Source organism: Sminthopsis crassicaudata, chromosome 6 (assembly GCF_048593235.1).
Source record: "Sminthopsis crassicaudata isolate SCR6 chromosome 6, ASM4859323v1, whole genome shotgun sequence".
Classification (NCBI taxonomy): Eukaryota; Metazoa; Chordata; class Mammalia; order Dasyuromorphia; family Dasyuridae; genus Sminthopsis; species Sminthopsis crassicaudata.
The window spans coordinates 68,311,221-68,372,168 of NC_133622.1; the positions used below are offsets into that span (position 1 = coordinate 68,311,221).

Here is a 60,948-nt window from a genome sequence, read left to right on the forward strand (position 1 = left end):
GAACATACATAAATGCTTATTAATTGATTGATCATTTTATTTCAAAAGTGGATTGAAATCATCCACTTAATGTAATCACATCAATTTCCTTTTAAATATAGCTTGACAAAACGGGTCTGATATTAAACTGGGCCGATAATTGTGCTGCTAATTCAAAATTAGCCAAGCCAAGGTTGATCTCTATCCCAAAAACCTCCAAAGCAGTTTTCAAAAATGAACGGACCCTATTCTATCTTCTTACTGCTGTCTCTTGGACCTCCAGATACTGTCCAGATGATGTTCTCCCCACCTGTGTGAGTCTCCCGGTGTTTCATTCAAGCCCGCAGTGAGCCAAGCTATATATAATCTGGGGGGCCAAGCAGAGGATGACCTCATTCAGTCATCTCCTGAGGATCTGAGGACCTGACTGTGCTCCAATCCCCAGCTCGCCCTCCCCCAGAGAATTCTCCCACGATGTCACCGTTCCGAATCCGCAAGGCTCAGGATTGCTTCCTAGAGACTAAGTGACTTCCATCCCTAGAAGCACGCCCCCCTGCCCCCTCCCACAGACGCACGCAGTTCATGCGTCATCTTCCTATATTTATCCCAATGCTGCTTCTGCAGCTTGATGGAGACGTGTTTGCTGAAAACCTCAGGCTGTTCTCTTATTTGGCTGTGCAGACTGTCTGATCTGCAGAGGAGGGCTCCACAGCGGGACTGCCTCAGTGAGTGTCTGGGCTCCAGCTCCCAGGGAAATATGCCTGGGTCCCTGGAGTGGCCAGGTATCCCTGGGTCATCAAATTTTAGAGCTGGAAGGGGTTTCCACTGCTTTGGTTTTGGGATCAGAAAATTGTGGCCCAAAGAAATTGTCTCTTGTTCAAGGTCACTCCGGTAGTAAGCAGAAAAGCCAGGATTTGAAAGGAGTGAACTGATTACAAATCCTGGGGCATCATACATATACCTATATCCTATATACTTATATAATCCTTTATATATGTCCTATATGCATATATATCTATATACTTATATACAAAAGATAAAAAACATCAAATTATATGTGTATATGTAACATGTATGTAATAAAAATTTATACATAGAGAGTAAAACAAACAAGTAAAAAGAAGGAATTAGAAAGAAATTTAGAAAGTGACTCAATTAGGACAATTTTGTTAATACTATAATAATTCTATATATACCTTTAAAAAAACTTATATAAATTTACAGTTTCAAATATAATTCTCCTTTCTTTTTTATTGAATAATCATCTTTATTGATGTTTAGTAAATTTATAATTAAAAAACAATATATAGTTAGGTATAGTCAGTAGACTTCAGTGCAGAACTATTACTAAGTTTAGGTTTTGGGGGTTTTGTCCCCAGAATATTGAACTTTAGAGGGAATTGATAGCAGCCTCACAGGACCCTCCACTCCGCTCTCCACCCCACCCTTCTCTTCATTGTTCTGCTTGTGAAGATATCCCAAGGTTTCCATACCCTTTGGAGCCGCCATCTTGGTATCTCCATCTTCCTCCTACCTATCCCTATCCCAAGATCTCTCTCCACTCTAATTGAATTTATCTTTTAAAATTTGATTTAAGAGCACATTTCATGCTGCCTGCCCCAAGTATACTTTGAGAAGCCTGATCCAGGATAACAATTACTAGTCATGTCTCTGTTTCAGCACTCTGTCAAAACCTTTTTCTCCTACAATCTTATTTGTCCTTGCTCTCTGCTCCCTTCTTCCTTGGACTAAGCATTTCTGACTTCCCATTTGCTCGGATATGTCTCTCATTAACAATGAAGCTTCCTTAGCAAAGATCTGACCTGGCCTGGATCAAACTTAAATAATCGATTCCTGGAGAGTGGATAGGTTGACTGGCCTCCGTATAAGTGAAGCCCCTAGTCTGGAGACTTAGTGTTTCTGGCTATCTCCCTAGATTTTTCCCAGGAGAGCTTCCAGGGCCAAATGCTCCAACTTAGTGTCAGCTATTGACTTCTATTTTCTCTCCCACTACAGCCTAAATCTGACTCTTAAAGACACTTCCTGGCTTTCTGGGCAAAACTCCTTCCTTTAATTCAACTGAGACAACAAGGTCAGGGTTAAAAACCTTTACTACAGGAAGAAACCAATTCGATTAAAACAAGATTCTTTTGAATTACAACAGGATAGTGTTGAGCTCAGATTTTAAAATGAAATGTCCAAAAAAGATCGAAGAAGGGGCATGTACCCAACTAAAAAAGCAAAAAAAGAAGTAGTGACCAATGACAACAGAGCCAGAAAGACTAAAACCTAGAATAAACTGAGGTTTTGGAAAGAGTCGGTGATTTTGCTGGGTGTTAGAACTCTTTCTACCGGGCAAATAACAACCATCTCTGACTTGGTTGTTAAGTGCTAGATAACTGTCAAAGACTCTGAGGAGTTAAGTCACTTGGCCATAATCATGAAACTATTATCGGCAGAATTTGAACCCTCCTGAATCTAGGTCTCGCACTTTATTAACTACATCATTCTGCCTCTCTTAAAAATTCTAAGGACAGTTTAAAAATATGTATATTTTTAAAGCCCTCCTTGGGAATACCAATACATATTGCTTGGTTCACCTTCAGTCTTGAATGAACTTCGTTTAGAATAGTGGTGACAAACAATAGAAAGTCCAGAGTGTTTAGAACATTGAAGAGAATTTGCTCTATAAAGTTGAAGAAATAAGGAATATTACACTGTGGATGACTTATAGAGGATACCAGGTGTCCCAAAAGTCTTAATGCCATGATTGCTCTTAATAAAATTGTCATCCAAGTATACATATATTGTATTTAATTTATACTCTAACATATTTAACATGTATTGGTCAACCTGCCATCTGGGGGAAGGGGGGAAGGAAGAGAAAAATTAGAACAAAAGGTTTGGCAATTGTCAATATTGTAAAATTACCCATGCATATATCTGGTAAATAAAAACTATTAAAATATTTTTAAAAATAAAATAAAATAAAATTGTCATCACTAAAATATCCCATTGTAATGTTCTCTTCTCTAAATTGTAATCATTCTCTGTGAGTATATTTCTTGGGGAGCTTCTGGGAGCAGCCTTCGTTTCAGTTCAGTTCAATAATCCCAAATGCAGCCAGGAGTTAAAGTCCAAATCTTATCTCCTTCACTTGGGGCTCGGCTAGTTTTCTGGAGGCCTTCCGGATCTTGGTTTCAGTGTTCTCTCTGGACAGCCTGCCACTACTTCTCTCTCTTCCTTCGTTCTTCCTGACTTGGGAATCTCCTTGACTGAATCCTGACTCTGAATCTCCCAAAGTCTTCTTTGGCCCTGAGAGCTTCTTGCTTATATGCCCCACACTGAGCACACACCAATCATTACATCACTAGGAAACCATTATTTGTTGTAGGATTAAATCAATGCTAAACTAAATTTAACCATTATCTCCTCAATTCCACTCAGTACCTTGTTTCAAGTTCTGGCCCATAACATCTCCTAGTAGGGTCAGATCAATCATACTGATCCATGCTAAATTAGTTGTCTCTATGCATTCCAGTGACTTAGCACCTTGTAAGAATCCTAACATCCCATGAAGCTCCAGAAAGTAGAACTGGGGGAACCTATATGGAGATGTTACATAGAGACAGAAGCTGGCTCAATATAAGGGAAAAGGATAGTCATTGGACCTATGATTAAACTGCCATAAACTGCATGGGGAAATCCCTGCTCCCATTGGAAGCTAGTGCCTACCTTTCCTGCGATTGCTAGTCTTAGAGAATTAAGGGCCAAAGCTCCAAGAATTTGAGTGTCTGCTCCTATGAAACCCAACCCATGTTATGTCAGAGACAGGATCCAAACCCACATTTTTCTCTTTCTAAGGCTGACTCTCTTCTCATGAACCCCTCTGTTTCTGAAGAGCAAGAAATAAAAAACTTTTTAAAATGTTTGTTTTGGACACTTCTAAAAAATTGACACTTAATGATTGCATTTTATTTTTATATCATTTTTGTTTCCAGATAAACCAATCCCTCAACCCTCTGTCCCATCCATCCAAATAGCCTTTCCTTTTAAGAAAGAAAAAAAAAAAAAAACAACATTGAAACAAGACAAGCTAGCTACCACAGATGACAGCTTATGCAATATTCTGGACCAACTTCTTTCTTTAAATGAAATACAGTTACATATAAATTTGCCTTTTTTTTTTTTTGCTCCTACCTGTGAATTCATCCTTTCTAGTTAAAGAATAGAGATTTAATAGTCAAAAATTCCAAAGTATTATAAATATAGGTACTATGCTAAGTATTCTGTATATTTGTGTATATATGTGTGAGTGGATATATATGTATGTATATATGTATATATACATATATATATATATGCAGATATACAAATTCATATCTATATCTATTCCTCCCTCCGTCCCATCCAAATATAAGGAATCTTTCTCAGGAATTTTGCACCATCCAAGACACACATCATACTTGATAGTCTCTTGAAGAGACCAAATAGACTTAACTACACTCAGAGTTGTCATGAGGAAACGACTTATGTGGCTCAAATACTAGATAACTGATCAGACTTCCTTGCTCAATGATCTAGCTTTGTAAAAAGAGAAAACAGAAATTAACAACTCTTTAAGTCTGACCTAAGAGGGCTGAAAAGAAATGCTCAAATTTTGCAAATCTGATGACAGAATTATTTGGTCAATAAAACAAAACTATAATCATAAATAAGGATCTTTTTTTTTGTCTGGCTCATCCATGGCAAAGAGACTTGGAATTATGATTCCTACACAGAAATAGGTTCATTTAGTATGATTTCTACATTAGTATGATTCTAATGAATCTTGATCCTTCTGCCAACAGAGATTTCTTCAATTTGCACTGACAAGGATAAGAAATGGGTTTGAAGGTCATGTTTCCCCATGCATTTCCTATAAAATAAATGATACCAATATTAAGTAAAGACAGCTTAAGACAGTTACAATCTCACTGTCCTAAAGGGTTTCAGCTTGAGTACCTGGACACCAGGCTCCTTGTGCTGACTCTCACTGAGTTAATTCTTTTCATGTGAACAGAGACCATCATCCTTTGATTTATTTTTCATCTATTGTTGTATTTCTATGGATGGATGAGTAAAGTGAAGCTAGTACACCTGGAGATTCCTCTGCAGGCAATGTTATTAGTCTAGGGATGAGCTTAAAAATTAGTTTGGGAGTTAATATGCAGTGTCATCATAGACGAGACCCTCTCCCTTCCCTCCCTTCTATTTAAAATCTTCTAAACGGAGTACCTGGGGATAGGCTCAGATGTTGTTGGGTTTGATTTTTTCGGAACTATATCTCCCACAATTCTTTGGAGCTCAAAGATTTGGCCAAAGGTCTTGAATGGGTCTTGAATGTATTTGAGAACGTGGAACATGTAGTATGTCATCTCTTTTGGCATGAGAGTTGGTTGTGGTTGTGGTTTTTTTTGTTAAATTAATTTTTTTTTCAATTAGCAAGCATTTATTTTTTCTCTTCCCAATTTTCACACACACATACATATATGTACAGACTTTCAAATATATATATATATATATGTATATATATATATATATAATCCTCATTAGATTGTGAGCAGGGATTATCTTTTCCCTCTTTATATTCCCAGTGCCTGGTATATAATAGGCACCCAATAAATGTTTATTGACTATTGACTAAAACTCATAGCAAATAGGCAGAATCATACAAAATAAATTCTCCCATTAGTTATGTCCAAAAATGTGTCCCCTTCTGTATATTTGGTACATTTCTTCTTTGTCAAGAGAGGGGTAATATTCCTTGTCATTATTCCTCAGAAGATGGTAATATTTTTCATCATTGATCCTTTGGAATCATAGTTGACTATTGCATTGATCAAAATTCTTAAGTGATTAAATCTGAAATATCATTATTATACACATTGTTCTCCTACTTCTGTTTATTTCATTTTGCCTTGATTTATGCATCTTCATAGAGTTCTACAAATCATCCCCAACAACATTTCTGACATATTCCATTATATTCATATAATCATAATTTATTCAACCATTCCCTCAATTAATGGGCTTTGGGTTGTTTTTTTTTTGGGGGGGTTGCCATTAAAAAGAGGAACTATAACTATTTTTGTATGTATCGGACTTTCCTTGATCTCTTTGATGTATAGGTCTAGTAGTGATTTCTTCAATCTAAAGGTATGCATAAGGGCAACGAGGTGGCGCAGTGGATAGAGCACCAGCCCTGAAGTCAGGAGGACCCGAGTTCAAATCTGTCTCAGACGCTTTACACTTCCTAGCTGTGTGACCCTGGACAAGTCACTTAACCCCAAATGCCTCAGCAATTGGCAGTTCTCAAGCAACAGCAGAGAGAGCAACAGACCTTTTTGGAAAGCTTTACCTTGTTTTTTTTCAACTCTTCTCTTATATAGGAAATGTATAATCCTTCCCTGCTCCTGTTGGGCCCTTTTGTACTCCTCTCAGTGGATTAAATGAGAGCCTCCTGATTTTCAGTGACTCATTTTTTATTTAAAGAGTCACAACTCCACAAATTTCTCCTATCATGTCATCAGTCCTTTTAAAACCATATCTCAGGCTCCCACGGTTTATAGGATTTCTCATCTCTTGAGTCATACTGTTTAATCATAAACACAAATATCCAAATTAGGAGAGGTATTCATCCTGCCTCAGTTCTGAAGTCTCCAACAAGCATCTCCACCTCTCTGATGTTCTTGAAATTGTGTTTTTTGCACTCGGATTTCTCTGTTCTATAGTAAGGAGGAGCTTTCCGTCTGCCTCCTTAGAACATTAATTGTTCCCACACAAATGAGGCATCACGACACATTACGGCAACAATTTCCAAACCCTCACATCTATTCTACGGATCATTTTCTCTCCAAAACTATCCAAATTCCCACGGAAAGCTCTGCTTTTTTCATTTACATATTTTAGCAGTTTAGATTAAAAACAAAGTCCTTTCCCTACGTGTTTTAGGCATCAAAATCTTCATCCATAAAAGTGTCAATATCTTACATCCTTTGACAATAAATATAAATCTCTTCTTCCACTCAAACACTTTCCTGCCACTTTCATCATTAACTGCTCCATATAAAAAAGGGATTTTAAAGAGTCAGCATACTTTATACAAACTTGCCAGTTTTTATCCAGGTATGACTGTCCTTCCAGTCGCCTAATTTCACAATCTCAGTGATATCCTGATCTCCTTTCATAGAATCCCAATCAATCGTCAAATCTTATTTTTCTACGCCAATAATAGGTACCACTTCTGTTCCCTCCCCTGTCCTGCTCTCCATTCACATGACTCAGGCCCTTTTTACCTTGATTATTGCAAGAGCCTTCTTTTTGGCTTCCCTGAATCCAATGTGGTTTCCATACAGCCATCAAGGTGATCTTCTTTCAGCACAAGTCTGACTTCCTGTTCAATAAACTCTAGCAGTTGGTTCTTTGCTACCTCTAGGATAAAACATTGGGCTTTCAGACCCCTTCACAAACTGACTCTGATCTACCTTCCCAGCCTCATTTTTTATTAACCCCATTCCACACTATAGGATCTATTCAAACTGGCCACTTAGCTTTCCTTCACCCATGACACTTTTATCTCCCACCTTGCCCTGACACTGGCTTTCTCCTAAAATAGATTCCCATTTCCCGTCTGCCATGTATGTGCATCCACATACACATGCATGGATGCATTACATATATACATTTTAAAATAAGTGGAGGGCAGTTTTAGGAGGGAAAGAACTAGCAACTGGGCAGGAAAAAAAGGGATTAAGTAGAATTTGAGCTCAGTCTTGAAGGATGCATATGCATATATATATATTTTTATATATATATATATATATACAGCTATAGACACACAGTATACATAATATGTACACATGTGATACATGCATGTAAGCATATAGAAACATATATGCATGTGTAGCATTGCGCACAAAATATATAACATATGATACATATATGCATGTGTGTACACATAAACCAGTATAGTATGTACATACACATAAATATAGTATTTATACATGTATAAACATATAGGTTTTATATGTGTGTTTGTGTGTATATGTATGTACATATATACACAGACACACATATATACTATATACATATATGTAAGTGTGTGTATATATATACACACAGATGCACACATATACTATATACTTCCATGACTGCTCAAGGTCTACCTTCACTTTGAAGCTTTTCCTAATCCCATTTTCTGTCCAGTTGATAGTTTTTTCTCTGCCCAAATTACTGCTTTTTTATTTGTTTCTTTTTTTGCTAAGGCAATTGGGGTTAAGTGACTCGCCCAGGGTCACACAGCTAAGAAATATTACCATGTATTTTTTTAAAATGTATTCTGTGTATACACATATTGAAACCAGGGGGTTCTACTCTATCCCTTCACATGTTTGTACCCCAGCATCTAACACATTCATTCATTTATGTCTGAAGCCTCTGTGTCTGGCACATAGTAGACATTTGCATGATTATTGATTAATCATAGAAGCAGCCTTTGAAACCCAGACCTTCTGCCGCACACGTGCCCCTGCTCGGCACCTGTCTGGTCTGTGCCTGTGACTCTTTAACTCTGTCTCTCGACAGTTTTCATGAGACTCAGTGCTAAGGCCAGGGGCAGTTACTGGGAGGATCAGGTAGCACCAGGTTGCTAGTTCCACTCCCTCATTAATGATTTAACAAGTAGTGTCACATGGACGCTGAGTACGGGGAGATGGGGGGGACAACTATCTCCCTTTCTGCCATTTTCTCCCTCCACTGGCTTGCACACTGAAGCAAGATGGACAGTTCTTGCAAAGTGGAGGAGGATAGCACCTTCACCAACATTTCCCTGACAGATGATACAGGTAGGGAATACATGATGGGGTGGGGGTGGGACTAAAACCCAAGTAAATTCCAAAGATTACACCGTCCGAAGAGTCCCAAGGTGATCTCTCTCTCTTGCCTGCAGAGTGATTTTGAAAGCACTTGTCAAGCCTTCTCATGTTATGTGTGCGGATCAGGGTTTGACTCTTGTGAGGGGGTGGTGGGAGTACATGAATTCTGGGGGGAGAACAGTGAGGGATATTATGAATGTCAAGTGGCAGCACCATGTACCGGAAAACCCTAATACCCCTTCTGATTTATTGAGAAAGTGAAAGAACAATATATATCATGTTGGGTGACCTTGCTTTTATTTTACTTTTTTTTGCTTAGAGAAATAGATTAGACTGCAGGGCTTCTTAAACTTTTTCTACTTCACAACCCCCTTTTCACCTGATAAATTTTTACACAACCCTGGGTCTATAGATATAGAAATCAAATAGATATAGATATAGATAATAAATCATAATTTTTACCTAGGATATACTATACTATAAGATATTTAATATGTATGGGAATGCCTGCCATCTAGAGGAGGGGGCGGAGGGAAGGAGGGGAAAAACTTGGAACAGAAGGGAGCACAAGGGATAATATTGTAAAAAAAAAAAATTACCTATGCATATGTACTGTCAAAGAAAATATTATAATTATAAAAATTAATAAAAATAAAATAAAATCAATCAATCATAATTTTGCAAGCCCCACATTCAGTTACAAGATCCCGTATAGAGACACGATCCACAGTTTAAAAAGTTGGGAACTAAAGTAAGAAATTGCTATTTCCATTTACACAAAGACAAAAGTCCATCTAGGATCATAGATTTAAAACTAAAAGGAAACCTAAAGGCTTTCCAATGCAGCCTGCAAATTTTACAAGTTAGGAAACTGAGGCCCAGAAAATTTGAGTGACTAGATCAGAATCATAAGTCATAGCAGCAGAAGGAATTAATGGTAAAATTTGAGTCCAGGCTCTTTAATTCTAGAGTGAGTGTTCTTTCCATGGTACCATGGTACCATACTGCATCTCAATAAAACAGGGAGAGGAACAGACAGAGCAATTCATTTCTTAACCATTTCTAAGAGAAGATACTAGAGGGAAAAAAGGGTTTTAGACCTCTAACTTTATAAAATAAACAATAACATGAAAAAAGGGAACATGTTCATTGTTGTATATAAATCATGAACTGGGAAACAAGATGGCAAAGTAGAGAGTTCAAATCCTATGGTTGCCTTTGATGAAGGATCATAAATAATTTTGAGCCTCCGTTACTTTCTATACTAAAATAATAGATCAGTGTGGTATGGTAGATAGAATTCTGGGCTTGGAGTCAGGAAGATCAGGATTCCAGGGGCTGCTTCTGACATATGACCCTTGCAGATCATCAACCTGTCTTAAAATCCTTATCTGTGGGATCGGAAGAATAATTGCACCTTTCTGCCAGTAAGATAAGAGAGATTTGTAAAGTGCTTTAACTAAAATCCCATCTTCCACTAGAAGCTTTCTGCAACCTTCCCCCCTTCATTCCAGAGCCTTCCTTCTGTTAATTATTTCCTATTTATCCTGTATATAGCTTACTTTGTATGTATCTGTTTACGTTGTCTCTCCTATTAGAAGGGATTTTCCTTTGACTCTTGTGTCTCCAGCCCTTAGTACAATAGCCCATAGAAGATGTTCAGTAAATGTTTATTGATTAAGTGATCATAAGCCTTAAATCATTGCTAGTTATGATAGTTAAGTCTCATAGCTTGCATCTGTATTAGTGAATGGAGTTCCCACACTGGGGAGTTTCTAAAGCTAACAAAACCTCAGAGCCTTCAGATATTTAAGTAAAATGAACATAATAATACCTGGAGCACCTGCCTCATTGGGCTGCTGGAAAGACCAAATGACAAACTTGAAAAATTTAAAATATGCTCAAGTAAATGCATGTTAAGGATGCTTCCAGTTAGTTTTGGAACTCATTGAGTTGTCTGGGGAGCAAAGCTTTGCTAAATTGAATGAAGGGAAAGGGGAAAATGTGGAAATGGTTCTTAAAAAGCATATCTAGAGGGAATATGAATAAAAATAGCTAGCACTAATATAGAGATTTAATGTTTTCAAAGTATTTTATGTTGGTAAAGCATATATACATTTTTCCTTTTACAACAATAGAATAGGAATTCTATCATTATATGCTATTATATGCTGTATATATGTTATATGTTATGATATATGATTATCCCCATTTCACAAATGAGGAAACTGAGGAACAGAAAAGTTAAATGATTTGTGTGTGAGGCAAAATCTGAACTCAGAGCTTCCTAAATCCAAGTCCCATACTCTATGCTCCTTACCACCTGGCTACCTCTTTGTTGTTATTCAACATAAATAAAAATAAAACGCACTGTGTAAGTGAAGATTATCAACTCGGAATGCCCGGAACTAGTTAAATGGACAGGTCCAGGGAATAGTTAATAATGTTTAGATGCTCATTTAGGAGAAGATCTCCAAGCAGAATCCTCCAGGGCTCTGTCCTGCACCTTCTACTATTAAATTTAATTACCAAGGACTAAATAAAGACAAATGAGCTTACTTCTCATATTTGCAAATAACACAAAAATGGGTGGGATAGCTAATAAATGAGGTAGTTGGAATTTTTAAAAAAATAGAGTATTGGGCTAAGTCAACAAAGAAAAAATCTAAACTTTTACACCATGGCTAATATGTATGAAAAAGCATAACTCCACCATAGTGAACAATATCTGGGGATTTTTAGTTCAATGTGAATCAACAGTATGAGATGGCAGACCAACAAGCTAATTTAGCCTCCAGTTGCATGGAGAGAACTTCCAGGAACGAGGAGGTGAGAATTCTGTCTCCTCTGCTCTGGTCAGAGTACAGCTGGGATATCAGATTCAGTTCTGGCCACTACACGATAGGAAGGACATTGATAACTTGAGGTCATCCAGAGAGAGACAACTGGGATTCTGACGGGCTTCACCATGGTGCCTCCTGAGATTCAGGGAAGGAAGTGAGCCCGTTCAGCTGGGGAATTGAAGCTTGGCGGATGAGGGAAGATGTGACAGCTGTCTTCCCAGGAACAGCTGTCATATGAGAGAGGGTTTCAACTTGTTCTACTTGGCTTCCAAGGGCAGAACAGGGAGCCACGGGTAGAAGTTGGAGAGGGGCAGATTTGGGTTTGATGTCAGGAAAAACTTCACGCCAATGAGAGCTCTCCACAAGTGGAATGGGTTGCTTGGGAAATTTGGGGCTCTCCCTCTCTCCTTGGTGACCATCTGATCAAGACTGGATGTCCAGAAAATGCCATTCTACACAGGGAGAGAACTCTGGCCACAAATAGTACCATAATTTTGCTATTGTTTTCTGCAACATGGCTAAAATGGAAATATATTTTGCATGATTTCACATGTATAATTGATACTATATTGTTTGTCTTCTCAAGATATGGGAGAAAGACTTGAAGGAGGGAGAAAATTTGGAACCCCACAAAAAAATTTTAATGTTAAAAAAAAATCAGATGGCCACCAGTAGAGGGATTCTCTCCAGGAAACTCTTTTTAAGGATGGCCATTGACAAAATGGCCATGGAGTTCGTCTCCTTTTTCATCATTTTGGCTACAATCATTCATAGTTCAGCAAAACAAATTCCGACATTGACCATATCTGAAAATACATTTCTCTTTTTCTGCTTTTTAGGTTCACAGCAGCTTTGTTAATAGGGGGACTGCATGTATCACCTTTTGTCTTTTGAGTGTGAGGTTTATCATAGCATTGACCAGGGTTCTGAAGTCCTGAAAGTCGTTTTTCTCACCTAATGCTATCATTGTATAAATTGTTCCCTTGGTTCTGTTTGGCCTTAGCTCATGGAGATGTCGTTCCCAGTCTATGCTGAAGTCCTTCTGGCACTGATGTTCTTAGATTTGTTGATCTTGAGACCGTGCGCTGGAGCGAACTATAACATTTCCAGTAGAAGCATTTACACTTCAGAGATCATCAAATGCTACAAATTAGAACTTTATTTATTATTTTTTGCAACATGGCTAAAATGGAAATATATTTTGAAAGTGTTGGAGAAAATATTAGGCAGATTAAATAAGTGCATGTCCTGCCCCCCCTTTTTTTCTTCAGATCCAAGTTGTTAAACATTTATCAGCACAGTCTATATACACTCCAACTTAGTTGGACAGAGGGATGGTTTTATGTGGATGTATGTATATAGTTGGGGGAGAGGGGGAGAGCATGTTGTATCAAAATTTCATAGAGTCTTCTTCCCAAGCAAAGAGGGTACTGATTTCAATTAACAGAGAAAAAAGCCATGAATATTTTACATCGATTGCTCTTTCCTAATGTGGACATTTCTCCACTTTCTCTCTAAATGCTCAGATTCAAATGGGCTTTTTCTAAAGTGCACCAGACAATTAGCACCAATGACCTAGGGATGAGGATCCCTACAAACATGATGGGGGAGGGAAAAGGAGTCAAAGGGAGCCATTTTCAGCCTTTATGAGGGAGAAAAAAAATAAATGCAGACTAATGGGGCTACAGAAGCAGTGGGATACTCCTGACCTTAACAGGCTCCCACCAGGATGGGCTCCGCCACAGAAGAGGCAAAGGCCAAAGGGAGATCTACACTTAGGAGCAATGGAAGGTAATTTGGAGACTGGGAGGATAGTCGATGAGGGTGCAATTAAATCCAAGCTTCCTACTCCATCTCAGAAAAGGCCGTTCCTAAATGCCATAAAAGGCCGTTTTGGCTGGTAAATTAGTCATTCCAGACCTAACATCCTTCTTGCTTTCCACTAGGATTTCTCCTTTCCTCTTATTTTGCTTCATCCCTCCTCATCACCCATCATCCTCAGACCTCTTTTGTTTTCTGTTCAGTACTTATAACATTGGAATTTCAAAATCTGGTCTAATTCCTTCACTTTGTAGAAAAAGGAACTGAGACCCATAAAGTTCAAGTAACTTGCTCCGATAATAACTGACAGAATCAAGATTCAGGCCCAATTTTTCTAACTCTAAACCCAGTGATCTTTCCTCACAAGAGTTTCTACTTATAAAAAAAAAATCAGAATAGTAATTATAATTGACATTTACATATCACTTTGAGGTTTGTAAAGTGCTTTTACACACATTATCTCATTTAGTTTAGTGACACCTTTGGTAGGTAATTGTTATAGATGCTTTTTTCTCTGTAGGCACAAGGATGGCTATCTTTGGGTGGTCTCTAAGAGGAAACTGAGTGTTTATAAGATATATAATGTCATATTATGACTTGCTTAGTTGAGACTTGCCTGGGATCAATGAGGCAGGATTCAGATACGGCCTCCCCACTCTGATTCTAGTCCTTTATATTTAGAAGCTTTTTTCTGTGCTGCCTCATCCTTTCCCCCTGAAAAATATTCCTTTTATTTTATTCACTTGTTTGTTTAGACCATGGAGACTAACATGGGGAGTCTCAAAATTAAACATCTTCAGAAAGGATAAGAAGCAGTATTGCCTTGGATTTATGAGTGGTGGTATAGACAATGAGGTGAAATGCCCAAAGACACAGGGGAACAGACTCCATAGGAAAATCGTGTGAGAGGTATAAGGGATCCCAAAGGACATCTACTTCATCCCAGAAATTATAGATGAAAAAAATAAGGTTCAAAGTCTGTCATCAACAAGCATTTATTAAGGGTCTACTACATGTAAAGCACTGTGCTACGTTCTGGAGACACACAAAAGATGGTCCTTGAGTTCAAGGAGTTCACAGTCTAATGGAAGACGTAATATGAAAATAACCAAGTACAAATAAGATACATATAGGACAAATTGGAGATAAGATCAAAGATTTTTCTTGATTTGCTTAATACCATATCTAGTTAGTGGCAAAGCTAGATCACCTTCCAGAACTGCCAGATATTGGAATTCCCTCAGCCAATGCAAGTCAGCACCAGTTCTGCAACTTGTAATCTTCGAGAGTTGCCCATAAGTCAGTGACTTTTCCTGTGACACATAAGATTTAACCAAAATCTTCCTGATGTGGGGGCTAGCTCTCTGTCAATTATACCATGCAATTTCTCATTTCAGTCAGGTCTGACTCTTCATGTCCCCATTTGGAGTGTTTTTAGCCAAGATACTGGAGGGGTTTCCCATTCCTTTTCCAGCTCGTTTTACAGATGAGGAAACTGAGGCAAATAGCGATATCTGATTTGCTTAGTGTCACACAGCTAGTAAGTACCTGAGGCTGGTTTTAAATTCAGATCTTCCTGACTCCAGGACTGGTGCTCTATCCACTGTGCCACCTAGCGGCCCTTCATTAGGAAATCTGATATTTTAAAATAGATAGGTGTCAAGTTATGGCCAAAAAGGAAGTTTTTCTAGTAGGGCTTGAACTCAGGGTAGCTGTTTGTTAGAACAAAAAAAAAAAAAAAAAAAAACCTTAAGTAATAAAGACCTGATTTTTTTTATTCCTAGTAGTTCACTGGAGCTGAATATAAGAAAAGCCTAAAATTAATTAGCTTTGCCCTCTTGCTTACCTATCAGGAACTAACAGAATGTAAGCTTCTTGAGGGTAGGGGATTATTTATAACACCAGCATTTAGTGTGTGCTTGGCACATAGTAGGGCCTAATAAATGCTTGTAGATTGATTGATCCCAGTTTTAGAACTACAAGCTGGGATTTGAACCCAAAGTTCCAGATCTTATAATTAGTCAATCACTTGCACAGGTACATGTAGACAATAGTGTCTCTATACTTTTCCTGTTCAATTCTTTCCCATATCATAAGTTTATAGAATAAGAGCTGAAAGGGACCTTAGAGGTCATTTAGTTCAATATTATCATCTTATAAAGGAGAAAAAATGAATTCTGAAGAAGGAAAATTACTTGCTCAGGACCACAGAGATGTTAAGAGGTAGAGCCACCATCAGGGAAGCTTTCATAATTGATCCACTCAGTACCCAGGAAACCTTACTCTGATTCTTAAAGGACCCATTTTTGTCCCTTATTCCCCCTACACTTTTTTCCAATCATATATACCCTTGACACTGACTTATAGACCACGATTTTCCATCCCTCCCCTCTATTAGAGCTTAAGAAATAGAGTTCTAATACAATGTAGGAGCCATAGTTCCCAATCTTTTGAAATGATTTATAGTGACTAGACCTGAAGTTATATTATTGAATGTCTTCTAAAACTCTTCCCTACATCACTTTCTCTTCCCTGTAAGTTCTCATCTATATATCAGTCATATATATATATATATGTATATATATATATATATATATATATATATTAGTTATCATCTCTATAGATGACTCCCAATTTTCTATGATTTCTAGTCCTATATCCCCAATCAATCAGTTATTAAGCATCACTATGAGGGAGATAGTTACAAAAAAATGATGTCAAATATACTCACAGCAGTTTATATTCAAATAGGGAGACAATTATATATAAAAATATAAAAAGTTAACAAACTCATATAAAAAGTACTTAAATACAAGGCATTTTGAGAAAGGAGAGGCCTCAGAATTTGGAGGAATCAAGAAAGGCTCCATGAAAGAATATGGCACCTAAGAAACATCTTAAAGGAAGAGGAGAGCTCTGTCAGGTAGAGGGAAGGTGAGGGTGCATCCCAGACAAAGGGGATGCACAGTGCAAAGGCTTGATTACAGAAGATGGAGTGTTGTGTGTAGGGAACCAAGAAAAGACTGGAGTGGCTGGATCAGAGAGTGGAGGAGACAGAGAAATATCCAGAAAGATAGATTGTGGCCAATCAATACAGGGCTTAAAAACTAAATAGACGGGTTTATATTTTATCCTAAATGCAACAGGAAACTATCTAGAGTTAGATATATAGGGGAGTCCCGTGGTAAGATCTGTGTTTAAAAAATCACTTTGATAGCAGTGTGTAGGATGAATTGTAATGGGCAAATATTTGAGATAGGGATGCTAATTGGAAGCACATTGCAATAATCTAGGAAAGATACAATGAGGGTTTAAATCAAGATACTTTCCATGTGAGCAGAGAGAAAGGGTTAGATGTAAGAGATGTTGTAAAGTTCAAAATGAATATTTGGCAATTGCCTGGACACATCAGGTCAGAGTCAGATAATATTGAGGTTATGAACCTTGGGATTTGGAAGGATGGTGGTGCCTTAAATCAAGGTAGGGAAATTTGGAAGAGAGGAGGGTTGAAGGGAAATATAATGAGTTATTTTGGACTTAGGGTTACTGTACCATAATTTGTTACATGTATTCCTCTGTGAATCATATGTGTAGAGATGAGAATTAAACCCATGGAAGTTGATGAGGTTACCAATGCAAGATGGAAGAAGAAGTGAAAGGTCCATGAGGGACCTTGGGGAACAGCTATAGATCATCCAGTGTGACCTGAATCTACTATCCCTTTATCTCTGCATCATCCACCTGCTGTAACTTTCCATGTGGATGTTCTATTAGCATGTCAAACTCAACTAATACTATATATATCCCCAATATTCAGGCTCACAGTCTGGAAACCTCTGTTTCTTCCTTCTCCATCACTCCCTTAATTCAACCAATTACCAATTCCTATCAATTCTAACTTCAAAATACCTCATCATCCATCTCCTCCTCTTTACTTACGCTGCCCCGACTCTAGTTTAGGCCCTTGAGACTATGGCTTGAGAGTCCAAAAAAGGACTAATCTATCCTTTACACAGCTGCCAACATAATCTTCCTACGTTTTCAGAGGAAGAAACTCATGCAAACTCAACAGCTGGAAGGACCCTTAAAAATCATCTTATCCAATTTTCTCACTTTACAGGTGAGGAACTATTTGTGGATGTGTTATACCTGCCTCCATTAGATAGTAGATTCCTTGAGAGCAGGTACTGTGCCATTTTCCATCTTCATAACCTTAGCAGCTAAATATGGTGCCTTTTACATAGCAGGTGCTTAATTAATGTTTGTTCAGTTGAATTAAGAATTGTTAATCCCAGCTTCTTAAACCTTACATGGGTCTCATAACTGAATGTGGGGATTGCAAAATTTTGATTTGTTATCAGTAAATGTTTGATTTGTATACCTCTTTTATATACCCATGTCACACAGAAAATTTCTCAGGAGGAAAGAGGTCATGAGGGGAAAAAGTTTTAGAAGCTTTGATGTAAGCATCCTGTGGCCTGTGCTAAACATTGCCAGAAGATGGAAGATCCTCCTATTCCAGCTTGGTCCTTTGCACTTTTAAAGACACAATTAATTCTCAGCTACTCAGATACCAATTATTCTTGTCCATAGATTTCCCTGGCCCATTCCCTATCTCTTTTCTTCTTTATCTAGAGTTAGTGGGCAAAAACGGAGAGGAGGGCTCTTATTAGTTCTGGGGAAAGTTTTGTTTGATGAGGATTGAAGGCATTAGCTAAAATGAAGCTTTGGGATTATCAGCGGATTTCATTTATCCAAGCACTCCTTTCCAGCTTGCATAGAGGAGTTAATAACTCCTTTATCTAATAACTCCCAGTTTTACAACACTCTGTATTCTAAGGCAGGCTGGTGTAATATGTAGACAGAAGGTTTTGGAAAGAATAGTCCTGGATTCAAGGCCTGCCCCTGACACATATCTGTTTTGTCTTCCTAGATAAATTGCATAACATCTCCATGTTCTAGATTCTAAGACTCCATGTTCTAGGACTCTAAGTTATAGGATGTTGACCTGAATTAGTAGAAGAAATTTCTTCCCCTTATACTAATGCAATCACCAGTTCAGTCCCTTATCCTTATGATCAAATAGATTATTTTGTAAAAATGGCATTTTGGAGCTCAAAACATGTTCCTATAAAAACAATGTTATAATTAATGCTTGGGTTCCCCACTTAGTACACCAAAGTTAGTTGAATAAGCACCCACTTCCTACAGGAAACCTTCCTCACCCAATGTCTCTTAATTCCAGTGCCTTCTCTCTATTTATCATTTCCTAGCTATCCTGTATATAGTTTGCTTTATACATGTTCTTTTGCATGTTGTCTCCCCTATTCGGTTTTAAGCTCCTTGAAGGCAAAGGCTGTTTTTGTCTCTTTGTGTATTCCCAGTATTTAGCACAATGTACCCAGTATACAGTAGACATTTAATAGATGTTAATTGATTGATTGATTGAGAACACAGTGAAAATTCCCTACCCCACTCCCAATAAGGACATCTGTAACCCCCTTTGAAAAGCTCTGAGAAGAACCATCTGCCATCTTTCAAACAAACAAAAGATTGAACAACAGTACCTGAATTTGTTGTCTCTAAAAGGAAAACAATTTTTAAAAGGAAGTATTAAGATGCTGTGTCCCTTTTCTTCTGTCAATTATATTTTATCTATCATTATCTATCATAACATGGGCTAAGGATGGAAATGGACTTGCAGCTTCTGAGCAGTCAGTGCCCTATAATTATTGGTGAAGAGGAAGAGACTTTTCTTTGCTGATGGTGAATAAAACCAAGGTATGTCAGCCAGAGCAGGATCCTCTGGGTCTGCCCTACTGCATGGCCACAGGGGAGATCTGGGCACATCTCTGGACTTCTCTGAGACTCAGTTTTTTCCTCTGTAAAATGGGGATGGTAATAATAATACCTACCTCACAAAGTTGTTGTGAGACTCAAATGAGATGATGTAGGTAAAGTGCTTTATGAATCTTAATTTTCCACATAAATATGAGACATTTCCAAGCAGAAAATAATAAAAAATTATTTTCATAGCTCCTTAAGATTTGCAAAAAAGTTTGCCTACATTATCACATGAGCCTTATAAGAGTCCTGTGAAGGGGTCACTATAATTCCTCCCATTTTACAGATGGAAGAAACTTAATTACAGAGAGGTAAGTTGAATTGTTCAGTATCACACAACCAATAGGTAAAGGAGATGCTCTTATCATCCCCATTTTGCAGATGCAGAAACCAAGGCACAGAAAAGTTCATTTAACTGCCCACTGGAGAAAGGATTTGAAGCTAACTCTCCCAATTTATCCGTTCCAGTACCCTGAAGTTCTTAACCCAGGGAGGGCAAAAGTCTGTGAACTTGTTATTGTTATTTTTAATATCTTAATATTTCAATATGATTTTTTTATTTTTAAATGTCATTCTGAGAAGAGATCCATAGGCCTTCCAAACTGCTAAAGGGACCTATGATGAACCAAAAAGATTTAGAATCCCTGTTTTAGTATCTTTCTAGCAAGGACCAAAGAAGGTGGTAGATATTTTCTTGGAACAGACCAAGGAGGGAAAAAAATCCTGGCCTGTGTTGTATATATTCACACTTACTAAAATGGACATGACCATGATTATTACTTCAAAAGTCTATTCTGCCGTCCTTGAAGATGTTTAGAAAGATCAGCATTGGTACATTGGAAATGTTATTTTTAGCAAAGTTGAATAAATGTATTCATTTTGCTAGCAATGATAGGAAGTTTCAGGAAATCTTAATTGTCATTTGGGGATCCATAGACACAGTTAATGACTTGAGTAAAGTAAAACTGAGTGTTCCTGTAAGCTGACCACACTATGGGCAGAATGGCATTGGGGAGCCATCTCTGGCCTGGCAACATGCCTTCGAGACTTAACATAAAGAGACCAGATAAGAACAATTCAGAATTATTTAGGAGAAGAGTTGTGGTGTTGTCCCTCTCAAAATTATAAGCATTCTTTGTTGGATAAATCTCCAATCAGAAGAAATCCACTTAACTATAAAATAATATAATAATATATTATATATATAATGCACATAATACATAATAAATTATATCTAATAATATAATATAAATTTATGTTATATATTACTTAATTATAATATAACATAATAAGAGTTTTAATAAACCAAGAAGTTGAATAGTAAGGTCATACATAAGGCATTGCTTAAATATTTCTGATAATATAAAACGCTTTTTAATTTTCCCATCAAGAAATGATGAGATTTCAAACAATAATAATAGTTAGCATTTATGTAGTTCCTAAAGATTTGCCGAGTGCTTTATATTTGTTATCTTTTTTGAGCCTGATAACCACCCTGTGAGGTAAGTATTCTTATTATCTCCATTTTTGATGAGGAAGCAGAGACTGAGAGAAATGAAATGATTTGCTCTGGTTTTCACAGCTAGTAAGTAAATGCCAGAGGCAGGGTTCGAGTCTGGAAATCCTTACTCAAAGTACTGAAAGTAATTTAATCTTGGTTTTTGTTTGCTTTCTGAAACAAAGCCATTCAGGGAGGGAAGAGGAAGTAATAGAGAAATTTTATCAATAATTTTCCCATTCTTTATTAGATTAAATAAAAATAAGTGGAGACAAATAGATGGCACAGTGAATAGAGCACCAGCTCGGAAGTCAAGAGGACCTGAGTTCAAATCTTAATATTTTCTAGCTGTGTGACCCTGGGCAAGTCACTTAACCCCAATTGCCTAGCATAAAAACAAAAACAACAATACTTGCTCTCTATACCTGACAGAGTTGTTCTGAGGTACATACCTAGAAAGCAAGATGATAGAATCATTTTCAAGGTCATCTAGGTCAACCATCTTCTTTTTACAGCTGAGGAAACTGAGCCCCAGCAAGCTTAGGTAGCCTGCTTGTGGTCTAGTTCATAGCAGAATTCAAGTCCAGATCTTATGATTCCAAACCCAATGTTTTTTCACTATACCACGCTGTCCCTTCAAGGGCAGCTAAGTGATTCAGTGGATTCAGTGCTGGGTCTGGAGTTAGGAAGACAACTTCCAGAGCCTGAGTTTAGATCTAGCTTCAGATACTAACCTTACCCCTATTTGCCTCAGTTTCCTTATCTGTCAAATTAGCTGGGGAAGGAAATGGCAAATCACTCCAGTATCTTTGGCAAGAAAATCCCAAATGGGGACATGAAGAGTCAGACATGACTAAAGTACAAACTTAAAAGTATTTTGGGAGTGTAAACCACTGAGCTATGAATAAGCACATAGGTGAGGTCAACAGGCAGTTTATAATCAAACTGGCCATGAAAAGCCGCTAAGAGCTAACAGCGAGGATGATGGGAAACTCAGGATTTGCCTTCAGCAAGGATGGAAGGCAGAGGCAATCTTGCAGTGATCTGCACAGAATACATAAAATCTGCCTTTCTTTTATGAATAAGTGCACACTGTGGGCAAATTACGAGCTGATTTCTCTTCTAAAAGGGAAAGTTAGGAGATAAAAAGCCACCTTCCCACTCTCTGGATAATTAGGGAAAGAAAGAATTGTGCCTTGAAAAAATGAGTCAAGGTGTGAATGTAAAAACAAGTCAGTTAGGTAGCATTTAGTAAGCACCTAACTACTTGCCAGAAACTGGATTATCACTAGAGATATAAAGGAAGGCAAAAGATAAGTCCTACTCTTAAAGAGCTCCCAGTCTAATGGACAAGGCACTATGCAAACTGCTGTGTACAAAGGAGTTAGCCACAGGATAAATCAGGGGTGATTCCTGAGGGAAAGAATCAAGGAGGACTGAGAGGATGTCTTTCCAAGGAAGAAAAAAATCACTTCTGAGAGAAAAGAGAAAGGAAGACCAGAGAGCAGACAGAAAGGAAGAAAGAAAGAAAAGATAGTCGAAATTTAAAACTAACACATGAGACTTAACAAGATTCCTTGTAAGAGGTAATAAGGGTGATAATATGGCTCAATGACCCGCTAATTAGTCTTACCAACTGAAGCATAAAATGAGCCTATGTATGCAGCCTGAGCTTCCTATGTATCATCAGTCTATGCAATTATCCCTTTTCTCCTCATCAGACAGAATTCGTTTTCTTTGTGTCTTCACAATTTCCTCCTGGAGAACTTTGCATTCCTCCCAGGCTGCCTTCCCCAGGGAACATGTATTCAGAGGGAAGAGCATCAAGGTTGGAGTGCGGCTGTCATTCTGTGATAGGAAATTAGAACATGTTTTCATGTAGGAACAATGCTGCTTCTGAAGTTGCTCTAATATAGACAATCCTCCTCTTTTACTACTGAATTCAATACCTTGGTAGTCCAGCTGTCACTTATAAAACTATTTTTAGGAGAAACAGCTGAGTTCCCAACAACTGTCCCTCACACAAATTCTTGAATTACAACATTTTCCCTAATTGAGGACTACAGATGAAGCAAAAGTCCCTTTCACCTTTCACCTGTGATCCTAATAAAAGCATCCTCTGCAAAATGAGCCCCCAAAAGGGTTGAGTTTGCTGAGGTTTGGGGCTTTTGATAGAACAAATTTCATTACAGGCTCTGATTTAAGACTCATTATGTCCATGATAGGTCATTGATCACTAATATAGGGCAAGAAGGAGCTTTGAAAAGTTCAATCCCCAAATTTTAAATTTGAGGAAACTGAGACCCACCCACTCCTGCCAGGGCCCCACTTAGAAACAAAGGGGAGGAGAGAGAGAAAAACGAATGACCAAACACTAAGATCCTGAATGTGAAGGTCCCACAGATAGTAAGGGACAGAGCCAAATTCTTTAATTCCAAAACTGAAGTCCTCTGACTCTAAATTCAGCATTCTTCCATTGACATCATATGCATTCTGTACAGGGTGTCCCAAATGTCTTAGTACCATTTTAAGCCATTAAAAGCTTAATAAAAAGCTTCAAGGCCTTAAAGCTGAATAAAAACTTTGGTTTTTAAAATTTTGATTAAATTTATTTATTAGTTTGGGGCATTTACTTTGGTAAAAATTTGATTTCCAATTTTTCTCCCTCTTTCCTTTTCCCTCCCCAAGGAGTTACGCATGTACTGTCTTATTTAAAATATTTCCACATTAGTCATGTTGTGAAAGAAGAAACAGAACAAAAAGAAAAAACCACAAGAAAGAAAAAACAATAGTGAAAATATTATGTTTTGGTCTGCATTCAGACTCCATAGTTCTCTCTCTGGATGGAGACTTCATTTTCCATCATGAGTCTCTTACAATGGTCTTAAATCATTGGACACCTAAGATGAGCAAATTCTATCATACCTGATTATCCACAAAATGTTTGCTGTTACTGTGTACAAGATTCTCTTGGTTCTGCTCACTTCACTCAGGATCAGTTCATGTAAGTCTTTCCATATTTTTCCAAAATCTACCTGCTCATCATTTCTTATAAAACAGTAATTGAATAAAAATTTTAATAGCTAAAAAATGGCATTAAGACTTTTGGTACCCCATATTTCAAAAGTGTTTTTTATTGTTGTAGCAATGTTCACCTGCAAAGAAGTAGTCCAGCTCAATGGATAAAATACTAAGCTTAGTATTAAAAACTAAGCTTAGTAGTAGATTTCATAACCTATAGTGCTTACTGTACCTTCTCAGAATTATGTTTTTAAATGCAGAAAGTTTTATATCAGGTATCAAATTTCAAAAAGAAAGTTCCTGGATTCCAACTGAAGTACTTTGAAAGAGAAAAGAATAATGAAAACACAGCCTTTTAAAACCACATTTATTCTCTTGCTATTGTCTTCTTTCTCCTTAGTTTTAATCCACCATATCTTGTAGTTATTTTAAGGAAAACTTTAGTTTTTAAAGTTTTCTTAAATATGATCTTATTTTCAATATTTTGATTTGATGAATAGAGTTATAGAGTTACACCCACATCCAGAGCAAGAACTATGGAGACTAAATGCAGATTGAAGCATACTGCTTTTGCTTTTTAAAAAAATTGTTTTTTTTTCTTTCTTGTAGTTTTCCCCCCCTTGCTCAGATTCTTATTTCATAACATGACTAAGTATGGAAATATGTTCAACATGATTGTACATTCATAGACTATTTTAGATTGCTTGCTGTCTAAGGGAGGGAAGAAAAAAAGAGGGAGGGAAAAAATTTTGGAATTCAAAATTTTCCAAAAATAAATGTTGAAAATTATCTTTATTATCTATTATTTTAAAATTATCTTTAATGTAACTGGGAAAAAATACTATTAAGTGAGGGAAAAAAGAGTTGTAAGAGACATACAGGATGGAATATTGACTTGGAAACAAGAAAACCTGCATTCAAATCCTAATTCAAACACTCACCAGATATGTGGTTGACCTTTATAACTGCCATTAGGTTCAGTTTCCTCATCTGTAAAATGGATGTAATAACAGCAGCTACCTCACACTGTTATTGTTAAGATCATATGAGATAACATATGCAAAGTGCTTTGAAAATCTCAAAGCACCATAAAAATGCTAGCTAATATCATTGCCATCATCCTTTAAAGTCACCTTCTCTACCTCTACCTTTTTCTCCTGAATCTCTCAATTTCCTATGCCTTTGTTCAAATTGTTGTCTGTGCTTGGAATCACTTTTTTCATCCTCCTCAGCCTACTGAAATCTGATTCATTATTTAAGGCCCAGCTTTTTTTTTATTATATTAAATAGTATTTTATTTTTCCCCAGTTACATATCAAGAACAATTTAACATTCATTTTTATAAGATTTTGAGTTCCAGGTTTTTCTCTCTTTATCTGAAGATGGTAGAGTTTGATAGAGTTTATATGTGTGCTGTTATGTCATACATATTTCCATGTTGTGAAAGAAGAATCAGATCAAAAGAGTAAAAACAAAACAAACAAACAAAAAAAAAACACAAGAAAGAACGCAAGGTAATGGGCTGTTGCCTCAATTTCCAATTCTTGTTAAGGCCCAGTTTAAAAAGTCTTTCATCCCTATATTGACCCCGCCACATACACACCTTGATTTCTCCCATATAACTTGAGGCAGAAGTGAGCTGAGACTAGACAAGTCTAGCTCTCAATAGGATATTTATAATCCTATTATAACTGAGATGATGAATACCATTTATAAGTTTAGCCCTCCATGGTTTGCTATACACAATCATGTTATTGGTGTGAGGCAGGGGGATGGTGGCAGTGGTAGTGGAAACCTACCACTTTAGTCATTAAAAAATTAAAAATAAAATATGAAAATATAAATGAATGTGTCTTCTAAGATATTTGTAATGATTACTGCCTTTAAAGTGATGATGGTGCAATCAGTTAATTAAATCTACCTATATACAAATCTTTATATTACTTTATATCTGAATCTTCTCTTCCTAGCACAATATATTGCACATAACAAGTATTTGATAAAGACTTGTTCAATTGAATCTGGTTCATCCAAGTCATTTGTTCTTCCATTAATTCCACACTTTTCGCTCTCTTCTATGTTTACTCTTAATTTCTACATCCTCTTCTTCATATATCTGTTTCCCTTGCCTTTTTTCTACTCTTCTTCCTTTTCAATCATTTCTTTCTTCTCCCCTCCCATTTCTTTTCTCTTTCATTCATTAAGTACTTTTCATTCAAGTACAACATTTGCCAATTGAAAGGAACTCAGAGATTGTCTAGTCTAGTGGCAGAGAAGTGATGCCTTCAAGATCTCCCAGATAATAGATGGAAGGGGCGGGATGAAGTGCCCATTCCTCTCCTTTACTGTATCTTCCTGTCCCCTCTACTCTGACTTTTCCATTTTTCCCTTCACTTCTCCTTGCTAATCAAATTGGGTTTCTTGTTTCAGACTTTAAAGTTTTTACATACAAAAGAACCTCTTTTTTTTTTTAACCAATATTGCTAAGGAGTTCCCCTTTATTCCCTCAAAACCATCTCAGGAACAGAGATCTTCCTATTCAAGTCCCACTCTCAGGGGGATTCCCTTCAGTTGGAGAAGAGAGGAATAGGGGTGAAAGATACAGGCAGACCTGATGTTTTATTGTTATTAATTACTTGTGAACCCTAAAACGCCATCCCATGCCAGGAAATGATTCCTTCTCAGAGGGGCCAATAATACTGATAACAATAAGGATGAGGATGACAGCTACCATTTACACAGTGGGATCATGGTTGAGACTACACTTCCCCCTTCCTTCCCCACCTACTGTCAACTAGCTTCAACAGTCAGTGTTCCTGCTGAGGTCCATATTTTTCTCCCTCCATCCTTGTGGATCATGAGCAGTCATACTTCCTCTCATGTGCAAGTCTTCCCCTGAAGAACCCTGATATGCTGTCCTAAAGCCTCTCCAAGGGACGGCCAATCTGTGGAAGCCTTCCTCCGAGCTTCTGTACATCTCAGAAGTCCCAATAAAACAGCCAAGCCATTCATCTGTGGCCGCTTCCTCTTAGTCACTGAAGCTGAGCTTTCAGAATTCAGTTGTGGCTGTTAAAACCACATGTTCTATGGCTCTCATTGAAGAGACGTCTCAGGAAAGGGGGGAAAAGCTTAATCCTCGATCTAGTCAATCAGGAAAATTAGCATGCTGGATAGAACAGGGAATTAGAAGCTAGATGGGCTGAAGGCATAATCCCAGTTTAGTCACTGAGTGATTCCCCAATCCTGGCTGTGGTTGCATGACCCCGGGCCAGCCCTGTAACCAGAGTGTGTCTAATGTCAAGATAATCCTGCTTGACAGTGTTGGCGGGAGGACTGCTCAGAGCACCAGGCGTCTTGTCCAAAGGGGACACGAAAAAGGGTGGACGAGAGTGAAACAGTGACCAGAGTGCGCAGAAAGCCAGAGAATCAAGGTGCTGTGTCAGACTGAGCACTTGACAGGAGAGCTTGGGGCCACATATGCAAAAGGGTTTGGGCAGCCCTTGTTGTAGGGGCAAAGAACTGGAAACTGAGTGGATGCCCATCAATTGGAGAATGGCTGAATAAACTGTGGTATATGAATGTTATGGAACATTATTGTTCTGTAAGAAATGACCAGCAGGATGATTTCAGAGAGGCCTGGAGAGACTTACATGATCTGATGCTGAGTGAAATGAGCAGAACAGAAGAATATTGTATACTACAACAATAGGATTATGTGATGATTAGCTGTGATGGATGTGGCTCTTTTTAAAAAAAAAAATTCTTTTTAAAAATTCAAGTGTTTTATTTACAAAATATATACATGAGTAATTTTTCAACAGTGACCCTTGAAAAACCTTGTGTTCCAACTGTTCCCTTCCTTCCCCCCACTCCCTCCCCTAGATACATGTTAAATATGTTAAAATATATGTTAAATCCTATATATATATATATATGTATATATATATACATATTTATACTGTTATCTTGCTGCAAAGAAAAAAGTCAGCTCAAAAAGGAAGAAAAAAAAACTGAGAAAGAAAACAAAATGCAAGCAAACAACAAAAAGAATGAAAATGCTATGTTGTGGTCCACACTCAGTTCTGACAGTCCTCTATTTAGGTATAGATGGCTCTCTTCATCACTGAACAGTTGGAACTAGTTTAAATCATCTCATTGTTGAAGCTCTTTTCAACAGTGAGGTGATTCAATAGACTTGGGATGGAGAGAGACATCTGGAGACTGAATGTGGGTCACAAATTAGTGGCCTTACTCAGGCTTCAGTTTTCTCATCTATTAAATGGAAAAATGAGCAATTCCATCTTTTTAACAGTTGGTTTTAGTGGCAAATATGAATTATTGTTATTGTTATTGTTAGTCCAGGGCTCCTTCCAGTAACAAAGATCAACAACTCATGGATAACTTAAAGTCTTAGAGAATTGTTATAGTAGAAAAAATTTGGATCCCAAAGTTCTGATTTAAATGCTGGCTTTACTACCTGTCACAACTGTATGTCCTTGGCCAAATCAACCTCTCCGGACTCAGTTACTTCATCTGTAAAATAAGGAGGATCACCTAGATGACTGGGACATAAAGGGGATGTTTCAGTCCTACAGACCTATGATCCTGAGGTGTTAATATCACACAGCAAACATATGCCAAAGGTGAGCCTTAGACTAAGGCATTTCGGACTCCAAGGCTGGCCTGCTATCCACTGACGCGTGATACTTCTCAAACTGTCATTTAAGCAAGAACTATTATTATAGATTAATTATATTAAATTAGGGATTTGCCTTGAAATTGTAGACATTTTTTGAGGCTACAAGAGTTATTATAGAAATGAAGGTCAACTAGTCAGTATGGTGTTGTGAAAAAAAAAATGGGGGAAAAGGTACAAAAGAGAACATAGATCTAGCCCTCCCCATCTCAGCCTAATCTTCCTGGAAGATTGCTTCCATTGTGTCCCTCCATTGCTTAAGAACCTATAATGGTTTTCTATTTCCTATGATACTAAACTACTCTGGCCTGCCAACGTCTCCAAAATTTATTCTTTTAATCTAACTCCACAGTTCTTCTCCAACCTTATTCTGAACAGAACTCACCTTTGAGGTGAGTTGATCTCTCTCTCTCTCTTTTTTTTTTTTTTGCTTCCTAGATGCTTCATTCTTATTTGCTCCTTATCATGTCTTTGTTCATCTGCCAAATGAAAAACCCACCCATTTCAAGATCCTTCTTTGCTGAAACTTTTCTGAGAATTGCACTCCATAAAGCTCTCCTATTTTTCTGAATTTTCATAACTACATATTCATCCATATTCTGGTACTTGTGAGATTAGGGGACTTATCCACAGTCATACATAGCTAATATGTGGAAGAAGAAGGATCTTAATCAAGGTCTTCCTAATGATAAAGGTAGTTTCTTTTAATTAAGTGGATAGAACAGTGAGCATGGAGTCAGGAAGACCTTAAATCAATCTGGCTTCAGACACTTACTAGTTGTGTGATCCTGGGCAAGTCATTTAACTCCATTTGCTTCAGTTTACTCATCGGTAAAATGGGGATGGCAACAGCTTCAATCTCCAGGGTGGTAGTGAGCATCAAATGAAAGGATAATTGTAAAGAGCTTAGCACAATGCCTGGCACATAGTAGGTTCTATATAAATGTTAGCTATTGTGACTATGCCATGGTACTTTTTGTGCCATTTATACATCAACTATGTGTGTGTGTGTGTGTGCGTGTGTGTGTGTGTATACATATACATATTTTAATATTTGGAAAAATTGATTTTTTTCAAATACATTTAATTAGCACATAATTAAAATTTTCCAATGGATGATTTGCAACATAAGATTATAGATTTGGAGTTACAAACACCCAATAGTGTGTGATCTTAAATGCTGTAGCAATCCATTATTTCAACAGTAAAGTTAGAGGGTTAAATTAAGCATTTTTAAGTGCTTATATAGGTGCTAGTGGTTTAAAGTTATGTCTGACTTTTTGTGACCCCATTTTTCTTAACAGAAATATTAGAAGGATCTGCCATTTCCTTCTCCAGCTCATTTGACAGATGATGAAACTGAGACAAACAAGATGAAGTGACTTGTCCAGAGTCACACAGCTACTACTGTCTGAGACTGGATTTGAACTCAGGGAGATGAGTCTTCCTAACTCTAAGCCTGGCTCTCAGTGCACTATGGTACCGCCTAGCAGTCCTATACATTACCAGACATGGTGTTAAACACTGGGAATATTTTTTAAAAAAAAAGAACTAAAGAGACTGAATGTAGATAAATCAATAGATACAATGTTCACGTTTTTATTGTCTTAGAAAGTTGTCACGAGGCACTGAGATCTACCCCTGATCACACATAGCTAGCATGTATCAGAGTTAAAAACCGAACCCAAGTCTTTGCTGTCTCTTACACCATTCTGACTCATATGTTTCTATAGATTTTTCCAACAGTGATTTGCACATAGTTGACACTTGAAAAATATTTTTGAATGGATTTTCAATCCCAGACGATCAATTTCTTGTTGGAAGGGACTTGAGAGTCAAACTTGTCCAATTTTCTCATTTTACAGATGAGGAATGAAGTCCAGAGGGGTGGGTCATATGAATGATAAAGAGAAGATCAGAATTGGAATCCAGATTCTTTGGTTCCAGATTTCAGTTTCTTTCCCCCACTTTGCCTCTCAATGAGATTAGGGAGAAGACACTAAACACAGATTGCAAATATATGAATAATCAGGTGCAGTGGTGATGAGGGGGAATTGGGGAGGCAAGGGAAAGAGTGATTGAAAATAGGGAGCACAAAATAATTAAGAAATATCTCAATTAGGTGGCTTTAGGCTTCAAGGGAAAGTGGATTAAATGAACTTTTGGGGAAGGAACAAGATGTAGTTTGGCAATAGGAATGGGGTTTAGTTCCAGAGGGATAGAACAAGGGTGCACAGGGAAGAGAAAATAATTGATGGATGAAGTATGTATAAATGGGAATACAGCTGGCAATCAGGGGACTTAGGAATTGAATGTTAATAAATGGAAGTCTTCAAAATTTATGACCAGCAGGTTTCATTTGGTGTAAGAAACAATTGGAACTTCTACATAGAAATGCTATTATCATCCTATTTTACAGATGAGGAAACTGAGATTCACAAAGATTAAGTGGCTTTGCCCATGATCATGTAGGTAGCGAGTTTCTAGGGTAACATTCAAATTCAGGTCTGACTCCAAGCTCAAGAAGTCTATCACTAGAACTGTGAGAAGACTGATGCAATAAGGCATATGTGTAGGTCTTGGGTCCAAATTCTAATTCTGTTACTTTCTCTCTCTATGATCTTGGACAAATCAATTAAGCTCTACTGGCCTTTGTTTCCTTATCTATAAGATGAGAAGGTTGGATTGGATGATCTCAAAGGTGTCTTCTCACTCTAATTGAGAGTTGGCAGGAATCAGTGGCTACATCTGGGGAAGAGAAATGAGGAAAGACTCCAAGGTTCTGGGCTCATGGAATGAGAAAGAAGTGGTGCTACTTCAAAATGATAGAAAAATTTAAAAGCGTCAAGTTTGGGAACAGGCAGGAATAAAGGAAGGAAATAATAATGTTGGTGACTGATATAGTAACTGAGATAGGGTTATACAGAGAATTTTATATATTTATCACCTCGTTTGACTTTCATAATGATGCTGGTAGGTAAACGTTATTATTATCCCCAACTTACAAATAAACTAAAGTACATAAAATTAAGGAATGACCAGGGCCATGGAGCTAGTATGATTCTGAATCAAGATCTGAATCTGCCTTCCTGATTCCAATTCCAGTTGTCTTACGTGTCTCACTCAATATTTCCCCAGGATTACAGTTCTGTAAATCGTAGGCTATCACTTATGCAAAGTGTGTATTATTTTTCATCAGAAGCAAAAGTAATAAAGAACAGCTGGTCTTTGTCCCAGGAACTGACATGAAAGCTTGCTCCAATCAGCAGAGGGTTGAAGACTTGCTCTTCCTATTCTCCAGGTTACCATGCTCTAAAGTCTTCTAGTCCTTCTAGCCTTCTCCAAGGTCCTACCATCCCAATGGAGCTGAGGACCTGAACCTAAGAGGATTACTGGGATGGGAATGGGACAGTAGTGAAAGGAGATATGCTAGTCACCTCTTTTCCCTGTTGTAATTCAGCCCTTCTTCCTCTGCCTTCCCTATCTCTTTCATCCTGGATCTCTTTCCCTCACAGTCCCTTCATTTTCAAGTAGTTAATGTGACCAAGCTTTCTCCTGAAGACATCCAATCTCTTGGCCCTGCTCTCCAAGCTAGCTACTGCTTTTCTTATGCCTCCTGAAATTCGGAGCCAACAGTTCCAATGACCTTGTGATGAAGGGAGCCATCTGCACCCAGAGAGAGGAGAGTGAATCTGAATGTGGATCACAACATAGTATTTTCATTTTTTTGTTGTTTGCTTGCATTTTGTTTTCTTTCTCATTTTTTTTCCTTTTTGGTCTGATTTTTAGTGTGCAGCACAACAATTGTAGAAATATGTATAGAAAAACTCATATGTTTAACATTAACAAAAAGAAAAAAAACTCAGCCCAATAGATGGAGTTGATATAATTTTTACTCCCCTCTGCTCCACTGCCATCACTCCACAGCCACCTTCCTTTCTTCTGTTTGTCTTGTCTAGATCCTTATTTTTGTTATATATAAACCTTCTGGCTCTTTTTTCTCCTTTCTAGATAATTCTAGTATCTGGTTCACCATCTTCTTCACTCCACCTCAGTACCCCTTCAAGCATCCAGGGCCTCCCTTTCCTCAGCCTTCCCAATTCCCATGAGCCAGCTGTCTCTATATCCAGTCCATCTCAGTCTGAGGTCACATCTTAGACCTCTGCTTCCCCACTATCCATCTCACTGAGTTTATTTTAGGTACCAAAATTCCTAACTTTGGTTCTGTCTTTCCACATAAAACTACAAACAGGATGAACTTTTATTTTAGCTACTGCATACAAACCGAGATCAGAGGCTGGACAGATAACAATGGTTGCACTTAGGTAGAATCAACTGAGAAAACATATGTAAAAAAACCCAAACCTCTGTAAACTTTAGAGCAATGTTAGTTACCATTACTGTCAATCAATCAGTCAACAACTAATTCTTAAATGCCCACTATATTGCAGGCATTGGTCAGGGCAATGATTGGAGCTTAGTACAAAGAATGAAACAATCTCAACCCCAGATGAGCTTACATTATAATAAAGCAGACATGTACTTATGAAATATATGGCACATAAAGAGATAGACAGACAGACATGGCTAGCTCAGGAGAGATAGAAAAAGAGAGAAGAGACAGACACAGAGAGAGAGACAGAGAGATGAGAGACAGAAAGAGACAGACAAAGATCAGAGAGACGGAGAGAGAAATAAGAGAGACAGACAGAGAGGTGAGAAAGGAACAAGAGACAGAAAGACACAGAGAGAAGGTAAAGTAGCCAAACACAAGGTAATTTGGGAAAAATGGAAGTAGAAGTTGAGAAAATCAGGAAAAGTTTCCTACATAGAACATGGAACTTGAGCTTAAAGGAAGAAAAGACTCCAATGAGATTGTGTTGCAAGAATGAGGGCAATCCAGGTTTGGGGACTCGACCAGTGCAAAGATAGGAAATGAAAAGCCATGAATGACACAGAAAGAAGTAGCTGCAAGAAAATCCATTTGGCTAAATTGCAGAGGTGGGGGGACAGTAATTGTCAATGAAGTTGGAAAGATAGATTTAGGTCATGTCGGAAAGAACTTTAAAAGCTAAATATATTTTATTTGAGACAATGGGAAGCCGGGTGGAATTGGTTGATGAGGAGTTAGAAATGACTGATACTGCTGCTGCTTCAGGCATTTTAAAATCAAGATGTTCTGTCTGTGAAGATAAGTTTTTAAACAAAGCAATGAAATGGGAAATGTTTCTATTGTGAAATATAAAGTCAATTTATTGGGGAAAAAGGGCAGTGAGTCTTTTCCTTTGTCACTAGAGGTCGCTAGAACTCTATCTCAAAAGACAATAGCTGGCACTTCTAAAGGAGCACTTGCATGTCACTTGTTATTCCCTGCTCTGTGTCCACTCCAGACCCAAGGCCCTGCTGGCGATAAGGTCATTTCCATGCTAATAATTCAGTTGGGACCCTGATCAGGACAAATCCATTAGAGTTTAAGCTTGGGCGGCTCCTACAGGGAGAGTCTCCTGGTTTCTTCTCTTGATTTCAACTCTTAACAGTTGCCAGACACATGATGTTGTGACTTCAGTTTTTACTTTCCGTGGGTTCCTGATGTTCTGCAGCAGAAACTGTCCTTATCAATGAGATAAATGGGCACTCTGTCCTCTCCCTGGCACAGAGAAAGGGCAATAGTATCATTTAATTAAAGTAATGTTGAGATATGAGAAGAAAATGCAGTTTGCAGATATGTTCACATCTGCCCAACTCCATTGTTTTAGAGATGAAATAATTGCATTTAAATGATGTCCTGGAGCTCCAGAGAGATGGAGTGTCGCATAGCCAAGGGGCAGAAACAGGACTGGATCTTGGGTCTTCTGCCTCCTTTCGGCTGCACCCCAATATGCTAGCTAGGGGACCCCAATGTCCAATTCTAAAGATATCAGTCACAGAGGAGTTACCAGCTGGGCCAGGAGAGGGAATTGTTGTCAGATGAAGTAATAGAGGACAAGTATTTTAGCTTCACTTCTAACCATCCAATCCTGACAATCTTATCATCTTCTTGCTGTCACTCAACTGCCCCCCTCTGCTTTCCATTTCCCTAGAACCTCCTTTCTCTAGTCATCTCTCCCTTTTATGTCCACCTCTATTACAATGTGAGCTTCTTGAAGAAACTGAAACCATTTTTACTCACATGAAAGTGTTCAAATCACTATTGATCAGAGAAATGCAAATTAAGACATCTCTGAGATACTACTACACACCTGTCAGATTGGCTAAGATGAGAGGAAAAGATAATGATGAATATTGGAGGGGATGTGGGAAAACTGGGACACTGATACATTGTTGGGGAACTGTGAATGAATCCAGCCATTCTGAAGAGCCATTTAGAATTATGCTCAAAAAGTTATCAAACTGTGCATACTCTTTGATCCAGCTGTGTTTCGTGGGCTTATATCCCAAAGAGATCATAAAGGAGGGAAAAATGTGCAAAAATGTTTGTGGCAGCCCTTTTTGTGGTGGCCAGAAACTGGAAACTGAGTGGATGCCCATCAGTTGGAGATTGGCTGAATAAATTGTGGTACATGGATATTATGGAATATTATTGTTCTGTAAGAAACGACCAGCAGCATGATTTCAGGGAGGCCTGGAGAGGCTTACATGAACTGATGCTGAGTGAAGTGAGCAGAACTAGGAGATCATTGTACACAGCAACAACAAGATTATACGATAATCAGTTCTGATGAATGTGACTCTTTCCAACAATGAGATGATTGATGCCAGTTCCAATAATCTTGTGATGAAGAGAGCCATCTACACCCAGAGAGAGGCTGTGGGAACTGAGTGTGGATCATAACATAGTATTTTCATGCTTTCTGTTGTTGTTTGCTCACATTTTGCTTTCCTTCTCAGGTTTGTTTTTTTTTCCTAGATCTATTTTTTTCTTGTGCAGCAAGATAATTGTATAAATATGTATGCATATATTGGATTTAACATATATTTTAACATATTTAATATGTATTGGACTACCTGCCATCTAGGGGAGGGAGGGAGGAGAAGAAAATTTGGAACAGAAAGTTTTGCAAGGGTCAGTGTTGAAAAAATTACCCATGCATATGTTTTGTAAATAAAAAGCTTGAATAAAAAATAAATATTAAAAAAAACCTATAAGCTTCTTAAGGGCAAAGATTGTGTGCATATGTGTGTTTTTAATTTTTATATTATTAGTTTTTAGTGAAAGAAGGCATATAGTAAGTAATTTTTACATTCATTCATCTATTCTAATACTATTACTTATTACTAATTTTATTAATATTGTTATGACTTTATTATTACTTATCTTACAATAATAAATGAGATTATTATCTAACTTCCCTTTGTGGGAGTACTTTGAAAATCTCAAAATATTGTGTAAATATGAATAATTATAAGTTATGCTATAAAATCTGTGAACAATTTTCATCTGGAATATTGAATTATCTTATACAAAATTGAGAGACTTAGTTAATGATAGAATTATTTACAGAAAATCATGAAATGTTAGGAATGGAAGGGACCTTAACAGCCAAAGGATCATAGAGTTTCAAGTCAGAAAGATCTGGAACCATTTATTTTACACATAAGGAAATAGGCCCAGGGATATGATAGACTTGCCAGTTAGCTAAACAATCATGGACAAGAAGGAGGGAAGGAAACAAGAAACACCTACTAAGTATCAGGCTCTGAGCTAAGCACTTTACAAATATTATGTCATTTGCTCCTCATATTAACCCCAATAAGTGCTGCTAATATCTCTTTTTAAGAGTTGAGGAAACTGAGGCAAATAGAAGTGATTTACATAGCTAGTAATTGTCTCAGCAATGTTTGGACTCATATATTCTTGATTAGAGGTCTACTATTCCTACCATGGCACATCCGTAAGATCCAAAGACCCCAAATCTAAAACTAGAAAGGACTTACAAGTTATTAGTCCAAGCTTCTCTCATTTTACATATGGGAAGATTCAGATCCAGAGAAGTTAGCCACTTTTCACAAAAGTCAAAATTGGCAGGAATAGAATTTTAATCCAGACCCTCTTATTTTAAATCTGCTTGCTTTACTACACCACTTTGAGGAAAAGAAAAAGGACTTGCATCTGTCTCCTTCCTAGTCTCAGGCTCTGAATATGAGTTAGAACCCCGTAGTTTTTTTCTATTTATTTGAAATAAATGGTTATTCTTGTGCAATCATGCCTCAAAAAGTGCTCTTTGGTTCTTTGCAAAGAACAAGGCCTTCATCTTTTTAAAAATAAATACATTTTCTGATTATACAAAAACATTCTTTTAAAAAAACATTTCCTTATGAATCATGTTAGGAGAGAAAAATAAGAACAAAAAGGAAAAACCACAAGAGGAAAAAAAAAGTGAACAGAGCATGTGCTGATTCACATTCATTCTCCATAGTTCTCTCTCTGGATGCAGATGGCATTTTCCATCCAAAGTTTATTGGAATTGCCTTGGATCACTGAACTGCTGAGAAGAACCAAGTCTTTCATAGTTGATCATTGCATAATCTTGCTTTTACTGTGTACAATGTATTCTTGGTTCTGCTCGTTTCACTCACCATCATCAGTTCATGTAAATTTTTTTAGACTTTCTAACATCAGCTTGTTCATCATTTTTAATAGAACAATAATATTACATTACTTTTATATACCATAAATTATTCAGCCATTCCACAATGGATGGTCATCTACTCATTTTCCAATTTTTGTCACCAAAAAAAAGAGCAGCTACAAATATTTTTGCACATGTGCAAGTTCTTCATCTTAACAGCAATTCCTATTTATACAGAACTCATATCTGAGTCCTTTTCTTAGAACAATTCTGAAGCTAGATAGCTGATATAAATATTATCACTCCTATTTTATACATAAAGATAATATGGTACAGAAAGATTCAACGTAGGATTAGTTAACATTGAGGATCTGGATCCTCAGGATTCTTATTCTGTCTAGTGATTTTTATACTAATGAGGTTATACAGATTGAGTCTCATCCATTACTATCTTTATATGAAAACAAAAAGGACCTACAATAGAACCACTAAATGTGGATACTGAGAAATGAAAGCTAGAAGGATCCTCTGAAGTCAGCTAATTCAACTCCCTCATTTTGCAGAAAAGGAAACTGAGACCAAGAGAGACGAAATGATTGATGGTAGGAAGTTAAAGGACTCTCTTCATTGGACTATCTAATTTCATATATACTGAACCTGCCACTTACTGTGTGTCTTATGAAAATTGCTTTACATCTCTGGGTCTCAACTTCTTTATCTATTAGATGAAGGACTTAGATTAGATGAACCTGAGGGATCTTTCCAGATCTAAATCCATTAATGATATCCAGAATTCATTCACCTGTTGGTTTTTCTGCAATAATTGTACTCTTTTTAAACATTTTTTTCAAGTTTTAAAACATGTTTATTTAAAGTTTTAAATTCCAAGTTCTATCCCTTCCTCCCTACCTTTTGAGATGGTAAGCAATCAGCTATAAGTTATGTGGGCAATTCTGTAAAACATTTCCATATTAGTCATTTTGTATAAGAAGACTCAAATAAAAGAAAAAAATGTAAAAGTGAAAAATAGCATGCTTCAGTTTGCATTTAAACAATATCAGTTCTTTCTCTGGAGAAAGATAGTATGCTTCATCATTAGTCCTTTGAGATTGTCTTAGATTATTGTATTGCCAAGAAGAACTAAGTCATTTACAATTCTTGATCAAACAATATTGCTGTTACTGTGTACAATGTTCTCATGGTCCTGTTCACTTGTCTTTCCAGGTTTTTTTTTCAATCATCCTGCTTGTCATTTCTTACATCACAATAATATTCCATTACAATCATATGCCAAAAATTGTTTAGCCATTCCCCAATTAATAGGCATCCCTTCAATTTTTAATTCAATTCAAAAAGAGCTGCTATAAATATTTAAGTATAAATAGTCCCTTTTCCCTTTTTTGTAGATGTGTTTGAGATATAGTAATAGTACTATTGCTGAATCAAAGGGTATGGCACAGTTTCATAGCCCTTTGGACATAATTCCAGATTGCTCTCCAGAATAGTTGGATCAGTTCACAACTCCACCAACAATGCATAGTGTCCTAGTTTTCCTACATCCCCTCCAACATCCAACATTTTTCTTTTTTCTCATATTAGTCGGTAATTGTTCTCTTGACAAAGATGTACTTGGAGTACACTTATTCAATAGATGATACTAGGGATTGCATAAGAGAAAACTGGTCCTGATTCTTTTCTTATTGTCCAAAAAGTTTCAAAATGGAGTGGGATTTGTTTCTTTATGCACTAAGTTGAATAAAATATTGATTTGCCAATGAACTCAGTAACCTTTTAAAAGGGAAAAAATAGAAGACTCAAGTTCCTATTTGGGAGCAAGAAGAAACACAGTCTGCAAAGTAATGAATATGAAGCAAAATGATTATTTCAGGGAACACACCTGGTTACACTCAAAAGATATAAAAATGCCTTGATTTAGCATATTTCATTTTGAAATATTCATGCAGTGTGTTTGGGACCATCTAGTTCCTTGAGATTAGGTAGATTTTCTGTGTGTATGATGTGAGTATGTCAAGTTGAAGCTTCAAAATAATCTCTGGGGTTTTTTCCCTTTCAATTTGGTAATTAGCCACTTTTTCACTATATAGATGAATGCTTCAAGTTGTCTCAAATGCAAAAACTACTGTTTAACTGAATGAATATTCACAAAAAGACATTTCTTTCCATCGTTATTAATAGCTAAACAACATTGTGGTCAACCCAATAGAGCACAACAGTTTAAGACAATAGATTCTATGCTAGGAACTTGGATTTAGTGCTGTAAGGAATTTTAGATACTTTTAGTGTGATCTCATTTTACCCATGAGGAGACTGAAGTTTAGAGAGATGGAAAGTCATACCTAGGGTCACATAGATATTATAAGAGATAGAAACAGAATTTCCCCTTAAAGCTCCAGCTCTACCTTCTACATAAAAGTCTTTCCTGATCTCTCTAGTTGCTCTTTCTTTGCAGCCATCAGGCAGCTTGGTGGTGTAAGAGACAGAGAGCTGGATTTGGAGGCCAGAAGATCTGAGTTTTAATTCCATGTCAGAAACCTATTTAGTTATGTGGCCTTGATCAAGTCCATTTATCTCTCTCAATTTCAGTTTTCTCTCCTGTAAAATTATAATACCTACCTCAGAGAAGCAAATGAAACAAACACAGACATTTATATATACACAATGTATACATACATATATATATATATGCACACATGCATATGCATATGTGTCTATTTATATGTATTATATACATACATAAAGCTAAACACACATACATATATGTATATATCATTTGGTTTGTATACACATATCTTTAAATGCTCTATAATTCTAATTATTTTTTAAATTTATTCCCTATTTATCTATGTACATAGGCATCTCAATAGAACATAAAATCCTTGAGGGCAGGGACTGTTCTATTTTTGTATTCTTAGTATCTAGCAAAGTGGCTAGCAGGCATAAGGTAGGAGTTTCATAATTTGTCGATTAGCTGATAGTTTGAAATAATTCTTTTCTTAGTGCTAAAGAAGATAATATAATTGTGTGTGTGTGTGTGTGTGTGTGTGTGTGTGTGTATAAAATTGTGTATATCTCCCCATGTTTTTCAGTTTGGGAGAATTACTCTTCTCCCCCCTATTAAGACTGGAGATTTAATTGTGCTGGTAGCACACAATTTCATTCCTCACTTAACAGAACTAGAGAGTGTCTTGGGTAGAATACTGGCTCTTTAGTCAGGAGGGCCTGTGTGACCCTAGACAAGTCACTTAACCCTGTTTAGCTCAATTTCCTCATCTATAAAATGATCTGGAGAAGGCATGGCAAACTATTTCAGTATCTTGCCAAAAAAACTCCAAATGAGGTTATGAAGAATAGGAAATTACTAAACAATAACAACATAACAAAAGGTTTACAGGCTGGCAGAATAGTTATGCTGATTTTTACTCCACCTCTGCTTTCTTCCATGAATCCTCTTAATGTGACCCAACCTAAAGCATAGTTCATGGATACTGTTGTACCATGAAGCACCTCAATAGTTGGTAGGGAACAGTGAGCACCATTTTCCTTCCCCTGCATATGTTTTTAATATTAATGGAAGAAAATTTAACCTATAATTCTATGACGTAAAACACATAATGTGATTTTTTTTTTAGATCTAGGAAGTAAATAATCAGAATGATTTTATTTTCTTTAGACGTTCAATAAGCATTTATGAAGGGCCTAAACTGTGCCAGATTTTTAAGGCCCCCTCCAAACCCCAAATAGGGTCACAAGGAATGAGACATAGGTGAAGTAACTGAAAAACAACAAAACTTTTCTGGGAATGACTTCTTTTCTCAGGGGTTATCTATGAAGTCACTTTCACAACAGTTCAGATTTCCCTATACACCAAAATGGAATGAGTGACATGTAGTCAAGGTAATTGTTGCAAAAGTATCTATTCAGAATCAGGATTTCAGAATTGGAAGGGAACCCAGAGACCTTCACACATCAAGAAAACTTATTTCTGCAATTGACTCCTAAAATGTTCTTCTCTAAAAATATAATGTTCTCTGGGAGCAGGTTTCTTGGGGAGCTTCTGGAAGCAACCTTAGTTTCAGTTCAGTTCAATAATCACCTCAACTGCAGCCAGGGATTAAAAGTCTAAATCCTTTATTTTCTCCTTCAAAATAGCCCAGTTAGCTTTCTTAGATGCCTATCTTGCTCCTTCATTCCAAGAGCTCTTGCTGCTAGTCCTTTGACTCTGCCAGCTTCAGCCTCTCTTCTTCTGAATGTCTCCAGCCAACACAAAGATGGAAGTTGGAATGAACCTCATTCTGCCTCTGAGAGTGGGCTTGTGGGTTAGTGGGGTTGTGGGAGCTCCTTCTTATATATGCTCTCTTAAAGGTGTGAATCTTGCAGAACTCTAGTAAGTACTAAGTACATTACTATTGTCTCTATCAATTCCACTGTCTTAGCACCTTGTAAGAATTCTAACATCTCCCACTTTCTTTTGATTTAAAACATAAGGTGGTCATGACCCCCTGACTTCTCAAGGAGTGAGAACTCCAAAAAAGAAGGTGATCATGCCTTCTCTGGCTGCTCAAAAAAGAAATGAAAACACCATAAAAAGAAGGTGATCACGCCCTCTCTGACATCTCAGGAAGGGAGATGAAAACACCTAAGGAAATGGGAAATCAAATCAGATTAGTGGTTTTCTAAAGGGCTCACTTGAAACAGGTATACATAAATCCATCAATATGGGAAGTATTATACATAATTACATAAATTACATAAGTCCATAGTAATATAACACAGGCTAGTAGTGATGTAACAAATAACATGAATCAACGTGAGGAATTTATACATGTCCATAAGTTCTAAAAATAGTCCAAAAGGAATCTATTGTCCATTAGTTCATGTGCCAGGAATCCAATAATTCCTGCAAATTTTGAAGTCCTGAAAAAGTCTCATCTTATGTTATGGAATCCAATGATTCCTGATGGTTTTCAAGTCCTGCAACAGCCTTTATCAACAATTTTTCATCTCAAGGAATCCAGTGATTCCTGCTGGTTTTCAAGTCCTGCAACAGTCTTATATTGTGTTAAGGAATCCAATGATTCCTGCAGATTTTGTTCTTAGGTCTTCTCCTGTTTCCAGATTTTTCTCTTTTTCTGTCTCTCTCCAGGTGCTTGTTGCCACCCATCTGTTTCCTTCTCCATCTGCAGGAATATAAGCAAACCCTATCTCCCAAGCATTTAACTTATCTAATTCCCTTCTATTTACCACTTTCTAGATCTCTCCTCATCACCTGGCAATTGCATTGGAGCTGTTTACACTGGATACTGCCCTTTTGGTTTAAAAAACCTGTATTCTCCCAATTGTAATTCCTTTCTGCTATCTAATTGCTTTTCTGTTGGTTTATTAGGTAATCCCTTTCTGCCATCTGATTCTTTTTGGCTGATAGATCGCATCAGAGTCCTGAACTTCTAAAGACTCTGGGTGTAAACTCAGTTGCCATCATGTCCCACCTGTCTTTTGTATGATATCTTGGAGTTGGGCCCTGCTTCTCATTTCCCTGGGTCAATCTACATTCTGAGGCCCAGTGGAAACCCTTGTGGCATTTTGGACATAGGGTTTTAGATCTTCTCTCAGCCTGTCCTCTCACTCTATCTCTATATCTAGACTGGGCTCTCAGATGTCTTAGTTTTCCACACTGAAAACATCAACAATTTTCTCTAGAAGTCTCTTGCCAAGAGGGACCCTGTCTTCCTATATTCATCATAGTTTGGGTATAATAAGTACTTGTGCACACTGTGGCACAGAGTCTTATGATCTCAAGGAGCATCTTTGTGTAGTCCCCATATAATTCTTTTGCAAATCTCATTAGCAATGAGATTTTGGTCATTATTTCTGTAGCTGCATTTTCTCCAATGGTTCTTGTGATAGCTGTTCGCAAACATCCCACAAAATCTGCAAAGGGTTCATTAGGACCTTGCTCTATTTTTGTGAAAACTTCCCCTCGATCTTTTTGTCCAGGGAGGGAATCCTAAGCTTTTGTTGCAGCAGTGGCAATCTATTCATAAGCTGTTGTGGGGTAATTAATCTGTTCTGAATTCTCTCAATACTGACCTTCACCTGCTAGTTGGTCAAAAGTGATTTGTACATTAACTCCTGTTTGTATCTGGCTTAAATCCTACATAATTCATGAAACTCCAAAAGCTACAACAAGCTTTGTCCAGGTTCTAAACATATCCTTGCTATGGATTTCCAATCACTAGGGGTTAGTATTTCATAAGCCAAACTATCTAGTAACATCTTAATATAAGATGATGTAGCCCCATAAAGAGTGCAACCCTTTTTCAAATCCTTAATTTTTTTCCAGATCAAAAGGAGTGTATTTTCTCCTTTTTTGACCTGAAAGGTGAAGCTTTTCACTCATAGGGTATGCATTTATTTTTAAATCAGATACATCTTCTCCTTCATTTTTTGCCTTAAAAAATGCTTTTTGTAATCTTGTCATGGCTGTTTCATAGGAGGTCCTGACTGTGTTTCTCCCTCTCTGCCTCCTCCTTCTCCCTCCACCCATGAAAGGTTAATTGAGGGAGGTAGGTCAGAAGATGGGAAATGCTCCTGTTGTGAAGTGCCACACTAAGAATTGTACTTAACTCCATTCTTATGATTCTTCATCCTTTTCACTTAGTTTAGTTGACTCCTCCCCCAGCTGCTCTTTCTTCTTTTTCCTTATTGTATAACTTATATAATTTCCTAAAGCCAGTTAAATTATATGTATTAAATGTGTCTTTGGAAATTGAGTTTGGATTGGAATTGTAGTATTCACCTAGTTGCTCTCCTACTAATTTCCACTCATTTGGATTCAATTCTTTTTCCTTAGAGAACCAAGGAGATGTATACTGTACAGTTTCTAAAAGTTGTGATCTGCTCCCAAATTTTAATCAAACCTTGGCTTTTCATAAGTCTGGCAATGTTCTCTAGACATTTTCCTTGAAGAGGAAAAGAAGGCTGTTTTCTAAACATTTGCCCCATTTTAGCTGAAATACTACTTTATCTCTTTCCTTGTTGTATTCACCCTAATTTCTGGGTTGAGGAGACTTTTCCACTGGATCAGGATCAGAGGCTTTTCCACTGAAATCAGGATCATGTCTGTCCCTGTTTAGGTGTTTAGGTGCCAAAATGTAATGTTCTTCTCTAAAAATATCATGTTCTCTGGGAGCAGATTTCTTGGGGAGCTTTTGGAAGCAGTCTTAGTTTCAGTTCAGTTCAATAATTACCTCAAATGCAGCCAGGGATCAAAAGTCCAAATCTTTTATTTTCTCCTTCAAAATAGCCCAGTTAGCTTTCTTAAAGGCCTATCTCTCCTTGGTTCCAAGAGCTCTTGCTGCTAGTCCTTTGACTCTGCCAGCTTCCGCCTCTCTTCTTCTGAATGTCTCTAGCCAGCATAAATGTGGAAGTTGGAATGAACCTGACTCTGCCTCTGAGTCTTGTGGGTTAGTGGGGTTGTGGGAGCTCCTTTTTATATATTCTCTCTTAAAGGTGTGAATCTTGCAGAACTCTAGTAAGTACTAAGCACATAATTATTGTCTCTATCAATTCCATTGTCTTAGCACCTTGTAAGAATTCTAACAGACTCCTGGCCGCAAAATACTTGACAAGGAGTCATCTAGATTTTCTTTGAAGACCTCCAGTTAAAGGCAACCCACTGCTTGCAGCCTGTTCCACTTTTGCACAGCTCTAATTTTTTTTGGAAATATGTTTTATATCAAGGATAAATTTCTTGCAATTTTACACATAGCCTTCAATTTTATATTTTGGAGCCAAACAGCTAAAATTGAATTCTTTTTCTATGTCAGCTTTTCAAATACCTGAGAATTGCTACCATGTTCCCTTCTCCAGACTAAACATCTTCAGTTCTTTCAATGGACACTCGTATAACATGAACTTGAAGTTCTCTATCTTTACTCCCCTCCTTTCAATGTTTTCCAGTTTATAATGCCCTTTCTTAAAAATATGACATTTAGCAAAACACACTAATTCATCCAGCAAATATTTATTAATCATAATCTGTAAGGCATAGATCTAGGCACTAGATCTGATAAGCCTCTAGTTAGTTTGTGAAAGGAGACAGAAAGAATGGGATTCTGTTTTTATTTCTGACTCTTTAAAATAAGGGAAGAAGAAATGAAAATGCATGTTACAATTAGTGCTTCCATGTTTACATTTTAGAAGAAAAAATGACATCATTTTGTTTTTGTTACAAAGGTAGAGCAGCACTAGATTGTGGAGGCCTAGAGGAGGTGCTGGGTGCTTTCTAATTTGCTTAACTGAAAGCCAATATTGATTCTTTCATACTAAGCATTATGGAACACTTACAAAGCTTTGCTTCTTGAGGAAATGAGGCCTCTAAGTAGGGCAGAAGCTCTGAAGCAAAAATATTTGTTTTATATGTCTGGTGGATAATAGTGTTCAGCTAGGATAGATAGAGTAAGACTTCTTTGAATCACATTTCAATTACACGGTCAGTGTTGCAATGATAATCAGGTATCAGGAGGTACAGAATAATAGAAACTTGGCAGAAAGATGGCATTTTGGATTGAGTATTAGACTTGGACTCAGGAAGACAAGGGTTGAATTCTTGCCTCTGACAATGACTAGTTCTGTGATGTTAATACTTTGCCTCCTAGGGGCAGTAGATGGCACAGTGGATAGAGCATCAGCCTTGAATTCAGGAGGACCTGAGTTCAAATCTTGTAGCAGACACTTAACACTTCCTAGCTGTGTGACCCTGGGCAAGTCACTTAACCCCAGCCTCAGGGGGAAAAAAAATACTTTGCCTCCTATAGTGTCAATTTTCTCATGTATTAAATGAGGGAGATGGATTAGATAGTCAAGTAACCTCTAATGCATTATTGGAGTTATGAACTGATCCACCTATTATGGAGAAAAATCTGGAACTATGCCCAAAGGGCTACAAAATTGTGCATACCCTTTGGCCCAGCAGTGCTAATACTGGATCTGTATGCCAAAGAAGTCATAGAGAAGGGAAAAAGATCCATATAGGCAAAAATGTTTGCAGCAGCTCTTTTTGTGGTGAGAAAGAAGTGGTAAAGAAGTAGAAGCTCATCAATTGGGGAATGGCTAAACAAGTTGTGGTACATGAATGTAATGGAATATTATAGTTCTATAAAAATGATGAACAGGCTGCTTATAGAAAGAATTACATGAACTGATACTGAGGGAAACAAGCAGAACCAGGAATACATGTACACAATAACAGTAAGAATGTGCAATGATCAACTATAAAAGACTTGGTTCTTCTTAGCAGTTCAGTGATTCAAAGCAATCCCAATAGACTTTTGTAAAGGGCTAGAACTGAGGAAATGCACTTGGATAATGGAGCACGTGAGACTAATTGCCAATTGGATGGTTCCATATTAATTTGTTTGAAGGTTGACCCTTCCCAGCTGTTCTGTGCTGACTTGATTGGTGGGACAAAGAGGAGGAAGTGACGTGTGTGGGAGGAGTCGGAGGAGGAAGAGGAAATTAAGATGCTGAAGCTCAGTCAGTCTCTCCTGGCGTTTGAGGGAGGAAGGTGTGTGAGAGATTGCTAGACCTAATCCCCTGACCTTGACCGTAAAAGATCAAGAATAAAAATGTTTAGTGATCCTGACTCCGGCTGATTCCTGGGAAGATAGATTTCCAACAGACTTTGGACAGAAAATGGTATCTGCATCCAGAAAAAGAATTAAGGAGATTGAATGTAAATCAGCACATGCTATGTTCACTTCTTTCTTTCTGTTTATCTCTCCCAAGGTTTTTCCCTTTTGCTCTGATTTTTCCCTCCCAACATGATTCATAAAGCAATATATATTAAAAAATAAACTTACTGGGGACAGTTAGGTGGCACAATGGGTAGAGTACCAGCCCTGAAGTCAATAGAATTTAAGTTCAAACCTGGCTTCATACACTTAACACTTCCTAGCTGTGTGGCTCTGGGCAAGTCACTTAACCCCAATTGCCTCAGCAAAAATAAATAAATAAATAAAAATAAACAATAAAAAAGATAAATTTTTTAAAAGACATCAAGTTACATCAGATGAGGAGGCACAAAACACCTATTTCAATAGGTAAAAAGCGAGAGGGATGAGTCATCAGATTCCCTCAAGAGGGAATAAAATGCAGACTAGTTCAATATATAAATTTATCTTACCCTATAGGGAAGTAGAAGGAAAAAAGGAAAAGAAAAGGAAAGAGGGAAAGTTGATAGAAGGGAAGGCAGAAGTAGAAGGGGAAAGAGGAAAGAAAAAAGGTGGGGCTGATAGAAGGGAGGGCAGACTAAGGGAGTGCAAAGCACAGGTGAGGAGAGAAAGGGTGAAAGAAAAGAGAAAAGTATAATTGGGGGAAAATAGCATGGAGAAAAATACACAAAATGTAATCACAACTGTGAATTACCTGGGAGATTTTATAGTAGATGAATGATAGTAGAATGGATTAAAAGCCAGAATTCCACAAGATGTTGTTTACAAGAAATACATTTGCTGCAGAGAGATATACACAGAATAAAGGTAAAAGGGTGGAGAAGAATAGTTTATGTTTCAGCTGAAGTGAAAGAAAAAAAAAAAGCAGGGGAAGTGATTCTGATAGACAAAACAAAAGCAAAAATAGGTCTAATAAGAGAGCTAAGGAAGGAAACTATTATCTTGCTAAAGAGTATCATAGATTTATAAGATTCAGAGGAAATGGAAGATAGTTTACTAGTATTCTAACGTCTTTTAGCATAGCCCCCAATGCTGCGTTAATCTATGTAGCAGTGCCTCTCCTAGAGCCTCTTGAGGACATTACTATATCAGGACCTTGGACAGGGGTGGCGATCTTGTAAACCCAATACCTCATCCACACAGTTGTATCATTCCCCTTGGGGTCCTTTCTTATAGAATTATAGATCATAGATGTAGAGATAGAAGAAATCTTAGAAGTCATCTGGTCCAAATCCTTCATTTTTACAAATGAAGTAACTGAGTCCCAGTGAGGTTAAGAGACTCACAGGGAGTGACAGAACTAGTATTTGAACCTAAATCCACTACTGACTCTAAATTCAGTGCCCTTTCCACTATACCATCGTTCAATCTAGGGCTATTACTCATTCAATCTCTTTATCTTTGGGGCCACACCCTTTCCTTTTTACATCCACAAACCATCATTTAATTGAATTAAAGGGTAATAAAAGCAAGAGTGTTTGTATTTATCAGAAATAATCGATATAGCATTTCTCCTGACCCACAAGAAGCTTCATTCCCACTGACTTCCTCAGCAGGATGAAAAAAAAAACAATATTTTGTGCTTAATACAATCAGCTCCCACTGGGCTAAGGGAGGAGTGGTTCAGTCACTCACAGGAATCAGTAAATTCCTGCTGGGAACCTGAATTCTTCCCCTACCTATAAAAGCTTTTATTCTGTACCTATTGGCTCTCTTTTCTTCTCTCTCATTAGCTTCATTGAACAGGAACTTGGTTGCTCTGTTGTGTTATACTTTCTGCATAGCACTGCCAATTATAGGATGTGCTCCCTGTCTCTGAGGAAAAAAAAAAAAAAAAAAAAAAAAAAAGATTTTGCTCATCACAGTGACCTCATCTTGCTCCTTTTCTTTCTCTGGTAGAGTTTCTAACCTTGTCCTTCAGTCTGCATGCCCTGTGATCTCTTTATCCCACACAAGATTCTAGGAAATAATTCAGGACTGATATGCTCTCCAAATACTTTTAGAAGATTTAGTCCATGATGAAAAGCAAAAGATTGCACTGGTACAAGTCTGCTAGCTAGCTAATAATAGGTCAATCTTCTTGGGAAAAGTTGTATATATTGGTGCTTGCACTGAGCCATGACCATGATCTTAATCCCTTGCTATCTAGCTCATAACTCCATCACTCTACTGAAATGATCCTTTCCTAATCAGTAGATCCAATGATCAGATGAAATCATGGCTCTTTTGAACTACTAGAGCTATAAACAAGAATTAAGGAAAATAATTCATAATTGGAAAAGTTTACTAAGCTAACTAGAATACTGAGTCAATTTTCCATACAAGACAATCAAATATGCTTCATTGTACTATATTAAAGGTTGTTTCAAAACTAAATCAGTTTGTTTTCACAATTCGGTCACTATGTTCCTCTGTCCTTTCTTTGATAGAAATCTAAGCCTACGTGTCTCCTCTATTTTGACACTATTTTCTTTAATAATCACTTATCATGTTTTTTGCTGAGTCAACTGGGGTTAAGGGACTTACCCAGGGTCACACATCTAGGAAGTGTTATGTGTCTGAGGCCAGATTTGATCTCAGGTCCTCCTGACTTCAGGACTGGTGCTCTATCCACTGCGCCCCCTAGCTGTCCCAAGAATCACTTATTTTAAATATTGTGATATTGGAAGCATTCCTTTTGGTCTTTTAATATTATGTAAAGACTGGCAACACAGCACTTAAACTGTACACTTATTACACCTCTGTTTAAATAAATTGAATTGTTTTGTTGTTACATCATCTAGATTTATCTTTTGTATTCCTCTTCCTCCTCCCTCCCACAGTGCCATCCTTTAGAACAAAGTCTGTCTGAAAACATCTGTTTGTTTTAGAAAGGGGGGGGGGGAGATCAAAGCATTGGAAAAAAATATGACATTATACACTACTTTTCACATTTGTAGACTCTCACCTCTGCAAAGGGGAAAAGGGAGAGGGAAAGAACTCCCCTTATATTTTTTCTCTTTGGGGATAAACTTATTTTTTATAATTTTACATCATTCAGTTTCAATTGTTTTGTGGCATTACTCTTTCCATTGACATTGATTCTTCCTTTTTAATATATGGCTGGCCTACCTTCTTTGCTGGCCATTATTTCCTTGAGAATGTAATATGCTTGTAGAAGAACATTGCTCCTCCCCCACTCCATTACAAGAAGTCTTGTGAGGGAGAACTACTTGATACACAGGAGGATTGAAAGAAAAAGACGGAGTCAAAAGCTGTCTATCCTTCTTAAATTATTACAAACCCTTTTCTGATACACTCTTGGAATAAGGGACCAGTAGGGAAGTTGCTTTATCATCCCAAAGTATTTGAATCCTTTAACATCAAACTAGTATTGGGGGTCATGCAAGCCATGACTGCAAATTCTCCAAGGAGTTCAACTTGAATTACTCACATAGATACACATTACATCACTATAGGGCTGTTTACAGCAAAGTAGATCTATACTTCCAATTCTAGCAGGCAAGGAGTTCGTAGAGCTGTAATAGTGAACTTAAGTGATGCAAGAGGGAACAATGTACAGTTATAAAAATGGACAGAGAAACAAGTCCCCTCTATAATATAGTGTCATGGAAAGATAGCAGTCATGGACGGCAACACCAGTATTACAATGAGATGACTGATGCCAGTTCCAATGATCTTGTGGTGAAGAGAGCCCTCCACACCCAGAGGGAGGACTGTGGGAACTGAAAATGGATCCCAACATAACATTCTCATTCTTTTTGTTGTTTTCCGCTTGCATTTTTTTCTTACTCATTTTATCATTTGATTTTTTGTGTGTGTGCAGCAAGAGAATTGTATAAATATGTTTATATGTATTGGAATTAATATATATTTTAACATGTGTCATGTATATTGGATCCTTTGCCATCTAGGAGAAGGGAGGGGAAAATCTGAAACACAAGGCTTTGCAAGGGTCAGTTCTGAAAAATTATCCGTACAAATGTTTTGAAAATAAAAAGCTTTAAAAAAAAAAAAAGATAGAAGTCATGGACAATGATTACCAGAGGCTGCTTAAAGATATAATGCTTGATGGACCTGCTTATATATATTGCATTTAACACATGCATTAACATATTTAACATGTATTGGACTAGCTGCCATCTGAAAGAAGGGGTGGGGGGAAGGAGGGGAAAAGTTGGAACAAAAAAATTGGAATAACTGTCAATGCTGAAAAATTACCCATGCATATATCTTGTAAATAAAAAGCTATTAAAAAAAAAAAAAAAAGATATAGCGCTTGCTGCAAGAATTAGAAGTACAGGTTTGGTTATGGTAAGCCAAAAGTCACTTGTTTGGATTGATATTTTAGTTGAATGTTTTACTCTCTGCCTTTAGGGATAGATTAAAGTGGATGGGATATATACCTGCAGAGACCACTTGAATGCATGACATGTACCGTGACTCTTTAAAGCCAGTTAGAATAAAAGGCCAAGAGGATTCTTTGGGAGGGACTTGTGGAAACTCGAGAAGAGAATCACAAGATGAAGAGGTGTGTCTGCGTGTACACAGTGATCTGGGTGTACACGTAGATGTATATGTGTATTCTAATCTGCCCCAGCGGAGGGAGGTCGCCGTTCTCTAACACAAAAAAGGATCCCCGTTAGTGCGAGCCCTTTCGTCACTCTCCTTGTACAGTGCCAAATCATCCGGAGCGGTGGGAGAATTCTCCCGAATAACTCATATTTGGAGGGGCTCTAACGTTTTCGAAACGCTTTTGCTGCCTGTATTTCTTGCTGGAACCTCACAATCGCTCTCCGAGGCAGGCCTTGCAGGCCTTATCATTCCCATCGTAGAGGGGAGGACATGAAGCGGACAGAGGGTCTCACAGCCAGCTCAAGGCCCATCAAAGGCTTATCCCTTCCTGCGCTCCTTCCAGGGCCCGGCTGCTCGTCCTTGTTCTCGCAGAGGACCAAAATGGCTTCCCTCGCCTACAGAATGAGGAGGGAGGGCAGGGGGCAGAATTTTTTAAATTTGGACACAAGTTTTCACAAGGGAGAATGCTGAAAACTATCTTTACATATACTTTGAAAATAAGCTATTATTAAAATGCTTGTTTTGGTTTCAGAACCTTCCCAGTCTTAATTTGAGAACCCCCAAAAAGCTTCCGTTCACATCTCGGGCCTTTTACCCATTAGACATTACGCTGTATCGGTAACAGAACTGGGGCCGCACGAACTCCCGAGAGGCTCGGGCAGCGCGGGGGCTCAGACGCCATTCTGTCGCTGGCGGTGGACAGAGGCCCTTGGAGTCGCGAAGCCCGAGCTGTGTCTCAGACACCCACTAGCGAGAAGGGCCGACGCTTTCCTCGAACACGTGATGCCATTTTGGCCTCAGGAGAACAAAGGACCCCCAGCCCGTGCCCTGGAGAGGAGAGGCCCTGAAGGTCAGCTCTGCTCCCTGCCTGAAGGAGCAGCCTCTCCCAGAGTCCGTGGCTGCATTCTGCTCGGCTCGCACACTGCCGATTCCAGTCTCCCGGAGGATCCCCCTGTGGATCCCCCTGGCCCGGCGGGGGCGGACACCACGGGGGACCTTGCGAAGCTCCCACTCTCCGCCTTTAACAGGGTAGATACAAACTCTTGCGCGGCTGCAAGATGCAGATGCATCAAAACTCCCCGCTAAGAGCCGCAGGGGTCCCGCGGCATTCACCGAACGCGCTTCCTTCCCGAGAAGCAGCAGCCTGCAACGGGCTGAGGGGGGAAGCGGGACCCAGGGTGAGCCTAAGCCTAGATTTTTGGGACAGGACGCAGCTTCGGATCTTCAACTCAAGGGACACAGGCCCCGGGCCAAGCCGTGCACACCTCAGACAGCCTCAGAGCGCACCCCGATGAGAGTGGCTCGTTGGAGACCCCGCCCGCCTCGCCCCGCCCACATCGTCTCCTGATTGGCCGATAGCATCCTTCCTTGGGCCTCGCTCCTCCCTCCCCTCGGGCTTTAGGAGTCCGGGTAGCTAACTGAAGAAGCCTCAGGGACTGCAAGTTAAGAGCGGCGAGAAGCATCAGCAGGTCAAAGCGCTGGCGCAGGCGCAGAAACCGACCGACAGCAGCCTGGCCGCCGCTTGGGGGAGAGGGGGAGGTGCGAGCGGGAGGGAGGAAGGGAGGCCCCTGGTGGTCAGCGCATGCTCAGTGGCGACGGAGGCGGGACCGTTGGTGTCGCTCGTAGGGTTCCGGGCTCGGGCTCCAGACCTCGGCGTCGTGTGATCCCTCCCCCTCCTAGCGCCTCGGGCGGCAGGTGAGGCCCTGCGGGAGCCGAAGTCAGCTCCGGGCGGGGATAGGTCTCCGGCCCGGGCGCTGCAGGCCGCGGGCACTGCCTAAGCGATTTGGGTTGCCGGGAGTGGCCGGAACAGGGCCGGGCTCGGGGTGACGGGCGGCCGGGAGCCCGGCGGGGGGCCGTCAGGGAGGCGAAGGGTGGGGGGTCAGCGGCGACCAGCGGGAGGGGCCCGGCCTGCCTAGAGTGCCCCGGGGTCTCGCGGCGGATCCCGCGCTAGGCCTCATCCTCCGCGTCTGTGAAATGGGGGTTGTAGCCCCTGCGTGCGCCCGTGAGGGGCGGTGGCTGTCACGGGCCGGATGCACGTGTGCGTCCTCTCGGAGCCTCGTCCGAGCCTTTCAGATCTAAGTGGCCCTCGCGGAGGGCTGGGGAGGCATGAACAAAAGCCTCTTTTGAAGGAGCTCCTCCTGTGAGCCTCAGCCCGCCTCCCCTCCTCCCTCCCCCCCCCCCCCCCCGCGGCAGGTAGCGGCTACCATTCTCCCTTTAACAGCTGAGGAAACTGAGGCAGAGGGGGAGGACACAGAAATAAAAGGCGGCTCTCCTGCCTCGCGGAGCAGCTCTTCCCACCCCTAGTTGTCCTTTGTAAGGAAAGGGGGTAGCAATTAGACGGTCTCCCAGCTCTAGGCCCTCGGGTCGCACCCTGACCAACCGGCTGGATCACCCCGCGGGTGGCCATAGGGGGTCCGGGGCCCACCCCGACGTGGGCGTTGTCTTCGCCGGCAAACGAAGGCGCTGGACAGCCGTGGCCACGACGGGGCACGAGGCAGAGAGCCGGCCAGCCTGGGCTGATGCTGGCCTCTGCAGGGGAGGAAAGTGGCGACTTGTGGGCGGCCTGCCTCCTTGACCGGTTCCAGGACGCACCTGGACCCCAGACCGGCTGAATGAGAGGCGGCGAGTGGACATCGGGACTGGGTTTGAAACGTGCTCGCGGCCAAGAGGTGATGGGGGAGATACGGCATCCACTGGGAGTCGGTGGTGACTCTTGGGCAGAGTTCGAATTCAGGGTCCCAAATGCATAAGAATCCGGGGCTTTTTTCTCCCCCTGAACCTTCTGCCCCAAGGCTAACTAGATTTGGAGTTACCTGATGCTTTGGGTTGGCTCTGAGTGTTATCTGAAAGTTATGGTAGAGAAAACCTGTAGGTCATCTTCACACCCCACTAGAAGAACCAGAAAATGTCAGTCCAGTTCCATAACTCAGGCTATCGGGGCAGTTCCAAAAGGTTTATAGAAGTTCGGAATTTAAACAATCAGTTCATTTTGTAATAGATCTAAAAATTCCAAATTCATCTTAAGAATGAATGTCTCCCTAGATTTGAGATAAATTGAATTCTCTATCGACTACCATTTCTCATTTACATGTTGGAGTGAAATTGGGCCTCAAGAACTTTTATCTTTTATCTCCTTGTAGTTATTTTGTATTCTAGGAAAGCAGAAGACCACACACACAGCTAAGACTAAACCTAAATTTTTGGCCAAAATATTTGTCATTTTGCAAATAAGTTTATGAGTAAAAGCAAAACAAAGCTGGATTCAGCCTGGAAACTGCCACTTAGTACACAAGGGACTTTAAGCAAGCCATTTAGTATCTAGGGACCTCAGTTTCTCAGTCTCTGAAATAAGAGCATTGAGTAAGTGATTTCAGAGGTGTATTCTAGCTCAAATTCTTTGATCCTAAGTAGTATAACAATACAGACTTACAACTACCAAAAGGTACTAAATACAAAATTCATGCAGAACATGTTCACTGTATCATGTTCCAAAGGACAAGTGCTACAGAAGATTCTATACTTGTCTCTTATTTTAGAACCAAAATGGCCCAATCCAAGGAGAAAGATGGCTAACATAAAAAGACTTGCTCTTTACAGCCTTGATTCCTTTTAACCTGATAATGAAGCTTCTTAAAAAGTGCAGACTTTTGTTTGCAGACAATGCTTGCTGACATATTTGGAAACAAATTTCTTCTAAAGTCAGTCAAGAATTTTTCTACATGGGAATAACCGTGATAAAACTTGAATATTACTCAGTTCATTTAGCAAGCTCACCCACTTCAGGTCCTCCTGACATAAGGGATCATGCCATCTGGCTGCCCCCACGAGTTTATAGTTTATCAAAGGCCATGGGTACCATTTTAGAGGAAAAATGACATGTTTTTTTTTACCTACTTCAGAAGAATGAAGGCAGAGATAAATCTGAGACAAGAGTCCAGGGCATGGCCAGGTGAATAGAATTTGGTTTAGGAAGAGGTGTAAAGTTGAAGCTGTCTCCAAGGCTGTATAATTCTTCATGGCTTGAAGGATAGTGTTCCTTTTAGCAGAATTAGAGCAGTTAGGAAGAACCGGAAGCTTTTTGGTATTGAGATTGATTTGCTTACAGATTTTCCATTCCATTACTAACATGAAATTTAAGCTCAGGACCTCCTAAGGGTGGAAATGGGATATATGGAACAATGAATGATGTCAAGGTCTTAGAAATGGGAGTCACAGGATTTGAGTTCTGCCACTTCTTTGGGCCTGTTTCCTCACATGTATGTAAAGGATAAACTGGTGGATTACTTTTCTATACATTGGGAGGGAAGGGATGGTGGTATGGCAAAGCAGAATATCAGGGAGAAAGTATGGGGGGAAACCCAAATAGAAAGCTTGAAGGAATAGTAGGGTTAAGTACAGGATTTCTAAGAAAGAAAGTTTAAGACCTCACTTTCCTTCCTGATTAGTCTATGTCTTTTAAATTTTTTGAATTACTGAGAGACATTGTGGGTAAGACTTTAGCCTAATTTTAATTTTATACTAGAAAAATAAATATGCCATTTCCTAAATATGAATTTTGGATTGCTTGTTGCCTTGTAGTATGCACTGCTCCCCAGCATCACTTTTTGTTTTAAAGCCATAGTCCTGTTTACAGTATTCATTCTTACCCTCATCTCAAGTCCATCTGTGATGGCAGGGAGGATAATGTCTAAGTGGTAGCCTTCTACTGCAGAGAAATTTTCCAAGGATCCAAAGCTGAATAGCTTTTAGATGCTTTTTCTTTTCTGACAGAGGATAAATTTATCAATAAGTGGCCATTATTACATTCATGTGATACTCACATAGGCCAACAATGTCCTAGAAAACAATGCAGTATTTTTAACATCAACTCCAGTTAATTCAAGCCATATTGCTTTTTGACATCTGAATCCTCTGCCAGTCTGTCTACAAGGCTGAATCTATACCTAAGATTCATTCCCTTTTTTCTCTCCTCCCTTCCCCCATCCCCATTTGTTTAGGCCTCTGTCAGAAATATTCAAAAATGAAAGGATTTTTGTTTGGTCTTGTAATGGGACAGGAAAAAGGACTGGACTTCAGAATTAGGAATTACCAGATGAACAGACTCCATCTACCAAGGAAGAACTGGCAATTTTTCTTGAGTTGCTTAGAACAGTAATGGGGCCAACTAAACTAACTGTACATTATGCTCTCTACAGGTTGCATTTGTTTAAAATGTATTCTCTATTGTGTTGGGGGTTTTTGGTTGTTAAATATTCACCAATTCTCTTTTAATCGGCTTTGATAGCTCTGGTCTGGAAGCATTAATAGGTTAAAATGATTTGCAAGTCTTCAGCTCAAGTCTCCTTGGCTTTTGAGGCCAGCTTTCTAATCATTTTGCCAGGCTGTCTCTTTCATAATCTTATGATCCAGTAAATAAACCAACCTCCTTTTTTACAATTAAAATTTTTTTTTTACACAATCATGTTTTTCTATTGCAGAATATTCATCAAGGATACTATATTCAAGTGAAAGTTTACATTCTAGGATGATGAATGCTGACATGGATGGTATGGTTACTACTTTTATCCTGGTTCATTGTTTCATGGCTGTTTTTACTCTATATTCCATTATCTTAATTTTTTTTTTTTTAAATATCACAGCTGTTGAGGCTGAGAATCAGGTGGAATTGGAAGAGAAAACACGACTTATTAATCAAGTGTTGGAACTACAACACACACTTGAAGGTTAGAAACTTTTATATTGTAATTTTCTTGAAGTCTAAGCAACAGGGGGATTCATTGGCACATTCATTCACAGAATGCTGTGGAAAACCCTACCAAAAAAGCCATTTAATATTAACTGTTATAGGCTGCATTGCTTACTTTGGTTCTTTGGTTCCCTTCACAAATCAATGTTACCTTTTTTTTTTTTTTTTGGTGGGGGGAGGGGGGTAGGAATGGCCAAAATATAGTGAAAAGTGTTGGGACTTGAGGCAGGAGAAATTGCTAAAATTCAGTGTTGACTTGTTACCAATCGAATTGAATCACCAGAGATGAGGTAGCCCCAGAGTAGAGATAATACTATCAGTAGGAGTTAATAGGGTTATTGTGGGGCTCAAAAGAAATTATAAAAAGTGGTTCATGAATTTAATGTCTTTTTTATTGGATTGAGTTCTTGATTTTGTCTTGTGGCAAGATAAAAGTTTTATCTTACAGGAAGTAGAGAAGGTAGCAGCTGGATTTTAAATAATTCTTTGCAGCAAATATTTTTCCCTTTTTTAATGTTCTTTGTATTCATATTTCTCAAGGTCTGTGAAAGAATATTTTCACTAATATCCATGCACTCCTTTTCCTGGGAAAAAATCTCCAATCCCACCGACCAAATATCTAGAAAACAGAGATAACACATGGGATGTGTTTAATCTCTGTGAATTAACTTAATTTTCTTGAGTAGAATTCACACTATTTAATTTGAATGTATGATTAAGAATTTACATGGCATCTTTGAAATTTATAAAGTTGGATGTTAGGGAAACCTAATATGTTTTCCAGATGAGATGACTTTAGGCATAGGGACTAAACCATAATTTCATTGATAAAAGAAATTATTTTACCAATGTCAAGTCAGCACCTTCTATGCAGTTTTTAAGATTTATATGCAGACTTAGAGATTTTACTTGCCTGGGGTCAGAGTCAGTATGGATTGGAATAGTGATTTGAACCCAAGTCTTACACATATAAGACAAAATAGAATAGACCCAACCTTGAAGACTAAGTTTTATGAGAAGTCTCATGTACAATATGGCAGTCAATGAGGTAGTTTGTGAAAGTATTATTCACCACCACTTTGTAGTTAAGGAAATTGAAGTTCAGAGATTAAATAACTTGTTTATTATAATCATACATTTTCCTGTCAGCTCAATTGTTAGGATTTATGCATATTTTAAGCAAAATAAATGTTAATTATACTGCATTTCTACTTAGTATAGAAATCTTTGAGAATTAAAGTAAAATATGTATACCATGTGGCAAAATGGGAAAAGATATGCTAACCAAAAAAGGAATATGGCTTGAATAAACTAGAGCTGATATTAAAGTATTGCTGCTGTATTAAAGTATTGCTGCTGTATTAGCCATTCTGAGGGCACATGAATGTAATAATGACAATTTATCCTTTGTATTTTCATATTGCACGTAAAAAGCTTTGTTACAAAGATGGGAAATAAAACTTTTTTGTATTGTGCCCCATTATTGGTCAGTTTCAAAACACAACCTTTTTTTTAACTTGGCAAAAATGCATTGTGGTATCAACAAGATAATTAAGGACCTCGTCAACTTTTCCTTTGTCTGAAATGAGAAAACAGAAGTTATCACAATGAAACATGTTTCTAACAATTTATCACTGTTTTTAAATTTTTGGGTTAGATCTTTCTGCACGAGTAGATGCAGTCAAGGAAGAGAATCTGAAACTGAAATCGGAAAACCAAGTTCTTGGACAGTATATAGAAAACCTCATGTCTGCATCTAGTGTTTTCCAAACAACTGACACAAAAAGCAAAAGGAAGTAACAAGTTGGTTTACTTCTTGGGTATTGCTGCTGGGCTTGCTTGTTTTTTCTTCTCAATCTGCAACAGGCTCTCTACAAATTAAAAAATCATAAATTTGTGACATAGGTGAGTGGAGAGCACTAACCTAATTGGAGGTTATCAGTAAGTTATGTATTTGTTAAGACTTTGAAAATGTGCAAATGTATTGTAGACACTTTATAATTAGAATTGCATATATTTGTTTAAAAAAAAACTTAAAAGATGGATGTTTTGTCACTATTAGATTTAATTTGTAGGGTTAAGCAAATGGCTAACTCATTACATACAATAGAATCACTTAAAGCTGAGAATTAACAAAATAACTTGCATTTTGTGAAAAAAGTGACCAAAATCATATTCTTAAACATATAGCTTTATCTAACTTGCCAACCATCTTGTGCCTCTTTCCATTGTTATCTTTGTTCCCATCACTAATTAACTTAAAATTTGGTCACTTAACCTATAAACCTGTTTAAACAGAAGAACCCAAACCCTACCAGTTTAAGATGAACCAAATAAAAGCTCTTCTCAACTGGGACATATATCATAATCGGATGGAGTTAGGCCTGTTGGTTTGCACCTAATGAACTGATAAGATTAAAAAATGGTATTTTTTAAAATTAAGATTACTTGGAACCTTCATTTGCTATGAGAAATTAATGCATATTCATCCTAGGGACACAGTTCACAAAAATAATTCCAGATTCCACCTCAAAAATAAAGCAAATTGTAAACACATTAATCCAAATCCATCCCAATCCTTGCTGTAGCATGGTCTCGCTTTAGATCCAGCTTGGGGCTATCATTTGGAAGAAAATGTAATAATAGGAGTAGTAAGCAGTAGTAAGTAGTTCAAGCAGTTCAAGCCTGACATCTCTATTAGCTAAATGTCAATCTTCAAAGTTTCCAATATCCAGAAAGAGTACACATTTTCAAAAAAAAAATATTCTAGAGTTTATCAGTATTACATGTTTAAAATGTCAAGAGTTTTTGTTTATAGTACAAATTTATCAATTCTTGAACTTTCTCCCTAATTATCTCAATTTCACTATTTATGTTTCAGGCATGTTTTGCTAATTTTTTCCCTTAAATTCCTGTACAAATTCCACTTAGCATGGGAATCTTATTTATCTGTTGAGAATTAAATGTAAAAATGCTTTAGTTATGACAAAAGAAGAGACCCACTATTGTCAGTTACAATGTTGACTTTAATTAGAGTCACTTTTAATCAAGAGGTGATTTTTTTTTTGTATGGATATGAAATTAGACAAAGTGATTTTAGCTGTGTGTCATATGTGTGTGTGTGTGTGTGTGTGTATACAAAGATATTATATACAGTAGTCAAAGTAAACATTTTGCATCCTATTTGTGAACTTTTACCTCATTTATGAACACTTAAAATTGTGTTGCAATTCTGAATTTCTGTTAAATAAAAGCATTTTTTTTTTTTTTGGATTTTTGTGTGACTTAATATATTGTCAAAATGTGGGTATTTTGAGGACAGCTAGGTGGTGCATTGGGTAGAGCACCAGTCCTGAACTCAGAAGCACCCGAGTTCAAATGTGATCTCAGACACCTAACACTTCCTAGCTGTGTGATCAGCAAGTCACTTAAACCCAATTGCCTCAGCAAAAAAAAAATTCACATTTTTTCTCTCTCTAAAATGTCCAGTTCATGCCATATATCACCTGGCTATAGTTGTCTCATTCTCATTCCTTTCATCCTTGAGCCATTTCTAATGAGCTTGTGGTTGTGGCTAGATGCTGCCAGTCTAAAGCTCAAGAGGAGAACCAACACTGCAACCTCCTCACTACTTCAGTAAAACAAGGCTTATTTTACTTCAGGTAAGAACTAAAAGCAGCCCTTTCAT

The 60,948-nt window shown here is 38.2% G+C and overlaps 1 protein-coding gene across 3 annotated transcripts; it reads left to right on the forward strand.

Annotated features, from left to right (window-relative positions):
- Positions 1–8,719: 8,719 nt before the first annotated feature.
- Positions 8,720–60,533, forward strand: SCOC (short coiled-coil protein). Of its 3 annotated transcripts, none has more exons than XM_074276701.1 (4): positions 8,720–8,864; positions 56,992–57,060; positions 57,154–57,237; positions 58,918–60,533. In XM_074276701.1, exons 1-4 carry the CDS (start codon positions 8,798–8,800, stop codon positions 59,058–59,060), a joined length of 363 nt encoding a protein of 120 aa, XP_074132802.1. In that variant the 5' UTR covers positions 8,720–8,797; the 3' UTR covers positions 59,061–60,533. The 3 variants fall into 3 exon arrangements, with proteins under 3 accessions (XP_074132802.1, XP_074132803.1, XP_074132805.1); XM_074276702.1 differs by lacking the exon at positions 8,720–8,864 and adding an exon at positions 50,200–52,983; XM_074276704.1 differs by lacking the exon at positions 8,720–8,864 and adding an exon at positions 53,065–53,209.
- Positions 60,534–60,948: the final 415 nt, after the last annotated feature.

What these genes read in the sequence shown, in the direction of transcription:
- SCOC (XM_074276701.1), top strand. Translation starts at nt 8,798, where the DNA reads ATGGACAGTTCTTGCAAAGTGGAGGAGGATAGCACCTTCACCAACATT. An exon ending in TTCCCTGACAGATGATACAG is followed by an intron (nt 8,865 to 56,991) that starts GTAGGGAATACA and finishes TTTCTATTGCAG; the next exon opens with AATATTCATCAAGGATACTA. An exon ending in GATGAATGCTGACATGGATG is followed by an intron (nt 57,061 to 57,153) that starts GTATGGTTACTA and finishes TAAATATCACAG; the next exon opens with CTGTTGAGGCTGAGAATCAG.